The sequence below is a fragment of the Benincasa hispida genome, chromosome 3 (assembly GCF_027475165.1).
Source record: "Benincasa hispida cultivar pf3 chromosome 3, pf3_genome.v1.1, whole genome shotgun sequence".
Lineage (NCBI taxonomy): Eukaryota > Viridiplantae > Streptophyta > Magnoliopsida > Cucurbitales > Cucurbitaceae > Benincasa > Benincasa hispida.
Genome location: NC_143480.1, coordinates 63,253,293 through 63,325,381, shown reverse-complemented (window position 1 = coordinate 63,325,381; position 72,089 = coordinate 63,253,293). Strand labels below are relative to the sequence as shown.

Below are 72,089 nucleotides of genomic sequence, written 5' to 3'. Positions count from 1 at the left end.
TAATTTCTCTCTTTATATTTGCTCTTTTTTTTTTAATATAACAATTACAGGGATCAAACCTTCAAACAAATTAAAAAATAAAGTCATGTTAATTACTGTTAAGATAAACTCACTTTATATTTACTCTTTTAAAATATCTAGGTTTTATTGTCAAAATTATTCATTTGTTTTTTTTTAAAGTTTTTAAAAAATATCTTTGTTTCTTTATAATTTTTTTTTTATCATAGTTTTTGTTTTTTTTATGATCAATATGTTTAAAATATAATGTTGGTATGAACGAAAATGTTGAAGGTTTGAATTTTATGAAAATATCAATGGAGGTATCGATTAAATATCGATGTCGATGAATATTTTGAAAAATTATTAAAAATATTTAAATTAGTAAATAAACATTTGATGCTTTTTATATTTACTAGTTGAAATGTTTATTATTTATAGTATATTCATATTAGTGGCATTTTGTTCCTGATGTTCTTATGTTTTATGAATATTTTTTACGAAATATTAGAAATGTCGATTTAATTATCATGTTGTCGATTTAATTATCATATTGATGTCAAATTCATGAAAATGTGAAAATATATACACATATGTTTGTCGAAGATTAAAAGAAAATTGAAAAGGGAGCCAAATGTGGATAATGACCCTTTGCATTTTTCCTTTTCTTGATTTTTTTTTTCTTTACTTAGATGACTAATATTATATAAATAATTTAGTTGATACTAATGATTAGTTTTTTTTTTTTAAAAAAAAAAAAAAAGGATTGGTACTTGTTTAAGTTAGTCATAGGATTTTTTTTTTTTTTTTTTACTAACATGTGGTTAAGCTTATGTATACTTTAACAACCAATTTTGATTAGTTTATCCCTTTAGTTCCTAAAATTAAAAAAAAAAAAAATCAAATACATCTTTAAACTTTAATATTTATGTTTTTCTTGTATGGAGAAGAGAAAGTAAAAATAGAAGAACAAAACTAAACAAAACTATGCAATTAAGAGGGTACAAGAAATTCAAGACTCAATCTATGTAGGATGATCTTCAAGCCAAATGGTCGTGAAGTTGTGTTGACAAACGCGAGTAACAAGTTTATGAGTTACAAAGTTGCACCTTCTATTGACGAAAAGAAAACATATATTGCATGTACTGCTACAATAAATTAGGTCACATATGCAATCAACAAATGTTTGGGGCTCATTTTTCATAGATATATCTACGACTCTACCACTGATTCTATTGGTTTGACATTCTCATGGTATGCTAACTATATTATTGTTGTTAATCAGAGTATAACTTAGTAGATAATATAAGACATAAATTACCATCTCAAATGTTGATTGTTTTATCTTTCACCTTTACAATTATTGAAGTAAAAGATAACTCGTTTAAAAATCACTAGTACAACGTGACAACTAAACCCGTCAAAATGTAGATTAACTTAAAGATACTTATTACAAATTAATTCACCATCACACTTCTTCGACCTATTATAATACAAAATTTTAGTTTTAGGAACATATTTATAGCTCCATAAAATTCCTAAATCAATTTAGGCTTAATTGTAATTGAAATGTTTAAAAATTAAAAGATCACTAGAAAAAACACACAATTATAAAAATTCAAGAACCTAATGGGCAATTTAATCTAGCCTTTTTGGTAATAAATTAATTTCTTTTTCTAGTATATTTAATATTCAATTAATTTGATAGGGTTCTCTCCTTTCTCTAAAAATCAAATTATATTTACATGGTTAGAAGTTTATATTGAATAAGTTCTCGAAGTTTAACTTTCAATTTTATATTTATTAGTACTTTAAATATTTTTAAAATTCATATGCCTTTAAAACACAAAATTGAAATTTTAATTTGCATCCTATAAAACAATGCACCATCATATCTTGCAATTTTATATTTGATAGATCTATAAATTTTTAATAATTTTCAAACATAACAAGAAACTATTTGATATAAACTTTCAAAAATTGAAAGTTGAATAATTTTTAAACTTTAGATTTCAAATAACAAAATTAAGAATTTAGAAGCTTGTTCTTTTTTTAGTACAGATACTTCTTAAAATTATAAACTACTAGAAATTATCGAGAAAGTTTAGACTACAATTTTATTTTAACAAAAAAAAAAAAAAAACTTGAAAATTAGAAAATAAAATTGATTTTATTTATTTATTTTTCTTTAGGGAAAAAAAGGTTTAAGGGGCATGGTGGTCCATGGAGGGGAGCAGCAGGAGATCAGCCATCACGTTCAGAAAAATGCAATAGAATCGGGGTTGTGGGGCCCAGACGAGAGGCTTTTTTTTTTTTTTTTTTTTTTGAAAAATTTAAATAAATAAGCATTATATGTAAGCTAAAATATAATTTTAGTTCTTATACTTATTTCAATTTTAATCTTAAAATTTAATCCCCACTCTAGTATATGGTTGGGTTTTTGAAAAAATATGTAATTTAATATAATTTTACTACAATGTATACATATTATATTTTTAAATCGAAAAATTATTATTATTATTTAACCAATTTTAATAACAATTAACTTTGAGAGATCATACTATGTAAGATTTATAGAAAATACAAGAACTAAAATTGAAGAAATTTCAATGTATAGGGACTAAAATAGTTTAAATATTTAGGATTGTTTTCAAATATAGAAAAATGAGTTAATTTATTTACAAACATAGCAAAATATCATTTGGGGGTGGGGAGAACATTATGCCAGTTGAGCTACGTTTTTGTTGGTCAAATTTTTTTTTAAAATCATTATTTTAAATATTAGTATAAAAGAATAAAAAAAATGTTTGGAAGTGAGGATCAAGTGTGGCAAGGTGTAGAGTAAGAAATAAAAGGGGTGAAGAGAAGAGAGGGAGTGTCTGTCGGGGAATCTTTTGAATAAAATAAAAAACAAATGGCTAACCATTGCCCTTTCTTTTCCCCATAATACTATGTGCCCACTAGCTTTCTCCCCATCTCTCTCTCTACCCCAAAACTTTTTTTTTCTTGCACAATCGACCTATTTTCGTAACCCGACCCGACTTGAGTACTCTCGTAGTATATACTTCTTTATAAATGATTATTTAATATTACTAGATTTTATATCGATTTTACAACAATGTTATTATAGTTGATAGACAAATAGTGAATGAAAGTACCATATAATATCGTGTATATTATCGTAGTACTAGAGATTTTTTCCACCGAAAAGTTTCTAGAGTAGTTAAGATAAGGTGAATTTTAATTTAATTATAATTGTATGTTATGTTATGGGAGAATTATAGGTTCAATTTAAGAGGCTATTTGGGAGCCCAATATGAGATGGTATATCCTCACATCCTATACCATCTCAGTGTTTGGAGGCCCATTATTATATCTCACCAATTTTAGTATATCATCTCAATGCTTGAACATACGATCAGAACTCCTCATACATCATGACTCTTCAGACATCAGAACTCCCCACATTCTATATCATCTCGGCGTCCCAAACAACCTCTAAGTATTTTGGTCATGGATTTTTTTTTTTTTTTGTATTTATTAAGTTTTAAGGAAATTTTCCGAAATAAAAGGTTGTTTTTAGGGGTTTTTTATTTTTATTTTTATCTTTTTTGTATTTATTAAGTTTTAAGGAAATTTTCCGAAATAAAAAGTTATTTTTAGGGGTTTTTTTTATAATAATATTTTTTTATTGGCTGTAACTTGTTTTTTTGTTATATATATAAAGTTGTAGGTGAACATGTTTGTTTGTTCTTTGTTGTTGTTTTAATTTTTTTTTCCAAAATCAGAACCAAATCAACTGACCTAGTTCGTAATATATTTTTTAATAAATGTTTATGGAATAACATTGTTTTTTGTCTTTTGAAAAAAAAAACATTGTTTTTTTGTCTCTCGGTCTATTTTTAAAATGTATTTTTTTTATAAAAAAAAAAACAGAATAGTTCTAATCGAATTTAAAAGACTAGAAAAGAATACTTTTTATAAATTTTTAAAAACGAAATTTTAGACAAAGAAATTTCAAAAAAAAAAAAAATTAATTGAAAATTAAAATAATTTGTTTTCAAACAAGGCTCTATATTATAATTTTTTCTTAATTTTTTTTTTAAATATTCGTTTGCTTGTTGATTGCAAAACTATAGTGGAATTTATTAATAAACAATATTTTAAAAGGATATTAAAAAATATATATCATTTTTAATTAAATTTAATATGGAAATTAATTAAACACTAAAATTTTGAATTTAGACATATGTTTAATAGATTCATAAACTTTACAAAATATAAAATAGTGAAGGAATAGTGAAATTCTGCAATGGAAGTGGGATCGTCCCAATTTTATTTTTTTTACAGAATCCCAAATTTACAGAACAAAAACATTTATGCATCATAATTTTACAGCATGCTAAAAAAAGGGAAGTAGAGAAGAATTAAAGTTTACCCTTGAAGACAAAAATTTTCACGTATTCCCTCAATCCGGTCACAAACACTTCGATCTGAATCTCGATCTCCAAAAACTTCCAACAAAATCGAATGATCACCACCAAGAGGTCAACCTCTGTATTCTCTTGGGAATAAGAATCCAAGAGTTGTGAATTCTGAGTTTTGGGAAGAGTGAGAGAATTTGAGGGGAGAAGAAGAAAACTTCTCTTTTACGTTTTTTTTTCAAAAAATCAGATAGAATCACTCTGACACTCAGAGATTGGAAGAAGATGAATGAATAGTAAAAACTGAACAACCCCTTTCCCTACACGTCTGAATGAGAGAGAATCAAAGGGAGAGAGTTGTAACTCCCTCCTTTTAATTTTAAAATTAAATTAAATTAAATTTAATTTAATTTAATTAACAATAATATATATATATATATAATAACTAACTTATTACATGTATATATAACTATATATTATATCAAATATAACACATAACCTATAGTTTTCATATTGCATAAAATACAATATAATTTATAGTTTTATTTCTCTCAATCATTCATGATATTTAATATAAATCACATTTATACTAAATTTAATTATATGAATCCCATCCATATAATTAATATTTGAATCGTATTCAAATATTTATTTCCTCTCAAATAAACTTTATATTATAACGTATCAAATACATTATATTAATTATATCATATATAATTATTTCTCTCAATTAATTTGAACAATTCAAATTAATCCAAAATTAATTATCAATAATCCCTATTGAGCTATAGAGGGGATCTTATGAACCTATAGATTGAAGCTTCAATGGTACTTGAACAATTAATTAAAGTCTTTTAATTAAATTATTCAACATCCACTAACTGCTAGTCACTCCATTAAAGCCTGATAGCTGCACTCTTTGCACTATATATATATTTCTGTTGTCCATTAGATATAACCAGTCAATAGTGCAAAATTACCGTTTCACCCCTGTAGTTACATCTAATTCATTAAGTACCACTTATCCCTCTAATAAACAGTAAGTCATAGTCCAACTATGACCAAATCCCTCTCGAGCCAAGATAGGGTGTGGTCACATTGTTCAAGCCACGGAATCAGCCCCTTAAGGGAGCAATTTATCTACTTACTCCAACATCAGGGAAGGAGTGAATTTCGTCTTGTGTAGTTGTGTTCCTAACTCTCCAATCAAACAAATCCCCAAAATGGTAGATATATTGAGTCAACGATCTGGCCACTCTCACCCATGCAAATCAAAGGATCGCCTTCATAGGCAAGAGTTCACAACTCAATCAGGATTCAGATCATGTCACCTCTGATCATCCTAGTAAAATGTAAGTCTCTATTATTAATGATGTTATATAAAGAGACATTCATTTCGTGGTTCGGTCTTATACAAACCCTTTTTAATAGAACACCCCCGCTCACATGTCTCTACTGAATGATCAGGATTAGATCATTTGTAGCATTTTACAAAACTTGTCACATCTACAAAGCGAGCCATATCCGTATTGTCATCAGGATAAGGTACCCAACCTTATCCATCGATTACAATCCGTTTATGTTATCATTTAAAATGATCCACCCGTATGTCTCTACATACATGTTTAAATTACATAAATTAACGTAGAATCCTTGTTTATTGGAGTGAATGTATGCTCATAAAATAACAATTATTTTAAATAATAATTGTAACGACCTGACTCCCTAGGACTTAAACGAGGTCGTTAATATAGACATGTATGCATACAATTCAGATTGATATCTTTTCATGACTTAGTAAAACCAAATAAATAACATAAAATAATTACCTTTATTAAAACTAAATATCTTAAATTCATTTAGTAGGGTACCCTTAAAACCATAAAATTAAGTAAAATAAATAGGTCTTAAGAAACAAACTAAAAAATTCTTTTAAAAAATCTAAAGCATAAATACCAAAACTTCGAGTTCAAGACTAGAAATTTTAAAACATAAAATCCTGAAAACATGAGCGGATGTATATGACTGGTCCTAGTGGCCCGATTACGGATTCCGCTTGTCATTCGCCAGCATGCTCTTACCCTTAATTGAAAAATAAACATGAGAAAGAATGAGTATAAAATACTCAATAAGTAACCCTACTACTGGGGTCAGACTAAGCATCTATGTCCTTTAGATGCCACTCTCTAGTGGGACATGTATAAAACTTTACTTTTCATGGGATGGCTAACTAGTGCATAATTGAACCCACTTTGTCACAGATTAGGTGTACCCACAAATCTCTGGTAAATCCCGAAAGAAAGACAAACTTCCGATGAAGTCCCAAAAGAGATCACCACCTCTGATGAATCCCGAAGGAAACACGAAACTGCTGGTGAAATCTCAAATGAGATCACTACCTCTAGTGAATCCTGAAAGAAATATAAACTTTTGGTGAATCCCGAAGGAAACCCAAAACCTCTGATGAAATCCCGAAGGAGATCACCACCTCTGGTGGGTATCTAATTATGAGTATGGGTAACTACCACTATCATAAATATAACATGCATCACAAAACTTAGTCCCACAACATGAAAATACATATCATCATGCTCAATGTTTATCTAGCAAATCATATAAACCAAATAATTTAATTCATGCTTGCACTCATAACATGCTTCAAACATAATGAAGTTTAGCTTATTTATCCTTATGCATCTCGATGTAAGTAATCTTAGAATCCTCAAAATTAATCTTAAATTTATTGACTAGCACAAAGGCAGTTTAAGTAGTACGATTACTTACCTCGAATTTGGTCACGAATAATAGTCCATGAAATTAATCTTCTTTAAAACTCTTGGAAAACTTAAATCAATCCTAAAACATAAATTGTCAAATTTAATTTAGCAACTATTGCCTAAAATCATGAATCCAAAATTTTAAATTAATCCTTTGGGGTCTAAATCCAATTAACCAAATTGGTTCAAATATCCCCAATTTACCTCACCGAAAATGAGGCTTGGTCCAAAATTATTCCCGCAACTCAAATCAATTAGTGAACGCGAGCATAAGAACCAAACCCACATTTAACAATTTGATTTCCACAATTTTCCTTAATTCAAAAGGCCCAAAGTATTGAAATTCACCAAACTTACCAACTTAACAATGTCTCAATTCCAAGGCAACGTCTCAAAATATCCAAACAATTATCCAAAACATAACTTAATGAAAAATTTCTTCAAAACCTCTCAAAAACTTCAAGTTAACCTCCTAATGACAAAAGAAAAATGAAATTAAACCCAATTCATAGTGGGTGTCCAAGTACCACCCAAGAATTTGTCCAAACTAGCCCAATCTTATCCAAAAATCGAAATTTCGACGAGAACCTAGGCAGAGGCAGTGGTGATGGTGCTGGATCAACGGTGTAATATTCCAGATGGTGCGGCTTCGATGGAGATGGGAGGTGCACCGTTGGTAGATCTAGGCTAGTGTAAGAGTTAAACAACATGCAGCGGAAGTATCAAGGATCCATAAGCATTCTAATTCACTAATTTTGGCAAAAACTAAAGCATGCTCTTCATAAATATGGGTTTTTAGAACACACCTTTGATGAACTCTCCAAGAAAAACGTCTGTTTAGCTGCTGTCTTCACTTGATATCAACGTGAACCACCTCAAAGCCTTCCCTACTATGCTCTTGGAGCTTTAGGCAGAGTTGTGGAACTCAAGAACAACTTGAAGATGTGAAGAAACAAGAAAAGCTCACAGCAGCAAGTGAAGAAGACAATTTCTTCTTCACCGTAATTTTTCTCTCAAAATTCAGTATTCTTTTCTTTCTCCAACAACTCCAATCTTCTTTATATATTTAGATGAACATGCAAAGTGATGGAGTGCATGGCTTGTAGCTCATGCTTGGAGAATCAAAGTAGAGAAGATAATGGTTTTTGTGTGAGCATAAAAATAATGGTAATGGAGAAAATCCATTTTCCATTTTATGCAACCATGCAAATTGTTTTTTCATTTTCTTTTTTTAAAAAAAATGATTTTAAATCATTTTATTCAAAATTGATTTAAAATTAATTTCATAAATTAATTTAATATCAAATATTAAATTAATTTTTTTTGCATAATAATCATCTTCATATATTTAAATCATATTTAAATATTTATTCTCTTGTTTCGTTTAATTTGAACGTTTCAAATTAATTTCTCAAGCTATCCTAAAGCTTACCAATTTACGAACTAGTAGGAGGACCTTGCAGACCTACAAATCATGGGCTCCAACGATCCGAGATTAATCGGCTAAACTCATTAGACCGATCTAACCCACATTCGTTAACTGATGGGTGATTCCACTAAAGCCCATAGCTGAACTTCCCTTACTGTAGATATATTATGTCCATTCAATATAACCATGATTAGTAAGTTAACCTATAGACTGGTGGTCAAAAGGAACGTTTGAACCAAACGTTGGAGGATATGTTGTGCGCTTGCGCGTTAGAGTTTTTAGGGAGTCGGGTCATTACAATAACAATTTGGGGTTTTTTTTTTGTTTTGTTTTGTTTTGTTTTTTTTTTTTTTTTTTTGTTTAATCAAGATAGTCGAAATCTTAAGATGTTTGGAATTTTAGATATTTGAAAATTTAAATATTTGGTATCTTTTAATAACTATGTTTGTTTTTTTTTACAAATATTTGTAAGATTGTATAAAATATTTAGATAGCTATATTTGTTTGGTAGAGTTTCTAAATAAAAACATATTAATATGATATATTATTCTAACAATACCTATTTATTCTCATATAATTCATTGGTACGAGTTTCATTTACATTAATTTTACATTTGAAGAAAACAAGTTATTTTATTTTTTCCATTTTTTAATAAAAAGAAATTATATTAAATATTAATTTCAAGTTAGATTTTTAAATACTTGTTTTTAAAGAGGACAAATCTATGGTTGACAGTATTTTTTAGTGGATTACACTTACACACATTATCCTAATAGAGAAAGTTGGAGAGAAATGATATCAATTTCATTTTTCTTTAATATTGGGTGATAGACTATTGGAAAGCTAAAATAAATAACAAATTTCACTTTAAACTTTAAATGAAAATAAATTAAGTTATATATTATACCATTTAAATAGGATTTACTTTATATGTAAATGAAATAAATATTCTTAATTGCATATAAGAAAAAAGGAAGGATGCACAAAAGTGAAAAGAAGACGTTCTTAATTTGAAAATCTCGAAAATAATATTTCATGGAGGCATCCTAAATTTTTTGAGATATTCTCTACAAGTCATCTTAGGATGTCGTAAAATAAATGGGACAATCCAAATGTTTCTTCTATGAAAATTTTGGATTCTCGCTCACAAACCATCCGTTAATTAAAGTAAAATAAATAATGGCAGACTTCGAAGTATATCTAGTATTTTGTAATATAATTAATAAAAAAAAATAAAGGTAAGAACTAATTATTTTTTTTTAAAGATAGTTTAAAGACAAATAAATTATTAATATAATATTTAAACATTTGAGGGAATAAAATAAATAGGTATGATAGATTAAGATTTAATTCTTTTTCAAAAGAAAAAAAAAAGATGTAAATCAAGATTATAGAGAAAAATTCAGTGCTCTCAAACCTTATTCATTCAATCCATCAAAAGTAGCATATTCTATTTAATAAAATTTATAAAGCTAGTTAGTTAGCAAAGCAAGCTTCTTCCAAAATAAAAATAAATCCACATTTTTTTAATACATTACATTAATATCAATATTTGATATATTCATATTTTAGTTGGGAGATATTTGATTTTTCCAATTTAAGAGTTATTTTTTTCCCTTTTTCAACTTATAAATTATTTTTTTAAAGAAAAAAACTTGTAAATTATTTATATCGCATTAATATTAAATCTGAGTGGTCCAAATAAAATCTATGTGAAAGGAATACACATTTAGTTCTTATTCTTTAATGATTTTATTTTTTAATTTTATGTTTTTAAAAAATCAAACTTGTTTCATAAGTATTTTTTCTTTTTATCTGCATCTTTCTAAAAGAGTTTACTTTTCAAAATCTTCGTCCAAAATTCTAAAACAAACTGTAAAAATGGGTTACTGTTTTTCTTAAAACAGTGAATTCATTAAGGTTGTTTTATTTTTATTTTTTTTCCTGACAATATGTGAGGTGGGAGAGTCTAACTTCTGATTTCGAAATTGATAGTACAAACACTATACAAATTGGGCTATGTTCACTTTGGAGATTGTTAATCTCTTGATCAATAATAGAAAGGAGTCTTCAGTAGCTGATATTACGATCCTTATTGAGGGCATTATTTTTGTAGAGGACTTAGTGAACATTGTTCATTATCATCATATTCTTAGAGAGGAGAATAAATTTGTCTATGTAACGCTCGAGTTTAGGAAGGGTACATGAATGAACCAAGATCACATTCGAATGAAAGAGATCCTGAGTATATGGAAAGCATGGTTAATAAAGACTTAAAAGAATAGAAAGTTGCTAACGGTATCAACAAAGTGGACCTTCTTTTCGGTGACTCAATCATAAGAACTTCAAAATTAATGGTGCATAGCTTGGAGTAACTTTATGTTAGGTGACCTCTTGGAAATTTTCGTTGGTAACCGTACATGTGAGTGGGGGGACAAAATGTGCTAAAACGACCTGTGTTGCTTTGTGGGAACAACTTTTACTTTTAAAAGCATTCAAGACAAGCAAAGATAATGTTACTGTGTTGCTAGGTCGATGGGGGACATTAAGTGCCGAATTCAAATCTGAATCCTTGGTTGAGGACGTTACATTCCATACTTAAGCAACAAGATATATTTTTTAAATAGTATTCTCTCTCTTTTGCGATGTGGAGGTGAGTGATGTTGCTATCATTTTAAATCTTTCCATCTAAAAAAGTTATCAATGGTTTATTTCCCAAGTTTTAAAGTCCGCGAAACTAAGAAACTCAGTTCTTTAACTACTATATGCTATGTTCATAATTTTTATTCGAGTTCAAAAATATTTGGGAAAGACTCGAACTTTTAACCTTTTAATCGAGAGTATATACCTAAATTAAATGAGATGACTCTCTCTATTTATATATATATATATTAAATAAGTGTAAGAGGCTAATTAGATCGTTGATTTAAGAATAGTTTTTTTTCATGAGTGATTCAATCATTTATGAAACATCATGTTATTGTATTTTCTTAACACACTATTTACAACTATGCAACAATTGAGAACATTGGAAGAAAAACAAATGATTCAAATAAGAAATTTCACTACATAATAACAATTTATATATATTATTTTTTTACAAAAAAATTGTTATAACTTTTTTTGTTGTTTTTCTAAGTATAACCTATTTTCATGTGAAAGGAACTTGCATGTGGTTTTATATTCGAATTTGAATTAAATTGAATGTGAGAACATGTTATTTCTGTGAAATTATAAAATTTCTGCTAGGTTTTAAAATATATATTTTCACAAAAATACATATTTGTAGTATACTTTTTTTAAAAAAAGTTCAAAATTTTCATTTTTTTTTTAATATTTACTTTAATTCTTAAACTTTTTTTTCTTAGAAAACTGAGTTAAAAAATATTAATTTAATTTCTAAACTTGAGAAAGTTAGTATTTTATGTTCATTGAAATAATATATATCGTAACATAATCTATATTTACTTTATATCCATTTTTTAATAATACTTGGATATATCTTAAGCTACACATTTCTATTTTATAGTTTAATGACACAATAAAAATAAAATAAAATAAAACATGAGAAGGAAAAAAATGGCAATTAGTGAATTACCCAACAAAAAAACATTTTTGTATTTTTCTTCTTTTTTAAAATAGCACATCAAACTTATATATGTTGCGTAAATACATACTGACATAAGAACATAATCTATACACATAGATAATATGACAACGTATTGAATCGTTGACGATAAAATAACAACAATAATCAATCAAACATTTTAAAGTTGAAGTTTAGAAACTAAAATATGCCTCTTAAAAACTTAAAATTTAAATAAAATTAAAGAAGGAGAAGAGCAAAGATTGTTTTGGACCCATTTTCCAATGCATCCTTAACAAATAGTCAATATTTTCAGTCTATTAAAGACCATATTAGTCATAAAAGAAGAAGAAAAAATATATATATATAAAAAGAAAATTTCAAATCAAATCAAAATAAAGGATATATATCACAAGATCACTCAAATAGAATCCACTCTAATTTCAATCCATTCAAATTACCTTTTTGACAAAGACATTCATGGAAAGCATATCTTTAAAAAAAAAAAAAAAAAAGAGAATCAAATGAAATTGCCTTCTCCTTTACCACCACCTCCACCACCACTACCACCACTTCTAAAAAAATCATGGTAATTTTTTTTTTCTTTTTACTGCCCACTTTTTATTTATTTTTTTTACCCACTTAGAAAAAAAAGAAATAGAAAAAGGAAAAAAAAAAAAGAAAAGAAAACCTTATTACTGACATCAACTGTATCTCTTTAGAGGATTTGGGTGGGTCCAACATTCCCCCCTCTCTCTTTCCTTCCTTTCCTTTTCATTACATAACTTTATACTTTCATTAAAAAAAAAAAATATGAAAATAGGAAATAGAAAAAGAGGAAATTTCCAATCTTTATAAATTTATATTCCCCTTCAAATGTCAATGACAACCCCTTTTTTGTAAATAAATCCCAACCTGTCTTCCCATCAAATCTTATACTCAAGAAAGAAAAAAGAAAAAAAAAAAAATCTTGTTTTTGTTGTTTTTTAAAAAATATTTATAATTATATATTTGTTTTCATCCATTAATTCATTACAATATTTCATTACTTTCTTTTGACAACATTTAATTATAAAGTAGGCTGACAAATTCAAAATGTGTATAATTCATGGAAAGAGATGCTAATTTTTAGCCACTTCAGATAGATTCACTATCGTAAATCAAATTTGAGAGTCTACATTCTTACAATAATATTCCCTACGATACTATAATTATAGGACTTACTTACTACACGAATTCATTATTATTATTTACTTTTTTTTAGAATTTAGCTCTACAATTATGTACTTAAGATCCGAACTTTATGACCAAAAAGAGCGTAACTCAATTGACATCAAGTTTGTACTATCAACCCCTTTAGATTAGAGGTTCGTTTCCATCTAAAAAATTTTGAAAGAAAAAAAAAGAAATAAAGATCTAAACCCCTATATTTTTAACTATTTAACTATTCAACTTTAAGGAGGCTAATTTCCTAAATTAAAAATTCAATCGTGTATATAATTTTTGTCAGAGTGAACTTTATTTAACAATAATTGACATATGTTCTCTAACTTAAGGCGAGAGATTCAGTCTCCAATCTTTACAATTTTTTTCTTAAAAGTTTAATAATTATAAGGTAGGGATCAAACTATTGACCTTTTATATATTGAGATATGTCTAGATTGTCAATTTGTTTTCAATCTTACACCTCATTGGACAATATTAGGTTAATTAAGCGACACCCGAAAATAGAAAAAGAAGAAATAAAAGAGAGAATCCTAGAGGTTTGAAAAATTAAACATTGGGAAGATTTTGCTTGAATATTATATGAGGAAAAAAATGGGGATTTTTTTTTTAAAGAGAGGTTTAATATTGCTTGCCTTGTAATTCAAAGTATATCATCTTGGAAAAATATTGCAAGATTTGGTGAGGAAATCTGGTCGGATCTTGCTTTGTGGGATGTGGATTTTGCCATTTTGGTGGGTCTTTGTTTGCAGTACAAAGCTATTCATCTCTTCTCTTCTTCATCTCTTTCTCCTTCAACCACCATTGTTTCCTTTCAAAAACCCACCTAAAATAAACCCCCCCATTTCATTTCTTTCACGAAAATCCCTTTCTTCTTCATCTTCCTCTGCTCTTTCTCTGTTATGGGATCTTCTGTTGCTGCAATGGGCATGGTTTCCGACTCCAAATTCCATGTTCTTGCTGTTGATGATAGCGTTATCGATAGGAAATTGATTGAAAGACTCCTTAAAACCTCCTCTTACCAAGGTATTTTACAGTGGATGAATCGAATCTAAGTTCTTTTGGGATTTTGAGATTTTGGGGTTTTGTGTTTTTCTTATGCATTTTTGTGTCGTCTTCTATGGCAGTCACTACGGTTGATTCTGGGAGTAAAGCTTTGGAGTTTTTGGGATATGACCCTGGAAATAACTCGATTCCTTCTGTTTCATCTAACCATCATCATCATCATCAGGTTTGTTTTCTGTTTTGTCTTTTGATCTGGTTTTTCTGAACTGGGTTCTTGGATTTTCATTCAATTTGTGGTGGGGTTTTTGTTTGTTCACTTTTTTTTATTTCCTTTCTGTTGTGGGTTTTCTTCAGGAAGTGGATGTGAATCTTGTTATTACTGATTACTGCATGCCTGAGATGACTGGCTATGATTTGTTGAAGAAGATCAAGGTATGTTGCCTCATCTTCTTGCTTTTAATACCTTTTATGTTGTGTACTGCACACCAAATGTTTGTTGAAATGCCTCTGAAAGGAAATTTGCTTTTCCCATGCTAAAATTAGAATGTTTCCTTTCAGGATCCTTATTGTATCTAGAGATTTTGGGATTTTGTTTATTTTTAGTAACAGTATTCCAGAAAAACTACATATGGAATTCTGACAAATTATTTTCTAGTCAAACAAACTGAGCCTGGGAGGTGTTTCTGAAGAAGTTTCTCCGGTTTTGCAGGGTTCTACAGCTCTGAGAAACATACCTGTTGTGATTATGTCATCTGAGAATGTGCCTGCAAGAATCAATAGGTAAGAAAAAGAGAAATATATGTTGATGATGATGATGATGATGCAATTGTTCTTGTGAGATGTGGTTGAATTATGAGAATTTGGTTAACAAGTGTTTATGTTTGAATCTAATTGAAGGTTGGTTTTTGATGATTGGAAATAGATGCTTAGAAGAAGGGGCAGAAGAATTCTTCTTGAAACCTGTCCGACTTTCGGATGTCAACAGGCTTAGACCCCACATGTTGAAAACCAAACTCAGATGTGACAAACCAGAAAGAACATCAGAAGACCAGCCTGTTCCAGAAAGCCAATCCCAAGCACTAGAGCAGCCGCGGCAACAACAACATCAACAGCATGAACAAGAACAATCACGACCGCTACTGCGACCGCAGCAGATCCCAACATTGCTGCAAGATCAAGATCGAATGCAATCCGTACCACTCCTGCCAACACCGCCACAGGAGCAAGAACAGTTGCAATTACTCACGCCAACACCGCCGCAACAATCCAACAACAACAAGAGGAAGGCAATGGAAGATGGACTTTCTCCAGATAGAACAAGGACTAGATACAATGGTATTACCACCATGGTGTAGTTAATAATGGGCAAACCTTTTTTTTTTTTTTCTTTTTAAAATTTTATTTTATTTTTATTTCTTCCCATCTTCATGCTGGTTAATACAGGCTTTTCTTAGGAATGTAGAGATCAGAATGGTTTTCCTGTATACATATTTCTCATGGAAATATTCCCTTCCCAATTTTGTCAAGCTAATCAAAATCATGACAACAAAAATTAAAAGAAAAAAAAAAATGATGAGTTGTAGCTGTAGATTTCTTTGACATTTCCCAATTTCTTGTTTCTAACTTCACTGATATCAATTTGCCAGAGCTTATAATCTTCTGACCTTGTCATTTTCTACTCTGTCTGGTTGAACTGTGTTGAGCTGGTAGCATCTGATGTATAGCTATGCAGCTCCTGGTTACATTCATGGTTAAACTATAATTTTCCCTATTACATCTGTTGTGTATGGAGTCATGCTATGTAATGCAGAGTTCGGAAGAGGTATATGAATGAATCGAGATCACATCATAATGAGAGAGGTTTTGAAGATATGAAAGTATGGTTAAGACTTATATCAAGAATGTGCACCTTCCTTTTCGGTGGCTCAATCACAAGAATTCATATTTAGTTCGAAGCAATTCTACGTTGGATGACCCCTTATAAAATTTTCTAAGAAGCATGTGAGTGTCGGCAAATATGCAAAAATGATACTGGTTGGTTTGTAAAGACAATCTTCACTCTTAGAAGCAGTTTAAGACAACGCTACTTTGGACTTGGGGTGTTAGACATTCATCTCTCAATTGATTTGGTAGGTGTCATCATAGAGTTTGAACTAATTCTATCAAAATCCGTTCTTGACTCTTATATACCTAGAGTTTGAACCCATTCTGGTATAATTGAACTTCAAATATTAGCGTGGCATTTCTAACCTTTTGGTTCTTGTGCATTTATCATGTTAGTCTTTATTGTTATAAATGTCTTAATTGCTAGTTCTTGTTTCATACAACATCACATGAAAGCCGACGAGCTTTTCCAGCATATATCAACCATTTGTGTGTAAAGGAACCTGAGTCCTGACATGACACTGCATCGACATTCATGACAGGAATGGGAGTAGAGTGCCAAGAGAAAGTTACAAACACTGGAAAAAATATTAATTAAATCTCTTTGGTACATGTTAGATTTAAGCATACAATTGAATTCATTGGAGGGATTGGAAACATTTCAATGAATAATTTAGATTGACCTAAAAAATTTGGCCAAAATGATGTTTAATCTGACTTCGTAAGATAAAGTTTATAAACATTTTCAAATGTCTCTCAACTCTCATTTGTTCATCTCTCACGTCTTCTTCATGCGATCATCTCTTCTTCCTTCAACAACATGCGACAATTGGTGGCAACATGCACCACTTTTTTGACACCCAACAAACCAGTGCGAATGGGGTGAGGGCGTAATGGAAAAATCACGAGGGAGATAGACAGGAGCAAGAAAGTGAGAGAGAAGAAAAAAGTGAAAAAAGTCAACTTTGTTTGAGCACAAATTTTTGGGTCATTCGTACAAAAAACTTTCATTTCACTACAACTTTATTTAGTAAATATATTGTGATCAAGTGAAACTAAACCATAATAAAATAAAGAATGACGTTAATTCTCTTACGTCGCTTTACCCATGGTGTAAATATTAACTTCACTAAGAAATCAATCTTTTGGCAGATGGATTAGATGATGATAGTAAAAAGTTTTTATTATTTATTATTTATTATTTATATTTATTTTTTTCCAGATAATCAAGTACAATTATTTATAGAAAAACAGGATCATTTTCTTACCACTTGAGATTTTCTACTACAATAAAGTTCTTGTCCCTATATATTTTTAGATTGACTTTATTCTTTAGGCCTCTAATATTATACCTCATTTTCTATTTGATTCAATTCATTGCTAAAGCCTATTGATCTTGGAGATAAATATGTTGGAAACAATGACTTTGGTCCAACTAATCAATCTTATAGACAGTTGCATATTTTTTTAATGTTAGACAAGATAAGTGTCAAATATATTCTCAAATGAAAGAAGACAAACTAAATAAATAAATGAACATTAATATTGATGTGCATGCAATCTCTAAGAATCATATAAAGAAATCATTCTCATGTGTTCTTTAGATAATATTGCTAAAATTTTTACAAATCTTTCTCAAAAGTGAAAAGCTATAATTTAATAATAATACAAATAATATCCTAATTTTTTATTAAATTTCTCAGTCAATACATAGAGTACTAAAAAAATAACACTATCTTTCAATTTTTAGATTTTTTTTTCTCAATAAATGTAACTTAGTGTTTTTGTATCTTTTCATGCGTCACCATTATAAAGTGCTTCTCTTTTATATCGAACAAAGCTATTAAAAAACAATATGATATTTCTATGATCATTGCTGGCAGAAAACTTTGGTCATATTTAGTCTTTTAAAAGAAAAGGCAAACAACTTGGGTTGATGTTAATGTTGAGTATCACGCGGAAAAGAGGAAGAAATCTCGTAATCTTTAATATATATATATATATATATATATATATATATATATGAGTGGGTGTGTATTATCTTTTTTATTGTCAATTAATTGTGAGATGAAATTATTATGTTTATCTAGATTGATATATAAGAGATGTCATAAAGCTGAAATAGATATTCCGTCTAAAAGAATTTGAGATCTAACCCAAGAATAATGACCGAAAGAGGCTATCGGGCATATTGAGAGACCGTGATAAAAACAAAACATTAGAGATCTATAGATACAAAACTCAAAATTTAATTATATTTGAATTAGTGTCCCTCTTGGCATAAAGTTTTGGACCTTCCACTTATTTATTGATAAGACATGTATAACTCAACTAGTTAAGTTGTTATGTTATGTTCAGCTTCTCAATTCCATATATTGTCGAACTAAAAGAATCATATGTTGGAAATGACTTGTCAATTATTGGGAATGACTTGTAAAAAATTAGTTTTTACTTTTGTCTCACGCTAAAAGATTTACAAGTAGTTGAAGTACCGATTGTCGGATAATTTAATCAGTTTATTTATTTATCTTCTTTTATTTTAATCAATTAATGATTAATTAAATGGGTTAGGAGTCAGTCTCCTCTTCCATCCTTTTAAAGAAAGATTTAAGCTATGTGGAAGGAGGTTAGGCCTTTTTCTTCTTTTAATCGACTTCCTCCTAACCAATACAGTTTGTATAGAAAAACCATATTCATAAGGTAGCTTAGTTGTGCTTGTCTCGTAAGGAGTTGTATCTCGAGACAGGAGTTTTAAAATATTCAATACAAGTGGAGGCACGTCTTCTCTAAGGATAACTTTCTATAGTGCGGCTCGAACCCAAATTATAGGACTTCCCAAACCCTAATTTATGGATAAACTTTTTTATTGTTGATTTGTTTGGTTTTAGTATACTTGCATAATTAGCTATCCAACAAGTTATTTGTCTCATTAAAAAAAAAATAGTTATAATATAACAATGAGACCCAAAGTATTAGTAGATATAGCACAATGTAAAAGAATTTGTAAATATAGCGAAGTTTAAATCTATCTCTCAAAACCTATTGGTGATATTGGTGATAGACCAAATCGTTAATAGGAGTCTATCACTAATTAGAGTTTATTTATGATAGGGTCTATCATTGATAGATTTTGCTATATTTACAAATCTTAAAAAAATTTGTTGTACACTTAATTATTAGCCAAAAAGTACTATCAATTGCAATTAATCTTAAAAAACTACCCCTTCTTGGTGAACATTTTAAAAACTTTTAAAACAAAAACCTAAGATTTCTTTTACGATGAATTAGTCATTTTATTAAAAATTGAGGACAAACATCATGAAATTTTGAAAGATCAATACTTCTAATAGCCAGACCAAAGCTTTTAAGGGGGAAAAAACACATATAAGCCTAGGCCTAAAAATTTAAAAAAGAATGCCCCTAATAGAAATTTGATAAGAACAATAACAAAATAATAGATAAAACAATTAATCAGAAAAATTTGGGTCCTCATTCCTATTGGATATGTGGCGACTAATCATTTGGCAAAAGATCGCGACCAACCTTAGCAAATATGACTATAGTGCATAAATTAATTTTTAAAAAAATAAATATAACAACTTCGAAGCTGTTTATAAAATTAGAAATTAAAACAATCAGAAACCGTTTCTCGGGGTCCCCTAAAATTGTTCATAAAAAAACAAAGGAAAATTAACATTTGTTGTCCAACATGAAGATCTAGTTCCAAAACATAAAATAATAGGAAAAATATGAAATTTAAGTGGAAGTGTTGAAGACAAGTTCCAATGATTCAGTTTATGGATTCCTCCTGTTATTTACCAGCTTATCTTTGCCTTTATTTGAAATCATAACGAAAAAAAAAGATGAGTATAAAACTCAGTAAGAAACCCCACTATCGGGGTCAAGTTATGCATTTATGTTCTATATATGCAAACATGTAGGTGCGACACACACATAATTTTCTACCACTTTTAGGTAGTCATCCAGTAAGCGGTTTGACTCATCCTAACACGGAGCTGTAATATAGTATGAATCCATCGGTCCATGGAGCTATAACATAATAGTTGTGAACCCACAAAGCAGTAATGTAGTTCTGAACTCATCAGTTCACAGAACTGTAATGTAGTTGTGAATCTGTCAATTCACAGAGCATCCATAATATTCACATCATATAATGGTGATTCACTCCTACATTACAACTCTTTGATGATTTACTCCTACATTAAAATAGTGTTAGGAGGGAAACCGACACTTTTATTACATGGCATTTATCACAGCTTCCATAATATTAACATCATAAAAACATAACATAGTACATGTCTCAGATCTCACACATATTAATAATGGTTATATACAAATGACAACAAGCTCCTAAAATTTTGCTTCATTAACACAACATATCATGCTTCTCAATATGATCCATTTAAAATCAAACATTGTCATATTAACTATGTTGCCTGGCTCAGAGATGGTTCCAATAGTAAAATTACTTACCTTGAACTCAAGTCCAAATGTTTAACCAGTCAACCAAATCCTTAGGATTTCCACAAACCTTAAATTAGGTCCTAAAGCATGAATCAAAATTAATTTTAACCTTTAAGCCTAATTTCATTCCTCAAATTATCCAAATAAATTTACCCAAACGCAATAGTCCTAAAAACATAGCACCTCAAGCCCTAACAATAAGGCGTACCGAATTCTGTCAAAACGACCCCCCAACCAAGTTGGACAGTGACCAAAAGATTCTTTAAATCACAATTTCAACATCCAAAATTACTGGGTATCAACAAATTTGAGTCATTGTTTATTGGGTTACCAAGACCCTACCCAGAACAACTCCAAACTTTAAAGATGCGATGGCGGCGGCCAATCGAATACAACAGTGATGGCGACGACTTAGGGAAGACGACGGCTGAGATGTGGCTGATGAAACTGACAATGCTGAAGAAGGTTGGCTGTTGGGCTCACGGCTAGGCATTGTTGGAATAAATGGTATGTAACTCTTCATGTAGGGTTGCATCTTTTCAATTCAATAAGTTCTGTTCCTTCATGAATTTTTGCATCGCTTCACAAATAACCAAATTGAAGAAATGACACGACTATTCGAATGACCACGAAATTAGTCTATAAACATATCATTTGTTCAATATGATTTGTTAATGTTTTCCATAGCATTTTCTTACGTTAAAAAATTCTCTTCATTTTCAAAATTTTTTGAAGAAGTTCGGTATATCCATAAAGTTTAGTTTGTTGATCTTATGGATGGAGTGCCACATTCATAGGAAAGGTAATTTGTTCTATCTTGGAAGACAATTATGATAGGCTCCTAATAACAAAAGTGTATGAAAGAAGAAAGAAAACCATAAAAAAGGTAGAGAATGAGATAGGAAAATGTAACAAAATGTAATGGAAGAAGAGTGGGCCCTAGGAATATTGTTAGTTATTTGAGGAAAGGAAGAAAAATAGAGGAGAAGGAGGGTCCACAAGAGAGGGTATTTGTAAGGCCATTGAGGCCATGAGAAGGTAGAGAAGATTTTGGTATAACAATCTCATTATGAGATTTTGAGGAGGGAAGGAGAGCTCTCGAATTCTCCGTCTTTGTTAATAAAATAAGGAAAAGCTTCCAAGCTTATCAACTGGTATAAGAGCAATTACCTGTGTATGGTGGGAAAAATGGAAGCTCGAATGGTAGCTATGGAGGAAAAACAGATGGAGATCAAGGAGAAGATAAACCTACAATCGAAGGAGGTGAAGGAATGGATGGGGAGTATGTCTGCTCAGATGGCCCTGGTCCTATCGAGGTTGGACACGATGAACAATTCAGAGAAGCAACCTCCATCGTCCAAGAGGACCATATCAGAGAAAGAGAAGTAGACAACAGAAGGTTTATCACCGCGAGCAGGGAATCAAGAAGGGATTCACGCACCTGGAAACAAGGAGATACCATTGTTTGATATGCGATTAAGGAAGTTAGAATTGCCGATTTTCAAGGGAGAGGAAGATGAAAACCCCGTTGGTTGGTTGCACAGAGTTGAGCGGTACTTTGTGGTGAATCAACAAACGGAGAAGGACAAATTGGATGCTGCGGTATTGTGCTTAGAGGGGAAGGCGCTGGACTGGTATCAATGGGAGGATGACTGGTCGCCAGTAGGAAGTTGGTCGCAGTTTAGAAAGTTGTTTTTGACAAGGTTTTGACCGGCCTGTGAAGCAGATCGGTATGCAAGGGTGATGTGGCTGCAACAGGAGACGACCGTGAGAGAGTATCGGAGGAAGTTTGAACGTTATTCCCCTGGGTTGAAGGAGTTGGGCGACAAGGCTTTGGAGAGTAAGTTTGTATGTGGGCTTAAGGAAGAAATCCAGAGTGAGATGAGAAAATTAAAGCCCGAAGGCCTGAAGGTCAAGATGCAGATGGCCTAACTAATCGAAGAGGACCAATTACTCCAATGATGATTGGGTAAGGGAGTCGGGTCGGATAGTAACAATAACCCGAGTACGAAGGCCAGGTCGAGTGCGAGCGGGGCGAGAAATTGTAGGTTGAGTAATCTGAGTAGTCGAACGATCACGATCAACCCGAACCGAGGAAGCTCAACGGGCTCGTCGACAACGATCATTTCTCGAGGGGAAATAGAAGCAAAAGGAAACACCGATAGCACGTTTCGGAGGCTGTCGAACGCAGAGATGAAGAAGAAGAGAGAAAAGGGGCTATGCTTTAGATATGACGAGAAATTCAGCTTCGGTCATCGCTGCAAAAAAAGAGAGCTACAGTTTATGTTTGTACAAGAAGGGGAAGATCTAGCCGAGGAAGGAGAAGAACTTGACATAGTAGAGTATAAATCGGAAGGGACATTGTGGGCAAAGGAGATTGCGAACCTGTCGTTGATCTCGTTAGTGGGATTAAGCTCACCTAAAACAATTAAAGTATAGGGAGTTATCGAAGATCGAGAGGTAGTTGTACTGATCGATGGGGGGGGGGGGGGGGCGACTCACAACTTCATTACTTCATAATTGGTCACTGAGCTACAACTGCCGATATCACCTTCGGAAGAATATGATGTAGTGCTGGGCTTGAGAGGTTCAGTTCAATCTGCTGAAGTGTGTAAAGGTGTGTTCATAACTATCTCTGATTTATCTATCATACAAGATTTTCTTCCCTTACCATTGGGCAACGCGGATGTCATTTTAGGGGTGGTGTGGCTGGAAACATTGGGGCAGATCACGTTTGATTATAAACTATCAACAATGGAGTTCATGATTGGGGAGTGGACAGCGCAAATACAAGGGGACCGGAGGTTAGTTAAATCGCAAATATCTCTAAAATCCATGGCAAAGGCAATGAAAGGAGGGGGCCAAGGTGTTTTGATGTAATTGAATGCATTAGACTTGAATCGGGACAACACCATAGAAGAAGAAGACAAGGCTGTTGGAGAAAAACCAGATATACCTCATGAGATTCAACAGTTGCTTCAAAAGTTTGAGGTAGTATTTCAAATACCAATAGAGCTGTCCCCAACCCGAAGCCATGACCATACCATTAAATTACTACCAGGAGATGGGCCGATCAATGTGAGGCCATACCGTTACCCGTAGTTCCAAAAAGATGAGATCGAAAAGACGGTCAAGGAAATGCTGATGGCAAGGATAATCCAGCCTAGCCGAAGTGCATTCTCCATCCTGGTTTTGTTAGTCAAGAAGAATGATGGAAGTTGGCGTTTCTGTGTAGATTACCGAGCCTTGAACAATGCCACAATCCTAGATAAGTACCCTATCCCCATTGTTGATGAATTGTATGGTGCAACAATTTTTTTTGAAAATTGACTTGAAATCAGGATATCATCAGATCCGGGTACATCCAAGCGACGTCCATAAAACAACGTTTAAAATGCACGAAGGTCATTACGAGTTTTTAGTGATGCCCTTTGGTCTAAGGAATGCTCCATCCACTTTCCAGGCAATCATGAATGAGATCCTCAAGCCATATCTTCGTCACTTTGCGTTGGTATTCTTTGACGATATCTTGGTGTATAGCAAGACATTAGAAGAATATATAGGCCACTTATCGACTATTCTGGAGGTATTGGTAAAAAATCAGCTGGTAGCAAACTTGAAGAAGTGCCAATTTGGAGCCACAAGCATCGAGTACTTGGGGCACATCATCTTGGCACAAGAATTCTCGGCCGATCCAACCAAATTAGAGGCAATGAATAATTGGCCTACCTCACGGAACGTGAAGGAATTGCGAGGCTTTCTTGGCCTCATGGGCTATTACAGGAAGTTCGTGGCCAACTATGGTGCTATTGCCTTGCCCCTGACTTAGTTGCTAAAGAAGGGAAACTACAGTTGGAATGAGGAGGCAAAAGAGGCTTTTCAACATCTCAAGTCAGCCATGATGTCGGTACCAGTGTTGGGACTACCTAATTTCAATGAGCCCTTCGTTGTGGAGAAAGATGCTTCAGGAGTGGGAGTGGGGGCTGTCCTGATGCAAAACAAATGACTGTTGGCGTATTTCAACCAAGCACTACCCCCTACCCACCGCTTCAAAGCAGTGTATGAATGAGAGTTGATGGCCATGGTATTTGCAATACAGAAATGGAGACCCTATCTATTAGGAAGACACTTTATAGTTCGCACAGATCAAAAGAGCCTCAAGTTTTTATTAGAGCAAAGAGTGATAGGAGGAGAATACCAACGTTGGATCGCCAAACTCATGGGATATGATTTCAGCATTGAGTACAAACGTGGAACAAAAAATTCAGCAGCTGATGCTCTCTCTTGATTGCCTGCCTCATGTGAATTTGGGTTACTCAGTGTAGTAAAGGGACTAAATATTGCTGTTTTTATTGAGCAAGTGTGCAGTGATGAGGAGTTGAATGGAATTCGGCAGGCTTTGTTGAATGACCAACCGATACCAGTAGGGTATAGTCTTCGAGGGGAGCTTCTATACTACAAAGGACGGATTGTATTGCCAGCTACTCACCTAAAATTCCCCTTTTACTACAAGAGTTCTATAGTAGCCCTATAGGTGGTCATCAAGGGAGCTTGAAAACATATCAAAGGCTGTCCAAAGAAGTGTATTGGAAGGGTATGAAGCAAAGAGTACAACAATTCGTGGCCGAATGTGGAGTCTGTCAACGGGCTAAGTACTTAACCTTATCTCCCGTTGGCCTCTTACAAGCTTTGCCGATCCCGGACCGAGTATGGGTGGATATCTCCATGGATTTCATTGAGGGACTCCCAAAATTCGAAGGGTTTGACACTATCATGGTAGTTGTAGATCGTTTATCCAAGTATGCTCATTTCATCACCCTCAAACACCCGTTTTCTGCTCGATCAGTGGCTGGAATTTTTGTCAAGGAAGTGGTTTGCTTACATGGCTACGCCCGAAGTATTGTGTCTGACTGTGACAAGATCTTTACCAGCCTATTTGGAGAAGAACTCTTTCGTATGTTGGGAACGTAGTTATGTCGAAGTACAACCTATCATCCACAGATGGATGGACAAACAAAGGTAGTAAATAGAGGAATAGAGACCTACTTGAGGTGCTTCACCATGAGCAACCCCAAACAGTGGGCTAAATGGGTACCTTGGGGCTGAATTCTGCTACAATACATCCTTCCACACAGCCACCCAAGTTACTCATTTTGAGGTACTATAAGGTTGCTCTACCCCACCGGTGCTTGGATACACGCACAACACTAGTCTAGTCAATGAGGTAGATATTCAGCTGCGAGACAGAGATATCATATTGGCAAAACTCAAGGAGTCATTGCACAAAGCCCAACAACGAATGATCAATTCAGCTAATATTAAGAGACGAGATGTGGAGTTTAGTGTTGGTGATTGGGTATATCTTAAACTCAAGCCTAATAGATAGTCCTCCTTGTCCAATCACAAGCATCCTAAGCTGGCACCAAGATTTGTAGGACCATTCCAGCTGACTGACTGCATAGGAAAGGCGGCATATCGCATCGCCTTGCCACCCGAGACAGGTATTCACCCTGTCTTCCATGTATCGATTCTCCACAAGGCTATTGGTTGTAACCTACCAAGGGTACTAATCCCTCCTACAATGGCTGATGACTCGTCCTTCATAATGCAACTAGCTGAGCTGCTCGGCATACGCACATCACCTACCGAGGATCAACAGTTAGAGGTATTAATTCGTTGGGAGAATGGAGGTAGGGTTGATGCAACATGGGAGCTTCCAAGCATCATCAAAGAACAATTCCCTGATTTTCACCTTGAGGACAAGGTGGCTCTTTGGGGGGTGGGTAATGATAGGCCTCTAATAACAAAATAGTATGAAAGAAGAAAGAAAACCATAAAAAAGGTAGAGAATGAGATAGGAAAATGTAACAAAATGTAATGAAAGTAGAGTGGTGAGGAAAGGAAGAAAAATAGGGGGGGGGGGGGGTCCACAAGAGAAGGTATTTGTAAGGCCATTTAGAGGAGGGAAGGGGAGCTCTTGAATTCTCCCCCTTTGTTAATAAAATAAGGAGAAGCTTCCAAGCTTATCAAATTACTCTCTAGACTCAGACATTGCAGTGAGTAAATTTTTCTTAAGGAGACCATGTGAAGTCGTTGGGCTTAAATAGTTTCTTGTATATGAATGTTGTGATTTTTATAGTTTCTTGTGCTTCTGCTTTGACAACAATCTTAAAACAAATTTAGACATTATGCACATTTTAGTTTGTTAAACTCTGTGTACAAGTTTTAGAGTTCTCTTGATTTTGGGGATAAAAATTCTTTTGATTATGTGGTTCTAGATTCTGTCTTCGGTTTTCGAAGAATTCACTTAGACAAATTTTCTTCTGGTTTATGTGTTTTTGTTGATTGCCTTCATTTAGCGTGATAGTTACATTTCATTATTATGTTACAAATTTGGTTTTGGTCTGCTTCTGGTGTGCACAACCAATGTGATTTTGTTCATATATTTGTTTATATATTTCATTGGGTGATGGTTTTAAAACACATGATCAATAATATAAATTCTCTTCTTTATTGAATATTTATGAAATTTGCATAAATTTCAAATTGTTATTATTTTTATTTTTCCTTTCCAAATATTTTGGGATTCTACACTAGAATATTGCTTCTAATTTTTCTATTTTTGATTTCCTATGGTGATTTACTCCCAACTGGAAAATGGCGTAAATAGTACCTTTATTTTCTTGATTTTGTTTTACAACCCAAACCCAATAATATTGTTCTGTAGATGGTTGATTTTTTTCTAAAAAAAGTTGTTTGATAATTTATTTAGTTTGATTTATTTGTTTGTGAAGATTTGACTTCAACCAATTTTAATTATGTCCTGTCACTGCTGTTGCACATGGGGAGAAATCTGAAAAATTTGGTGGTGTTGATTTCAAACATTGACAACAGACGATGTTGTTCTAGCTCACCACCTTAAATTTTGCAAAATATCTCAAAGAGGATACTCTTATTTTGTCGGAGGGAGATACTGACAAATAAAAGAAACTTGTAGTTGATGCATGGAAGCATGCATAATATCTTTGCAAGAATTACATTTTGAATGGATTGGACAACACACTATATATTGTGTATAGTGGTGTTGGTTCAACAAAAAAAAAATCTTTGGAATTCACTGGAGAAAAAATATAAAACTGAAGTTGTCGGTTCAAAGAAATTTATAGTCGACAAATTCCTGGATTACAAAATGGTGGATTCCAAAATAGTGATTAGTCAGATTCAGGAAATCTAGGTAACTCTACATGATATACATGAAGGAACTCTAAGGTCCATAACGGAAGCGGGATCGATCCCAATTTCGTTTTTCATAGAATAGAAAAATTACAGAACAAAAAATTTATGCATTCAACATAAATTATAGCATGCAAAATAAAAGGGGAGGAAGAGGATAGAGATTAAATTACCCTTGAAGAACAAATTCTTCACGAAATCCTTCTTTTCAAATCGATCACAATCGAACACGAACCAGGAACCAACAATGAGGACACCACCACAAAAGCGACTTTCATATTCTCCTTAGGATGAGAATTCTCAGGAGTGTGTGGGCTCTGAGTTTTGGGATGAAGGAGAGAGTTTGAGAGAGAGGAAGAATAAACTCTCTTGGAGGCTTTTTTTTTTTTTTTTTTTTTTTTTTTTTTTTTTTTTTTTTTTTTTTAAGTAGATGAGACATTACCAAAGAGACTATCTAAATCTTCTGTGAAGAAGCTGAAGTTGATTGTCTCGTGGAACAACCCATTCATCACGATAGAGATTGAGAGAGAATTAAAAGGAAGTTATTTCCCTCCATTTAATTTTGAAAAATAAAATAAAATAAAAAATAATTTAATTAAAATAAAAATGATAATAATAATAATAATAATAACTACTAACTTATTATATACATATATAACAATATGTTATATCATATATAACATATAACCTATAGTATTTATATTGTATCAAATACAATATAACCTATAGTTTCATTTCTCTCAACAATGCATGATATTTAATATAATCACATTTATATTAAAATCAATTATATGAATCTCATCCATATAATTAGTATTTGAATCATATTCAAATTTAATTCCTCTCTAAATAAACTTTATACTATAATGTATCAAATACATTATATTATTTATATCATATATAGTTAATTTAAATTAATAACACCACATATAATTAATTCCCTCAATTAATTTGAATAATTTAAATAATTCCAAAATTAATTCTCAATAATTTCTATTGAGCTACAAAGGGACCTTATGGACTTGTAGATTTAAGTTCCAATGGTACTTGAATAATTAATTAAACTCATTTAATTAAATTATTCAACATCTATTAACTGTCGGATACCCCACTAAAGACCGACAGCTACACTCTTCACACTATAGATATATTTCTATGTCTATTGGATATAATCAGTCAACAACGCGATGACCCTTCACAAATTACTCGCAAGTACAGCTAGGCCAAAATTACCATTTTGACCCTATAGTTACATCTAACTCCTTAAGTACCACTGATCCCTCTAATGAGCAATAAGTCATAGTCTAACTATAACCAAACCCCTCTTGGGCCAAGAGAGGGTGTGACGCCACATTGTTCAAGTCAAGGAATCAATCTTTAAGGGAGCAATTTATCTACTTACCCTAACATTAAGGAATGAGTGAATTCTGTCTTATGTAGCTGTTGTTTCCAGCTCTAGAATCAGACGAATCCCCAATCCAGTAGGCTTATTGAGTCGGCAATCTGACCACTCTCACCCATACAAGTCAAAGGACCGCCTTCATAGGTAAGAGTTCACAACTCATTCAGGATTCAGGTCATGACATCTACGGTCATCCTAGTGAAATGTAAGTCTCTATTATTAATGATGTTATATAAAGATACTATTCATTTCGTGGTTCAGTCTTATACAAACCCTTTTGTATAAAACACCCCCGCTCACATGTCTCTATATGAATGATCAGGATTAGATCATTTTTAGCACATTACAACAATTGTAATATCTACAAAGCGAGTCGTATTCGTCGTGTCACCAGGGTTAGGTATCCAGCCTTATCCATCTACTACAGGCCATTTAGGTTATCACTTAAACATAATCCACCTGTATGTCTCTGCATACATGTTTAAGCTATAAAAGATAACCTTGGATACTAGTTTATTGGTTTTGTGGGTTAATGCTACTAAATATCGAATAAAATATTTACTACAAGAAATCACACCTTTCCTGATGCTCACAATCATCGGAAAATGGTGGAAAACACATCGGGAGATCCTCTCCCGATGACGTACTGGTCGTCGGGAGTGTGGTCGAGAGAAATCCGTTGGGAGCAGAGCTCTCGACGTCGAAAAGGACCATCTGGAGTTGTTCAACAACTCCCAGTGCTTAATATACGCCGTTGGGAGTTCCCCTAACTCCTGACGGCCTTTCCTTGCGTTGTGAGTTCCCCTAACTCCCAACGGCCCCTTCCTTGCATCGGGAGTTCTCCTAACTCCCGACGGCCTTTCCTAGCATCAGGAGTTCCTCTATAACTCTCGACGGTCCCTTCTGGCTTCGGGAGTTCAATTTCAACTGTTGAATATTGACTTTTAAAATTATTTAATTTGTAATTTGTAATTTTTTTTAATTTGATCTGAATAACCTGTAAAATATCATTAACCAACTCAAACACATTCACATAAGAAATAAAACAAAGAAACAAAGTCCATACTATTCTTTATTATCTAAAATAGAGAAAAGTTACAAGATAGTTTATAAAAAAAAATATATCTTCACAAATACATGAAAGAAACAAGATGGAAATAACGTCAAGAAATATGTCTTCAGAAATACACAAAAGAAAGACAAGACAACATCTGGAACACAACATCTCCAAGAATCGTCCAACCTCATCTCCGAGCAGCATCTTACAACAAAACAAAAACATTCAAATATCATATACTTCTAGAAATAAACAAAGAACTCCAAGTTCAACACTAAAATGAGTATCACGAAACTCAACCCACCCCCCATAACATATTTAAACTTCACAAACATCCTTAAACACACAAAAACTCCAAGTTCAACGGCAAAACGAGTATAACCAAACTCTACCCACCCCCCACGACATTCCCGACGCTCATAAACATCAACGAGTATAACCAAACTCTACTCACCCTCAAAACATTCAAATTTCATAAACATCAACAAACATACAAAAAACTCCAACTTTCCCTCCAACATCAATGAACACACAATAACCACAAAAAAGACATCAAAATCCAGTCGTTTGGCTATCATAACTATAGGATAGCCAACAATTTTTTTATCATAAAGCTACTAGTAAAATATAACTACTTTGCTACCATAACTACAGTATAATAACATATTAGAAAACTAAATAATGGAGTAATCATACCTAATTCGATGGCCCTCCTCTCCATGATCGTATCATGTCTTCAATCATTTTTTTTTTCATTTCTTCCATTTGTCTTGCATCATTCTCTCTCATTTGTTTTTTAACATCTTCAAGTTCCTTAATCCTCGATTGAGACTGTTTGAAATTGGCTTTTAATTCCCTTACCTCCCTACTTTCCGTTCCTTGAGTAGATGACGAACTGATGAGCTGCTACCCCTTCTTGACTTAGGTTTAGGGCCCCAACCCTTTTACAAATCTGAGTCGTCTACCCAAAACCGTCTCACAGATTTCATCCATTGTTAGTGGTTGGGAACCTTCTGGAGTGGAGTTGGATTGTAATTCTAATATTTGATTCTGCACATATTAATTAAGTGTGTAAGTATGAGCGACGGAACTTAGAAATGAAAAACAAGATGAAAAGAAAACAAAATTGGTTACATGTGCATCTTCAGCTGCCTAATTCACGAACTTGCCATCTTTAGAGTGTGTTTCCCTAAATAGGTCAACACGTCCTATTTCTCGACCTTTCTTTTCCTATAGCTTTGATTGGATTTGAAAGAATGACTTCGATCTGCCTACGTGGTCGAACGATAATTTCTTTCTATTCTTCCTATTCGTCTATGAAATTTCCTACATTTGAACAAAAAAAAAAAAAAAAAAAAAATCTATAATAGTAAATGAAGTAAATGATACACACCCTAAATTATTCTAATATGAAACTCTTCACTCTTGAAGTGGTCACACAAAAAATACCAATCTTCTAGTCTATTCTTAAGCCAACTAGGCAAGTTGGCATGTGCTTGCTGAGGGTTGCTACATTTTTTGTAATGTCTGTGCAAATATGCTCTGAACTCTTTGAAGTAGTTTTGCATTTTATGTTCTATAAAATGATTAAGTGGTTGACTGGATAAAATAAGTACGAAATGAGGTGAAAAAAGAATTAAGGAATAATTAACATATATGATGTTCATGATAATGTAAAAGAATAAACTTATAAACTTACCAACAATTGACTCTTAGCCAGTTCTACAAATTCGTTTGGAACATCAGTAAAAGTATGACATCGTACTGGAAATGAAGATCTGATGGCGACAAAAATTGCATTACTTAATTGTACGGAATGTTGAGAAATCGGCTTCGTCTCCCCCTCATTTATCATGATTAGAATTCTCCCATGTTTTTGGATGTATTTTTCCAACTTGATGTTCTGCGAATGCTCGCGTTTCCTTTGAGTGGATGGAGAGCTACTATTTGAAGAATAAAAATTTTAAAACAGTTTAGGATGTATTTTAGTCAACCGAAGATGTGTACGAATACTAACCCGAAGTGTCACCCACAGAAGATCCCGTGTTGCCTAGATATATCTCTTGCTCCTGGAATTCTTCATCAGCCTCCTGTTGCCCATTAGGGGTTGACATCGCATCTATACAAACACAAAAAGATAAAATAGTATACAATTAATATGAAATACGTGTAAATAGAGAAAGAGAATTGAGTAGATATATGATTACTCATCATCGTCATCAAAATCAAATTATTCATCAGCACTTGTACTGTTATTGAGAGATAATTGTTCTTCATCATCGGTTATGAAGTCATCATTGTCATGGCGAAAACTGTAGGATCAATGTCAACTCTCCATAAAGTAACCTCCTCAATGGTTTCATCCACTCGAACTCCACCGAGAATTTCTAGTAAATCTAGTTGTTCATTTACAACATCATCAACTTCTGGTACATCCCATATTCACTTATTTTGGACTAATTGAACAACTTTCCAATTGCTACCATATTTTTTTTCACCAAGGTAAAAGACTTGTTGTGCTTGGATAGCAAAGATGAAAGGCTCATCAACATACCAAAAACGCGGTGTATTGATCGATTTGTATCCTAAATCCACATGTGTCCTATTATTTTTGTTGTTATCTGTGTCAAACCATTTACACTTGAACATAAAAACACGTCTTTTGTTCACATATTGAAAATCTAATATTTCGTTTATGACACTGTAGAAATTGTTATCCACACTTCTGTTTCCACTGATTTGCCCGGCCACTAGGACTCCACTATTTTGTGTAGCTCGACGATTATCACGCTCTATATTGCGAAATCGTACCCCATTAACAATGCATCCATTGTAAGAGCACACCTCAGACGAAAGTTCCATTGCAAGTGAAAAGAAATCATCAGAGAGATCTTCTCTTTTGCGCAGTTGTAGAACTTGATAATTAATTATACATTAAAAATGACTACAAAAAATGAATCACCTCTCAACTTCCAATACTATATATACCTGAGATTTGAACCAATTGGAAAATTTGTGTTGATGTCTTACATATAAGTCAGAGGCGCTAAGCTTCACGACGAATTAATCTCAAATGTTGCCTAGATAATTTATCGTTAGAAAGTTATATCAAAGAATTTATCTTAGAACTTAGAAATTTATAAAGTTTGAAACGTACTTGCGATAATCTGTTATTTTTTTACAATTTTTGAGAATGTACCAATGTGTGATACGCTTTTCCTCCACCGATATACCCTTCAAGACGTGCTTTGTTCCGTACAAATTGTTTTAATGTTCGTAAACTTATTTCAATAGGATAAATCCAACTGTAACTAACAGGACCCACCACTTTGGTTTCATATGGTAGATGAATAGAAAGGTGTACCATTACATCGAAGAAGGAAAACGGGAATATTTTCTCCAACTTAAAACGTATGACTATGATGTCTACTTGTAGTATGTCCAAATCACTTACACGTATTGTTTTTGCACATAAGTCGCAAAATAATGCACACAGTTCAACAATAGCAGTGGATACGTTCCTTAGTAGGTATGCTTGAATACCAATAGGGAGAAGTCTATGAAGCAATACATGACAGTCGGGTGTTTTTAGGCCCGATATTTTTCCATCTTTGTCATTCACACATTGTGATATATTAGACACGAATCCATTAGAAAATTTCACTTATTTCAAATACTTACAAAACAAAATCCGTTCACTATTAGTTAATGTGTACATTGCATGTGGTTTTACAAATCTGTTATCGACCTGTATCAAGTGTAAGTCCTTTCTTATATTCAAATCTTGTAAGTCTAATCGAGCGTTCGTTGTATCTTTTGTCTTTTCTTTAATATTTAACAATGTGCCTAGCAAATTATCGCATATGTTTTTTTCAATATGCATTATATCCAATTTATGTCGTAACAATAGTTTGGACCAATATGGAAGTTGAAAAAAAAAAATACTTTTCTTAGTCCAGTTTAGAATTCGTTTTCTTTTTTTTATCTTGCTTCGATGGATGTTGCTAAGCATAGAAAAGTTCAACATATTTATTTGTTGTAAGATCTCTTCTCCATTCATTACGACTGGAGGAGGTCTATGTTCAACTTTCCCATCACTTTGCCTACTTTGACACCAACTATGATTCTCTGGAAGATAACATCAATGTCCCATAAATGATATTTTTCCTCTTATCCCTAAGGACGAATTATCTTCTTTCATATAAGGCATGCTTGATAACCTTTTGTATTCCACCCAAATAAGTCAATGTACACAGGGTTCATACACCAATACTCCATAAGTCTTTCAATTCTTCAATCAACGACTGCAAATAAACATCAATTTCCTTTCCAGGAGATTTTGGACCAGGTATAAGCAAAGACATAAAGAAGTTTATTTCCTTCATGCATTTCCAAGTGGGCAAATTATAAGGAATTATCACCACAGGCCACATACTATAAGAAGTACTCATATTTCCAAATAGATTGACTTCATCTGAAGCTAATCCCAAACGAACATTTCGGGCATCTAAAGCGAAATGAGGAAATTCACAATCAAAATATTTCCACCCCTCTGCATCAGCTGGATTTCGTAACACATCCTTCGTTTCAACGCGCTTATCTTTATGCCATCTCATGTCCGAAGCGCCTTCTTTTGATGCAAACAATCATTTTAATCTCAGTATCAATGAAAAATGATGCAATACCTTATGTGGTATTTTTTTTTACCCTTGTCATCATTATCTTTGTACCGAGATTCACCACAAACGGGGCATTGTTGTAAATCTGCAAATTCTTTTTGATACAATACACAATCATAGTTGCACACATGAATAGACTCATAACCTAGGCCTAAATCATGCAATTATTGATTAGCTTCATAAAAGGAAGTAGGTATAGTCAGCTGGAAACGTTGCTTTTAACAATTCCAACAACATGTCAAACGATTTGACAATCCAACCGTTGAGAACTTTGATATGCATCAACTTCACTAAAAAGTTCAAGGATGAAAATTGTGAACAACCAGGGTATAGTTCATTACATGCTTCAGTCATTAAATCCTCGAACAAGTTTGTGGTATCTCTTTCTTGACCATTAAAGGACATTTCATTCTCAATCCCTTATTCATTTGCATCTTCGTTTTCAATTGGAACCTGTAGATTGTTTATAAGATTCAACATCTTATTTTCTTCAACAATATTATCCTCTATACTATCTACTTCAACATTGTGTATTGAATGAGTTGTATGACTTTCAAAACCTCTAGATAAGTTAACTGTCTCTCCATGATATACCTATTCATAGTATGAGGGAGATATTCCATATGTTAATAGATGTCGCTCCACAATATCTAATTTTTCCCAAATTGAATTTATACAATTCTTGCATGGACATCTTATTCGTTCGGAAGCATTAACATGAAATTTATCCACATCTAAAAACTAGGATACTCCTTCTCTATACTCCACTGATAAATTATTCCTTAGTTTGATCCATTCTTTATTCATCCTTAAAAATAAACATTTTCTGACCAACTTGTAATCCAAAACAATAACCTGTATTAACTAAAATGTCAAAAGTCTATAGCATCACATCCAAATTGTTTACCAAATATATATTCCATGAAATGTAAGAAGAAACAAGAAGTTGATCAACTTTAATCTCTAAGAATAAGAATATGATCATATATAAGCATAATAGGAAAACCTAACCAAACTAAATGTGTAAATATCCAAATATTTCAGTCAAGTGATTAAGCTTATTTGTTATTAAACTCCAAAGCTAGTTAACTAAGAAATCCATGTGTTAGTACTAGATTAAAAAATCATCAAATTTATTTGAAATGGGAAAAAAAGATTAAGAAGAAGAAATTATAGAGAGTGGGAAGCAATCGAAACTTTTGCCCATTGTTGGTAAATAAGATTGAGGCTTAGGCCTATCACATTCATAATATTTGTTGAAGAAAGAAATATATGTCATGTTCAAGGACACTATTTCTCACTAAGAGTTTGCCTTCATGCATAATTTTTCAGTTTTTATGTGTTTCTTCTCTTTCTAAATGGAGTTCCTAGGATCACTGCCTGTTAGTATTATACTAATATCATATTTTCGTTTCACTCGAGTGAGGCTACTTGGTTCCTTTTACTTGTAGGATTTCAACCATGCTGTCAAAGATTTGGGAAATTTCTCTGGTGGGCTTGTTTCCCTTGTCTGGGCTCTCACGGGAAATCTACATTGGTGAGTGACCTTAATCGTTCTAGAATATTTTTGTCTAAAAAAAAATGAATTTGCAAAGATTGTATCATTTAAAACATGTCACTTTACCTGGTGCCTACGTATTCAGTCTTGACATATATTCTAATGTATGCATGTATGCTACATGAAAATCTAGAAACACTCATAAAATTGACATCCATATATGGGTATTGTGCTTTATTAAGTATTGCCATTGTTGGGCTCTTGTTCATGAGAAAAGCTTTCAACTTGTGGAAGAGAAAAATATGGGAGGTTGTATTTCTGGATGGGCATGAAGATTTTGTTAATTTTGTGTTTCTTTGTTTTTCTCAATTATGAAAAGTTGTTATAACTTATAGTATTCCTTAATTATTTTTATATGATCAATTGGAAGGCTTTTTGTCTTTCAGCTCAGGCTAACTTGGTCATTCTTACTTTTCGTATTGTTATTTGTTGATTGAAATGTTTCTTAGGACATTAAGTGTAAATCGATTACAGAAACACTTCCAACTTATACTATGCATTCTAGGATGTCTACCGAAGATAATCTGATTTTCATTGACGGTCTCATCTTTTCTTTCTTTCATTCAAATACACTGACATTTATCTTACCAAAGAATGGTTGGGCCTTTATCGAAAAATTGGTTGGATTAATAATTAGCTTTATAGAAACAGATACTTTCTTGAATGTGAGAGTTGGGGATGACTCCAGGTTTACTACTCCAAGTTATTAGATAAAAAGAAATTGTTGGTTACAGAAGTGATGATAATTTATCATGAAATTTTGCTTGTAAGCCTTTTTATTTAAACATCTTTTTCAGTTCTACCATCATTCTCAGAAAATTTTATATATATATAAAAAAAAACAGCGAAAGAAGTACTTACCGGTGGCGGCAGAGCAAGTTGAACGAGTGGCGAAGCTGGGCTAGTCAAATGGGCAGATCTGTCGTGGCTGAACGGATGATCAACAGGTATGAGACGCGCGCACGGGTGAACGGACGATCAATGATGGGCTACTTGTGGCTCAAGAAGGATCGATTTGGGACGGTGGACTGCTAGGGTTTACCGAACGGCAGGTTGCTAAGGTTTGGGATCAATTTGGGAAAAGAAGGAGATCTGAGATTTTATTCTATATCTCTCGATGGTGCACGTAGCCATTAGAAGATCCATCGAGAGTTCTAGCTCGTCGGAAGTTCTTATAACTCCTGACGGCCAGTTTTCTACCGTTGGGAGATAGTTCCCATCTCTCGACGACTAGTATATGACATCGGGAGTTATTTCTAACTCCCAACACTTCTCTTACGTCATCAGAAGAGACCCTATCTCCCAACGACCGATCTCCCGACGATGGTTTTAGGCGTATTATGCTCTAGTTTACTATTTTATGTATTTTTATGATGTACACCCCATTAGCTTTAGGAGAAGTGGGAGATTGTTGGGATTGATGCCCTAAATCTCATGGGTTCTGTAGTTTGTAATTGTAATGTACAAAATAATTTGTTTATTTAATAAAATATGCAATCACTCCAAGAAAAAGAGGCTCTCCCGACGCGTAAAACCATCATCGGGAGACTTCAACACGACAACAGGTATTATGCCCAACAATCTAGAGTATCCGGATAGACTTCAACACGACAACAGGTGAGAAAGTCTCCTTATAGTCGACTCCTTGAACTTAGGTATAACCCTTTGCCACAAGTCTAGCCTTGAAGGTTTGCACCTTCCCATTAGTGGCTTGTTTTCTCTTATAGATCCATTTGCAACCTATAGGTTTTACCCTATCAGGTTGATTTTGAAGGATCTCATGCCGAGAGTTCCATGAGCATGTTCAGATTGCTCCGATTTCACAATGATCGAAAAACAATAGATATACATTCAACACATACAGTTATGCATATAAACTTAATTATTGACATGCTTAGAATATAGTAATACACAAGGAAAAAAGGTTCATACCAGAGGAAGACTGTCTTCATGCTTCTGAACCCAAAGCAGCGGAAAACCTCCCACCGATCTACCAGCACCCGGCGAGTATGTCGACTGCAACAACATGATCAGAATGTACATGTACAATGAAGCAGGGATGACACCAACACAAGGGAAACCCGGGTATTCTCAGAGTAAAAAACCCAAAGAGTGGACTCTGATGAGTTTGGTAGAGGACGGAGGAGAACACGTTGTGTAGACAATAAGCAATGATCGTTTAGGAAAAGGTATACACGACACACTATACGATCGTTTAGAGAAGCTATCCGATTGTTTAAACGGAGAACGCTATCGCATAGGCTCTCAAGCGATCGTTTTGAATCACCAACGCATGCTTCACGAATTCTTTTGGGGGCGGACGACAATCGATTGCACGATTGAATTATTAAATGAAAACAATTTTCTTTGCTTTAACCCGCCGGTTACCATAACCTTCGCAGCCTCACTTCCCACATCCGAACGTGGATTAATCTGTTAATTATCAAATAATTAATCAATTAATTTAATTAATAAATATAATCATATTATATTTATATTCTATAGTTTGATATCATATATCTACTATAGTATTTTCTCTCCTACTTGATATAAATCATATTTATATCTAATTTCCTTCAAAATAATGTATCTCATACATTTAGCCAATTATATTATATATAATTAACTAGTCCAATTATATCATATATAATTGAACTTCCTCTTGTCAATTTGAACATTTCAAATTAACCCAAACACTGGTTCTCGACTTTATCCAAGCTACCCAGGTGACCTAATAGACCTGTGGCTCGAAGCTCTAACGGTACGTGAATAGCTGACTAAACTCTTTAGTCTCGAGATCCACCATCCGTTAATTGTCAGTGATTCCACTAAAGACCAATAGCTGAACTCTTCTTACCACAGATATGTTCCTGTGTCCATCGGATATAACCAATCATGAGTACGATGACCCTTTACAGATGCTCGTAAGTACAGTTGGACCAATTTACCATTTTGCCCCTGTAGTTACATCTCACTCCTTAAGTACCACTGATTCCTTTAATGAACAATACAACATAGTCCAACTATGTGTGAACACCTCTCGGGCCAGGAGAAAACGTGTGGCGCCACATCATTCAAGCCCGGACCAGCCCTTAAGGTAGCCATCTATCTATTTACCCTTGCCTCGGGGAAGAAGTGAATTCCATCTTGTGTAGTTGAGTTCCCAACTCCCAAATTAGACGAATCCCCAAAATGGTAGGTTTGAATCGATGACTTGGCCACTCGCACCCATACAAATTAAAAGACCGCCTTCAATGGTAGGAGTTTCCAACTCATTAAGGATTGAGGTCATGTTACCTATGGTCATCCTAGTGAAGTGAAGTCTCTGTTATGAACAGTTTTATATAACGAGACATTAACACTTCGTGGTCAGGTCTTATACAAACTCTTTGTATAGGATGCCCCCGCTCGCATGTCCCCAACACGAATGATTAAGATCAGATCATCTGTGGCAAGTCACAACGCTTGTGACCATTCAACAAAGCGGGCCACGTCCGTAGCATTACCAGGATAAGGTTTCCCTCCTATATCCATATACTACAGACCATTTTGGTTATCATTCAAGACATGATCCACTTGTATGTCACCACATACATGCTTGAGTCACATACAGATGACCAGGGATTTTATGTTTATTGGTATGTGGTAAAGCAAATAAAACAATTAACTGAGCGAAACAACAAGATGTGAAGTAAAATCATATATTAACAATCACTGTTGTTCGTATATACTGTTTACAAACTACAAGACACGAGACTTTAGGGCATCAACCCCAACAATCTCTCACTTGTCTTAAAGCGAAGTGGGGTGTACAAACACTTAGTACAAAACAATAAACTAGGGCATAAAAGCCTAGTATAATAAAATCTCCCATTTTCCCTAGTCCAACCACGGACTATCCTGTAGACCCATGCTCCGTAGGTAACCCTCAAACATTGTAGCCATGAGAGCATTCGTAAACGTGTCAACAACATTATGCTCCGAAGTGATCTGCATGACAATCACGTCTTCTCGATGCATTATCTCGCAGATCAGATGATACTTTCGCTCTATGTGTTTACCGTGCCGGTGACTCCTTGGCTTCTTGCAGTTCACCACTGCTTCACTATTATCACAATAGAGGGTAATGGGCCTAGACATAACTGAAACAACTTCCAGGTCTATCAAGAACTTTCTGAGCTAAACAACTTCTTTAGCAGCTTGGCAAGCCGCTACGTACTCCGCCTCCATAGTAGAGTCGGCGATGCACCTCTGCTTAGTGCTTCGCCACACTACAGCTTCTCCATTAAGAGTAAAGACTGACCCTGATGTTGACTTGCGAGAGTCCTTATTAGTCTGAAAGTCAGAATCCGTGTATCCTGTAAGGATCAAATTCCTCGAACCATACACGAGCATGTAGTCCCTCGTTCTCCGAAGATGCTTGAGAATGTTCTTCACTATGGTTCAGTGACCCTGGCCTAGTTTAGACTGATACCTACTGACTATGCCTACAGTGTAGCAGATGTCTGGATGAGTACAGAGCATCGCGTACATCAAACTGCCAACGGTAGACGCATATGGGACCCGTCTCATATCCTTAACCTCTTGAGGCGTCTTAGGACTCATTTCCTTAGACAAAGTGAATCCATGCCTGAACGGAAGTAGGCCCCTCTTGGAGTCCTGCATTGAGTACTTGAGCAACATCTTGTCAATGTACGATGCCTGAGACAGTGCTAGCACTTTGTTCTTACGATCTCGAAAGATCTGGATTCCTAGAACAAATTGAGCCTCTCCCAAATCTTTCATTTGGAATTGGGTCGCTAACCAGTTCTCAACTGTAGTCAGTAGACCTACATCATTCCCAATGAGTAGGATATCGTCTACATATAACACTAAGAAGACTACTAAAGCGTTGATGATCTTCTTGTAGACACAAGGTTCATCAACATTTTTGTCAAAGCCATACGACTTGATCGTAGCATCAAATTCTATGTTCCAATATCGAGACGCCTGTTTCAGTCCATAAATGGACCGATTCAATTTGCAAACCTTTTTCTCTTGACCTTGGGCTATGAATCCCTCGAGCTGTACCATGTAAATGATCTCCTCAAGATTTCCATTCAGAAAGGCCGTCTTGACGACCATTTGCCAGATCTCAGGCATTGAAGGTTCAGTAGATTAACTGGAAAACTCATTTAACAAAATTTTATTACGGGCTTATGCTCCTTTATGTTGTCTTCTTCTAAAAAAGTAGCATTTATCGACACAAACACTTTATTATCCTTAGGATCATAGAAGTAACTACTTCTCGTTCCTTTAGGGTAATCTACGAATAGATAGAATTTTGAACGAGGTTCCAATTTCTTAGGATTTTCCTCAAGCACATGTGCTGAGCAACCCCAGATCCTGAAATGATGTAAACTACCTTTAAGACCATTCCATAATTCTAAATGTGTTCGAGTAACACTCTTGGATAGAACACAATTCAAAATGTAAGCTGCAGTTTGTACTGCATGACTCCAAAACGAGTCAAGTAAGGAAGCATAACTCATCATAGACCGAACCATGTCCAACAGAGTTTGATTTCTTCTTTATGATACACCATTCTTTTGAGGTGTACTAGGCGCTGAGAGTTGGATACAATTCCATGCTCTATCAAATAGTCTTGGAGTTTTAGATGCAAACACTCTCTAACTTGATCAGATTGAAATGTTTTAATCGTTTTATTTAATGCATTTTCAACCTCAGCCTTGTACTCCTTAAACTTTTCAAGGGCTTCAGACTTATGTTGCATTAAATAAACATACCCATACATAGAATAATCATCAGAAAGTGATGAAATATTCAAACCCTCATCTTGCCTTAACGTTCATCGGACCACAGAGGTCTGAATGTACAAGTTCTAAGGGTTTTTAGGCCCTGTGACCTTTTCCAATAAAAGATCTTTTAGTCATTTTGCCTTCAAGGCATGACTCACATGCAGGTAAAGAATTTTCTTCTAGGTCACTTAGAAGTCCATTCTTGACCAGTCTCTTAATCCTATTGAGATTTATGTGTCCTAATCTTAGGTGCCAATGATGGACATTTTTCTTAGGAGAAATTTTAAGTCTTTTATTATGAGTTATCGCAGTTTTAAACAATTCGATATTTAGGAGAGCTTTAGTTGTTAATGGCCTTAGCACATATAAATTATCTTCCAGCTTAGCAGAACAAATATTGATATCGTTTTTGTAAATAAACACTTTATTTACATTAAACAATAAAGTATAATTTTGTTCAAGTAAACATTTTACAGAAATTAAGTTCCTCTTTAATTCAGAAACAATATATACATTTTCCAATAAAACATAACTATTTTGTAAAATAAGCCAGAGTCCACCCACTGCCAAAGCTGAGACAATGTGCCCAGTTCCAACACACATCATCATCTCCCCTGCCTTTAGTCGCCACCAGGAACTAATTCCCTGAAATGAAGAACAAACATGGTTAGTGGCGCCTGAATCTATTATCCAGGCTGAATCATCATTCTCCACTAAACAAGTTTCCAAAAAAAGTAAATCACATTTACCTTGCTTGGCCTTCTTTTTTTTTTGCCAAGTATTTGGGATAATTCCTCTTCTACGGTCCCTCTTGATTGCATTTGATGCCTTGGCCTTCTTGCCCTTTTACTATGAACCTCTGTAGAACTTCTTAAAGGACGAGGCAACATTTGCCTCACCCTTTTGTTCCTTGGATTCCATCAAGGACTGGAAAGTCTATAGCTCGTCGAGCAAGGTGGTTAGGTTGTAATCAATCCTGATAACACATTGTTATAGAACTGCAAAAAATTTTCAGGTAAAGTTTCTAGGATGAAGCTAACTTGATTGGCCTCATCGATGACAGACCCATTCATCTCCACCACGTTAAAGTGGATCATCATGTTGAAAATGTGTTCTCGAACAGATGCCCCTTCTTGCGTATGAGCATTGAAGATGTATTTTAGAGCGTCATGCCTGAGCTGAGCTGACTGTTGCCAAACATTCCCCGCAGGCACTCCATGATCTCATGGGTAGTGATCGTGGGCTCATGCTTCTTGGCCAAGACTTCGGAAAGGCTTGCCAAGTTATACGTTCAGGCCTTTTCATTTGCCCGTATCCAACGCTCATATTCCTCCCCAACGTTTTTAGTGACATTTTGAGCTGGACAAATCTTAGGTCATCGATGATTAATATTGTGTTGATAGTGTCTTTACATGCAGTGTAGTTTTTACCAGTAAGTTACTTGGCAGAAAGTAAATTAGAATTGCGAAAGTCATTTTGTAATTTATTGAAACATAGAATTTATTTATATTAGTATTCAAGCATTACCCATTTGGAAAAACCAATCAAAATTCAGTAAAATAATTTAATGCACCCTACGTGACATCTTTTTTGCAATGATGTTTCAGTGAGGCAGGGTAAAAGCCACCATAGGCTGATCAGGCACCCCTTCACTGAAATGAGACCATCTCAACCAATATACAGAACAACTTCTTATTACTGTAACTATTGGTCACCATTGTTCGGTCCAGAAACTGTTAACTAGCTTAACATTTTCTTGTAAGTGTAACCCCTCAGTTTAGATTCTAGAGTTTCGCCCTAATGAGCTTGCCGTATGGAAAAACCGATTGGGGAAAAAACTAAAGCAACCCTATCTATTTATGGAGTTTGAGTAAAGAGTCATGCAAATGCCATCTGTAGGGGGACACAAGTAAAGGGGCCTCGAGGTCGAGTATGAAAATTTACTATAAATTAATGAGAGAGACCGTGAAATTTGTTGACACACATCCCGCTCCCACTTACTATAAAAATTCTCTCCATTCACCTTGGTTTTGACCTCTACAAACACCATCCGTAGGGGGACACAAACAAAGGTGCCTCGAGGTCAACCGTAAATCTCACGATGCGAACTTTGAGGGAGGAACGTGAAAAGAAAAATGAAGTATCATATACCCCATTTTCCTCCCACTGAGTGTTTTACCTAGGGTAACTTAGAAAAATATGGCTACCTATTCAACAATTGCATGCTTATAACAAATCTATCTAATTCACCTTTCCATGTCAGTTCCCAGGTAGGGGTGTTTAATATAAATCACATTTATACTAAAATCAATTATATAAATCTCATCCATATAATTAGTATTTGAATCATATTAAAATTTAATTCCTCTCTAAATAAACTTTATACTATAATGTATCAAATACATTATATTAATTATATCATATATAATTAATTTAAATTAATTATATCACATATATTTAATTCTTTCAATTAATTTGAACAATTCAAACGATTTCAAAATTAATTCTCAATAATCCTTGTTGAGCTATAGAGGGGAACTTATGGACCTGCAAATTGAAGCTCTAATGATATTTAAATAAAATTAAACTCCTTTAATTAAATTATTCAACATCCACTAACTGTCGGTCAGTCCACTAAAAACCGATAGCTCCACTCTTCACACTACAGATATATTTCTATGTCCATTGGATATAACCAGTCAACAGTGCGATGGCCCTTCACAAATTGCTCGTAAGTACAACTAGGTCAAAATTACCGTTTTGCCTCTATAGTTACATCTAACTCTTTAAGTACCATTGATCCCTCTAATGAACAATAAGTCATAGTTCAACAATGACCAAACCCCCTCGAGCCAAGAGAGGGTGTGGTGCCATATTGTTCAAGCCCCGAAATCAGCCCTTAAGGGAGCAATTTATCTATTTACCCTAACATTAAGGAAGGAGTGAATTCCGTTTTGGTAGCTATGTTCCCAGCTCCTGAATCAGACGAATTCTCAAAATAGTAGGCTTATTGAGTCAGAAATTTGGCCATTCTCACTCATACAAATAAAAAAGGACCGCCTTCATTGGTAGGAGTTCACAACTCACTTAGGATTTAGGTCATGTCACCTATGGTCATCCTAGTGAAATGTAAGTCTCTATTATTAACGATGTTATATAAAGAGACTATTCATTTCATTGTGTGGTCTTATACGAACTCTTATGTGAATTCAACCATTGAACCATTGCATGTACCTAAAGGACCAATTACAAGAAGCAAGGCAAAGAAGATTCAAGAGGCATTCACACTACATCTTCAAAAATGAGCAAATTTACAAGAACTGACAAATAATTTTGAGACCAACGTTTTATATAATGTTAGTTCAATGCGTCAAGAAGAGAATGACATGAAGATGGCATGGGAAAAGTGTTGGGGATGATGCCATAAAGTCTTGTGTCCTATAGTTTGTAAACACATTTTGTACGAACACTTGTGATATATAATATATGATATTATCTTAATTTCTTGACTTTGCACATTGGATGTTTTATTGCTTTACCACAAAGAAATAAACTAAAATCCCTGGTTGTCTTTATGTAACATAAGCATGTATGTGGTGACATACAAGTGTATCAAAAGAGTTTGTATAAGAGATAACCAAAATGGTCTGTAGTATATGAATATAAGAGGGAAACCTTTTCCTGGTAATGCTATGGATGCAGCCCGCTTTATATAAGAAGTTATAAGTGTTGTGACTTTCTACAAATGGTTTGATTCTGATCATTCATATGGGGACGTGCAAGCGGAGGCATCCTATACAAAAGAGTTTGTATAAGACCTGACCACGAAGTATTAACGTCTCGTTAAATAACACCATTCATGATAGAGACTTCACTTCACTTGGATGACCATAGGTAACATGACCTCAATCCCGAGTGAGTTGGGAACTCGAACCATTGAGGGCGGTCCTTTGATTTGCATGGGTGCGAGTGGCCAAGCCGCTGACTCAAACCTACCACTTTGGGAATTCTTTTGATTTGGGAGCTGGGAACTCAGCTACACAAGATGGAATGCACTTCTTCCTCGAAGCAGGGGTAAGTAGATAGATAGCTCCCTTAAGGGCTGATCCTGGGGCTTGAACAATGTGGCACCACACACCTTCTCATGGTCCGAGAGGTGTTCACACATAGTTGGACTATGTTGTATTGTTCATTAGAGGGATCAGTGGTACTTAAGAAGTGAGATGTAACTACAAGGGTAAAATGGTAAATTGGCCCAACTGTACTTATGAGCATCTATGAAGGATTATCAGACTCATGATTGGTTATATCCAATGGGCACAAAAATATATATGTGGTAAGAAGAGTTTTTAGTGGAATGCCTGGCAGTTAACGGATGGTGCATCTCGTGGCTAAAGAGTTTAGTTAGCTATTCACGTACCATTGGAGCTTCGAGCCATAGGTCTATAAGGTCCCCTTGGTAGCTTGGATACAAGTTGAGAATTAGTTTTTGGGTCAGTTTGAAATGTTCAAATTGACAAGAGGGAGTTTGATTATATTTGATATAATTGAACTGATTAATTATATATGATATGATTGACTAAATGCATGAGATACATTAATTTGGAAGAAATTGGATATAAATATGATTTATATCAAGTAGAGGAGAAAATACTATGGTTGATATATGATATCAAACTATAGGTTATGAATATAATATGGTTATATTTATTATTTTATTAATTGGACAATTATGAGATAATTGCCTGACGTTTTCTCCGAAATCATGTGTTAGTTGGAAGTTCAATTCAGTTTTCATAACTGAAGAATAAAGTGAAAATGGTTTTCATTTTGCAAGAGGTTCGAATAATTTGCTCATGACGTGTAGTTTTTTCATCGCTTAGTATTTGCAGATCCTATGCGATAGAGCCAGCTTACTAATTGACTGCATACACTCGTGCATGTTTCTCTACACGATCGCTTAGATTTTACTAAACAACTGCTTAGCGCCTGAGCTTTACTATATCGTATAGACGATCGCTTAGCTTTTCCCATACGATCGTGTACCTCGCCTAAACGATTAAGCACCTGACTATACGATATTCGTTCACTTCTCCCATTTTCTTGATCTTTTGTACACGATAGCCTTTCCTCCTCACCTTTACCAAATCCAGCCCATCCTTTGGATTCTCACTCCAAGAATATTGAGGGCTCCGAGTGGTGGTGTCATCCCTGTTTCCTGGTGTTCGTGCGAAGCTGTTCGTGGTAGACGATTGAAGGTGTGAAACGATTGCTTGCTGGTCTAGAAAAAGCAAGAGGAGTTCGTTCACGGAGAGAATGAGTGTTGTCAAGAAGAAAGTCTTCAACTAGTATGTTTACTCATTCTCTTGTCATTTATCTTTTAAGCATGCCAGTAATTAAGTGTTGTTAATGGATATCTGTTTTTGTGAATGTATATGTGGAAATTCTATCAATGAATTGGAAAGATCCGCTTCCACTCATAGGTGACTTATATAAGAGTTCCTTTAATTGGTATTAGAGCCAGGTTACTGATATTCCAAATTCATTGATGTAAGGAATTGCATTTAAATTCTCGGTGGTTAAAGCATGTCTACTCTCTGTTTTAATTGTTAAATTGTTTGTGGATGTGATGATTAATGGAGTTTTCTGGGATGCAACCTCGGTTTGTTAAATTCTTTTACATTTCCAGTTAATTGTAAAGGCCCTTGCGTTTTTGGGCATTATAATTTGCTATCGAGTCTGTATTCAAAGTTAGTTTGAGTTTTTAGTCGTTCGTGAAGAAGCTTTGTAGCAAGGGTTACTGTTCATCGAAGGATGAAGATGATCAAGTGTTGGTTGGGTCGTGTTAACGATGGGGTAGAAGATCACTGAGTATCGAATATTCAGGTGTCGTTTAACGCGTGCACACTAGATGATTGTATAGCTCAGCAAGCCTCATCGCTTAGTTACTGACTATACGATCGTGGAGTAAATCTCGTGGTAAATTGTTTACCTTTCACGTGTTAAGCGATCATCTAGACGTTCAGATTTCGCAGCCTCGTTTTTGTCTAAGCGATCGTGTAGCATTCGTGCTATCGTCTAGTGTGCGCTCAACGATCGTTTACATGGCGTGCATTTACTAAATGATGGAGCTTCGCCCAGCGGTTCAAGATCCGGTTCGCCTAGGAACCGATTTTCTCGGTGGAAAAATGTAATAGATAGAATTTTTCATTCCGGTTTTAAATTGGTTCATCCCAGTCCATTAATCAATGTTGTTTTATACATGAGATGTATGGTTTATATTTTATATGTCATATGGTATGTACATATAGAGAAAATCCCACCTTAGTTTATGCATTTGTCATGCATCATCTCTTTATTATAAATGTTATGATTTAGAGAAACATGATTTAAATTACGTAAGAGTATGCTCATGCATAATATATTATAAGAGTTATATTTATGCATGCATAAAGCATTGATATGCATCATCTTTATAGTATAATTGTTGTAGTATAAGGGTGTATGGAAAGCATGTGTGCTTGGTTATTATTTGTATAAAAAAGTTATGTATAGTAATGACCGGACATTGCATGAAGCATGACACATAGGTTAATTTATAACGGTTATAAATACCTAGTTGTGTTGAAATGTATGTTTTAGTTGTTTCTTTTTAATGGTTAAAGAGAAATTAGAACTAAAAGAAACAAGAAAAACATGCATGCTCACTTAGGTTTAATTCATGGTTTTAAAATATTTAAAACTTGGATGACATAGACCTAAGATCACGGTTATAATATGATTAGCAACCCTTAGGCTTTAATATTTTAATCAGTTTAATAGGATTAAATTGACTAATAAGAGGTTAAAGTGTAGCAATTCTATCTATAAGGGACCTTTTGTCTAAGGCGAGTTTTGTCTAGGTTGGGGTACTTAAGTTGATGGAAATGTAACATCCCTACATAGGAACCTACCTGGAAAGGTGAATTAGATAGATTTGATGCATGCATGCAAGTTAAGGACAGTCCATTAAAAAGTTTAAATGTGACTACTTGAACTTGTTTTATTTCAAAGAAAAAAGTTTTTTTTTTAGCGGATTTATTAAATGACTTAGACTAAAATCAGTAGTTGGTTGTCTAGGTTAATGAACCCCTAGGTAGAACATTCAGTGGGAGGTACTTGGGGCATATGATGCTTCATTTATACCTTTCCTGTTTCTCTCTTATAGTCCACACCGTAAGATCTATCCTCGGCCTCGTGGCACCCTGGGAGTGTCCCCCTAAAAAATGGTGTTTGGGTGGGTCAATATCAAGGTGGATGGAGAGAATGTTTATAGTAAGTGGGAGTGGAAAGTGCGATAGCATATCCTACAGTCTCTCTTGTTGGATTGAATAAAGTTTCTATGCATCACCTCGAGGCACCCTAAGAGTGTCTCCCTATAGGATGGCAATTTTGTGCATTTCTTTATTTGATCTTCTGTAAGAGGATAAGATTAGTTAGTCTCTTATCATAATCTTCTTCTTCCCTACGGTGGGCTTTTAAGGGCGGGACTCTGATGCCGAAAACGAGGGGTCACACTTACGCGGACTTGTTAAGGGTTAACAGTTCTGGATCAAATAAATGGTGGCTGTTAGGTTTAGTTCCAAGAGTTGGTTCTGCTTAATGGTTGAGAATGTCTCATCCCAGTGAAGGGGCATCTGATCACCCCACTGGTGATGTTTGTCCTGCCTTGCTAGGGCATCATTGCAAAATAGGAGTCTTAATCACTTAGGGTACTTGGAAATTGTTTTGCTAAAACTAATTGGTTAAAATGTGGTTTAGTTAAGTCTTATAAAGTTTGTTCATTTTTCAGCAACGATTTTTAAAATGGCTATAGCCACAATCGATTTTCTTAGCACCGAAAAATTTACTGGTGACAACTATTTAAGTTGGAAACATATGATCACGACGATACTCATCATCGAGGTTCTGATGTTTTCCCTTACAGAGGTCTGTCATCCTATTCTAGCTCCAAATGCTGCTCGAAATGTTTGGGAAGCGTACAAGTGATGGACACGGGAAAACGAGAAGGGCTGAGCCTATATATTGGCCAGTTTGAGTGACGTGTTGGACAAGAAGCATGGGCCCATGGTCTCAGTGTGTGAGATCATGGAGTCCCTACGAGGGATGTTTGGACAGCCGTCTGGACAGCTCAAGCACGAGGCTTTGAAATACAAAGTGAAATATACCCTTACAACTCTCCTCAACGAGTTGCAGACCTACCAATATTTACTGAAAAGTAAGGAGAGGAAAAAGGGTAAGGCAAATGTTGTCTCGTCTTTTAGAATGTTTCATCGAGGTTCAACCTCAGGGACAAAGTCTGGACCTTCTACTTCTAACATTGAAATGGGGAAAAAGAAGAAGAGTGGTAAAGGGAAAGGGAAAGCGCCTACTAAACCGCCACCTGTCGCCCAGAGGAGGCGTCTGCTGCCGGTTGAAAAAGGAAAATGTTTCCATTGCAATCAGAATGGATACTGGAAGATGAATTATCCTCATTATCTGAAGGAAAAGAAAGCAGCCAAGACTAAGGCCAAGGCGGACAAAGGTAAATATGATTTACTTGTGCTAGAAACATGTTTAGTGGAGAATGATGATTCAACCTGGATAATTGATTCGAGCACCACTAATCATGTTTGTTCTTCTTTTCAGGGGATTAGATCTTGGCGACAGCTAGAGGCTGGTAAGATGACGATGCGAGTAGGCACCGGGCACGTCGTCTCAATTGTGGTAGTGGAAGACATCCAGTTAATTTTACAGAATAGGTTTCTAGTTTTAAAAGATGTTTATGTTGTTTCTGAACTTAAAAGGAACCTTATTTCTATAAAGTGTCTATTACAATGTAAATATACGCTTTCTTTGGATAAAATGTTATTCATAAAGATGGTGTTGAAATTTGTACAGCTAAACTGGAAAGTAACTTGTATATGATAAGATCGTTAGCCTTAAGTTCCCTCCATAACACAGAGTTATTTAAATCTATCATAACTCAATCTAAACATCAACAAATTTCTCCAAAAGAAAATTCCTAACTTTGACACCTCAATTAGGGCACATCAATCTCAATAGAATTGAGAGATTTGTGAAGAATGGCCTTCTCAGTGAGTTAGAAGAAAATTCTTTACCGGTGTGCGAATATTACCTTGAGGGTAAGATGACTAAAAGACCTTTTACTGGAAAAGGTTATCGAGCCAAAGAGCCTCTTGAGTTAATACATTTTGACCTTTGTGGTCTTATGAATATGCGAGCCCGAGATGGCTATGAGTATTTTATCAGTTTTACTGATGATTACTCTAGGTATGGGTATGTTTATTTGACGCAACGGAGGTCTGAATCCTTTGAAAAGTTCAAGGAGTTCAAGGCTGAAGTTGAAAATGCATTGGATAGACGTATTAAAACACTTCGATCAGATCGAGGTGGAGAGTTTATGGATTCAGGATTCCAGAACTATTTGATAGAACATGGAATCGTTTCCTAACTCTCAGCATCGAGTACACCTCAGCAGAATGGTGTAGCGGAGAGGAGAAACAGAACCTTGTTGGACATGGTTCGTTCGATGATGAGTTACACTTCGTTACTGGACTCGTTTTGGGGTTTCGTAGTGGAGACTGCGGTTTACATACTCAATTGTGTTCCTTCCAAGAGTGTTGCGAGAAAAACTCTGGAGCTGTGGAAAGGGCGTAAAGCTAGTTTACGTCACTTTCGCATTTGGGGTTTCCCAACACATGTGCTTGAGGCAAGTCTTAAGAAGTTGGAACCGCGGTCGAGGTTATGCCTTTTTGTAGGCTACCCCAAAGGTACACGAGGGGGTTACTTTTATGATCCGTCAGAAAATAGGGTGTTTGTTTCCACGAATGCTACTTTCCTAGAGGAGGATCATATTAGGGAGCACAGTCCACGTAGTAAAGTCGTGTTACGTGAGTTTTCTAATGCAACTACTAAAACTTCAAAAAGAGTTGTTGAAGGGTCTACTTCATCAGCATGAGTTATTGATGATAGTTCATCTGGTAGGTGGGTTTCGCTTCAAGAGTTGTGGTCGCCAAGTGAATGCGGCCATCATTGAGAAGTTGCGGTCATCAAGCAAATGCGGTCATCGAAAGGAGATTGCGGCTAAATGAAGATAACCATAATAGAGGGATTAACACAAAGTTGGTGAAAAGCAACATGAACGCATACCTCGGGAGAATCAAAAGATGGCGTTGACATTTCACCTACCACGCTGTTGGCAGCAAAGATTCAGAAAAGGACCATCACGTCGCGAATGTCAAAATTAGAGTAGATCCATTAATGCTGTCGATGATCAAGCTCTATAAATTGAAGCCGTTGAGCATAATTTCAGAGATTCAAAGGTTTTTCGCCTAAGGCTCACCTTAGGGCAGATCCTTGTGATCTAGATGGACGCATGAGAAGAAAGCTTGAGAGTTCTTCATCTCCTTCATCCATTCTGAGTGACGACCGGAGCCTTCGCTGGAGTTAGAGCTCGAGAGAGTATGCTCCACCGTCCATCCATGGCATCATCGGCAACCTTGACACACATCAGCTGGAAGCAAGACATTTCTTCCAGCTAGTCCTTTCATTTTCTCTTTTTTCCCTATATTGTATTGTATTACATCATGCTTTAAGAAATTAATACATTTTGTGAACAATGCATTTCTATAATTTCCTTCGACTCCATCTCCATCTTCATTACTTAGCATCTTTAACCTTCATTGCATCACTTAGTGAGATTGCTAGAGTATCGCATACTTAGTCATACGACATAGGAATATGAAGCATGTGGCAAACCATCTGGAGGTGTGCGTTGTGTGAGTATTGTGAGAAAACCTTATTTGCTTAGTGTGAAGCTGTAGCAAGCCTATCTATAAGCGGACGCAATGCTTGTCTATGAATAAAGTCAGCAACAACAAATTGCCTGGGAGGGTAAGTGGTTGGTTGCATTAAGCAATGTAAGCAAGTATTCACTAGAGATAGGAATAATCTTACGTTAACCAGGTTTATGCGATTACCTTGTCTTATGAACGCATCAATCATCATTTAGGAATACTCAAAAGAGAGTCTAAAAACCATATCTAAGACTCGAGAGAGTGGATTGGAATGCATAAGCAAGAAAGGGAAACTTAGAGATAAGCTCAGTTTGCTATTACACAGTGTATGCACCCTACGGATAGGATATTGCATGCGTCCAGAAGTAGAATACAGTGGTATGAGGTCATCTTGTTTATGTGTGGAAGCACATGAGCAGGAATAGAGACTTAGAAATAAGGCCTCTCGATACTGTCGCATATACATCGCATGCGTCCTAGAAATAGGCATAAGTATGTGTAGCATGATTGCATAGCTTCGCGCTGGCTAAGGTTGCCCTTGCGGTCAAGCTTAGGGTTGCAATGAAGACATATTCATATTTTATCTATTTTCCATGCATTTTACTACGCATCAACAGTTGTCGTGTCTCTATCTCTCATTCATATTCCCACTACTTTATCTGTTAGCTAGGAATAGGAGTAGTTTGTAGCTTAAAACCCTCCATCATTCTTTTATTCATCTGCCACAAACACATTACCGCATTTACTTGCTACAAGTCCCTTAGTTCGACCTCGGATCACCCGAGAAACTTGCATTCGCGTTATACTTGGCGTGAGCGCAAGAAAACTTGTGATAGGAATACATGGTCATCGCATATAGGAGTAACACATATTTTCATTCCAACGCATGATAGTAAATGCATACCTTAAGACATGCATCACTGATTGCATTCACCATAATTTTAGCCATCAGTTTTTGGCAGCTAATTTCACGTCACCAGGTTGCGAACCCACCAGTTCGCTATCTGGGTTTCACAGAAATCCTAGCTATGGTAGCAGATGAAGAAGTTGAGGATCCGTTGTCTTATTAGAAGGCAATGGAGGATATAGACCGAGATGAATGGGTCAAAGCCATGGATCTCGAGATGGAGTCGATGTACTTCAACTCAGTATGGGATCTTGTGGATCAGCCTAATGGGGTAAGACCTATAGATTGTAAATGGTTCTACAAGAGGAAACGAGGTGCTGATGAGAAGGTGTAAACCTTCAAAGCTTGACTTGTGGCAAGGGGTTATACCCAGGTGGAGGGAGTGGACTATGAGGAGACTTTCTCGCCTGTTTCCATGTTAAAGTCGATCCGCATCCTCCTATCCATCGCAGCTTATTATAATTATTAGATTTAGCAAATGGAAGTCAAGACGAACTTTTTGAACGATAATCTTGAAGAGACCATTTACATGGTGCAACCCGAGGCATTCATTGCAAAGGGTCAAGAGCAAAAAGTTTGCAAACTGAATCGGTCCATTTATGGGCTAAAACAGGCATCTCGATCTTGGAACATTCGATTTGATACTACAATTAAATCGTATGGTTTTGACCAAAACGTTGATGAACCTTATGTCTACAAGAAGATCGTCAACGGTTTAGTAGTTTTCTTAGTGTTATATGTAGATGATATTTGATAACGGGTAGAAATGAACGTTATCAAAGTGCTAAGTTCTTAAACAATGTTGGATTGCATTGATGAAATATGCTAAATTGCGTCCATTAAGCATAAAATCTAGAACAGTTGATTTTTATACTTTTGTGCAGAATATGCGTTAACGCAATGCAAAGATTGCGATCATAGGAATTCATTGGTCGAGCGCAACTTCACCGCAAGTCTTTGCGTTGATCCTACTCACAAACATTCGGCCAAGAAGAATCGCTGCAACTTGGTCAACGCAACATGGTGGGAGCATCCGAGTGAAAGGATAATTAAGAGCGATGGGACAGAAAGCTGATGAGAATTGGATCCAAATTAAGTTGACAGCCGATAATGGTCACGAAGTACATTCAGCTTTATCGGTGACAATTATCTGACGCATCAGTCTGGAATTAAAGCTGTCCCATCTGTACAACTAGGAGAGAGAAGCCGCGTTTCACCATGGAAGCTCTATAAATACCAAGTGCATTCTTCAAAGAAGAGGTTAAGCAGTCGATTAAATCACCACTTTACAAGTTCACACCTCTGTCCATAGTTTTCTTGCATTTTAAAGCGGATGCGAGGAAGAAAGTGTGTCGGTAGATCGTTTTGGTAAGCTTGGGAAAGCACCGAAAGCTCCAAGACAGAGAGAGGGCTGATGCCTGCGGAAGTGGGAACATCTTTAGATCAGAATAGAGATTCAGTGTAAAAAGCCTCGGTCAGCAACGAATTGCTACCAGGCTCTCTACCTTTACTTTCCACTATCATTTTGTACTCAACTTATTTATAAGAATGAAATTTATTTCTCTATATTTGTTCACTCTCTATTGTTCATGCATGAGTAGCTAAATTATTTGAATGGGTTGAGAAGAAATTAGCTAGCATAACAAGGGAATCTTCATTCTTGCGATTGTCTTGTTTATGAATACTTCATTCGTCTATTAGAGATACTCGGAAGGGTAGTCTAAGGACAGGATCTAGACTTGGGAAGATCAGGTCAGAATCTATGTTTGAAAGAACCAGATGAGAATGCATAAACGAGAGATAGACGCTTAGGAATGAGCACTATTTATTATTAACGCATCGCATGCATCTTAGCGATAAGATATGATTATATACGGTCACCTTGCTTTCATGCTTTTATGCATTTTGCATCAACGCATAGGTCAAGACATTTTGCATTTAACACATGCGTCCTAAACTTAGGAGCATCGCATTTACATTGGAAAATGACTTGCTGTGCATGGTTGTAACATGATCGCATAGACTGACGCACTCCCGAGTAACGCTAGCTAAGGATCTTCTCAACCTATTCCTCACATACTCATTGCATCTATCAATGCAACTATCTTTCTCAAATCCGTCGTCTTTATTTACTTCTTTTTTTTATCAACGCAACAACACACCCAAAACTTTATTTATTTACTTGGTTACCATAAAGTTTTCATAAACATTACCAACGCAACTATTTTCACAAGTCCCTGTGTTCGACCCTGGACTTACTGAGAAACTCAGAGGAATTTACATTTGAATTTCGCTGGGGAAACTGAGTGCATAATGCAATCCATCAATGCATATCATCTGTATTTCCATTCAATAAAACAACGCATCAATATCCTACTCATTGGGAATGATGTAGGTCTACTAACTACAGTTAAGAACAGGCTAGCGACCTAATTCCAAATGAAATATTTAAGAGAGGCTCAGTTTGTTCTAGGTATATAGATCTTTTGGGATCGTAAGAAAAAGTGCTAGCACTGTCTCAGTCATCGTACATTGACAAGATGTTGCTCAAGTACTCGATGTAGGACTCCAAAAGGGGCCCACTGCCATTTAGGCATAGAGTCATTTGTCTAAGGACATGTGTCCTAAGACACCTCAAGAGGTTGAGTAGATGAGACGGGTCCCATATGCATCTACCATTGGCAGACTGATGTACGTGATTCTTTGCACTAGGCCAAACATCTGCTATGTTGTGGGAATAGTCAGTAGGTATCAGTCTAACCCAGGCCAAGGTCACTGGGCTGCAGTGAAAAACATCCTCAAGTATCTTCGGAGAACGAGGGACTACATGCTTATGTATGGGTCTACGGATTTGATCCTTACTGGATACATGGATTCTGATTTTCTGACTGATAAGGACTCTCGCAAGTCCACTTCAAGTTAAGTTTTTACTCTTAACGGAGGAGCTGTAGTGTGGCGAAGCACTGAGCAGGGATACATCGTTGACTCCACGATGGAGGCCGAGTACATAGTGGTTTGTGAAGCTACTAAGGAGGCCGTCTGGCTCAGGAAGTTCCTGACAGAACTAGAAGTTGTTGTAGAAATGTCTAGGCTCATCACCCTCTATTGTGACAATAGTGGTGCTGTGGCGAACTCCAAGGATCCCAGGAGTCACAAGCGTGGTGATAACGGGCAGAAATGCACGTTATTACATCATAAACATCTAAAACAATGTAGGATCGCGACGGAAAAAATTTGTAAAATCGTGTCCAAAAGCATTAAGTTGAGAACATTGCAATCGCATGCGCCCATCGCTTTAAAACAGCTAATTTACGTATTTTGTGTAGGAAAATACGTTGGTGCAAGGCAGAATTGCGATCCAAGGAATTCAGCGTCCGAGCGCATTACAAGATTGCGGCCGCAAAGCTATGAGATCGTATGTGTTCGCGAAGATCTTCTCAAGAAGGTGGCCGCATAGAGAAGGCACATCAAGGTGGAAGCTTAATAAATCATGACGGGAGAGAAAGCTGATGACGGTCGAATCCGAATTAAGTTGACAAGCCGTTAATGACACACTGTAGCAAGTACACTCAACTTTTCGGTGACAATTAATTGGCGCATCAGATAGAGAATTAATGACATCCCATAAGTGCAATCATTTGAGAGAAAATCTCTTCACCCTGAAGCTCTATAAATATCAAAGGCCACTTTCGTTAAAGGGGTTCTGCTATTCAGAAATTAGAGTTCTTCTAAGCCATATACATAGATAGTGGTAGTCTGTAATTTTACATATTTAGAAGGCGAAGGCGAGTGAAGAGAGAATATGCCGAAAGATCATCCTGGTTAGCTCGGAAGAGTGCCGGGAAGTGTTGAGAATGGAGAGAGGACCAACTCTTGCAAAAGGAAGAATATTCTTTTAGGCATAGTAGAGAAAAACTCAGTGTGAAAGCCTTTGGAAGCAACGCATTGCTACTAGACTCTCTATCCCTATTTTCCATTGTCATTCTGTATTCTGATCTTATTTATAAAATGGAATTTGCATCTCTACATCTGTTTACTCTCTTTACATTACGCATAAGTAACTAAACTGTCGAATGTGTTGAGAAGTACTTAGCTAGCATAACCTGAGATCTTCACTTTATGCGATCATCTTGTATTATGTATGCGTCATTCTTCCTTTAGAGATGCTCGAGAGGGTAGTCTAAGGATAGAATCTAGGCTTTGGAAAGTCATATTAGAATCTAGACTCGGGAAAGTCAGATTAGAACCACATAATCAAGAGATAGAAACTTAGAAATAAGTTCTGTTTGCTACTAATGCATCGCATGCACCCTAGAGATAGGATATGATAGTATGTGGTCACCTTGTATATGTTGTCATCATTCATCATTGCATAGACAAGAATAGAGACTTAGGAATAAGTCCTATCGACATCATCGCATATATCGCATGCAACCTAGAAATAGAAGCTATGGCATTTACATTGGAAGATGAATTGCTATTGTGTGTGTAGCATGATCGCATAGTGTGAACGCAATCTCAGGAAGCGCTAGCTAAATCCTTTCTCAACCCGTTCCCCCGCATACTCACTGTAACTTTCTTTGTTATTAACTCTTTTCTCATTTCCACTGCATAGAATCTATAACTTGAACAAACATACCAACCAACTCAGTGTTTTATTTGTTACCGCAAAGAAATTTGAAATCACCGTCGCATATTGTCTCCTTAGTCCCTATGTTCGACCTTGGGCTTACCAGGCAACCTAGTAGAATTTATACTTGAATTTTTTTAGGAAAACTTGCATGCACAACGCATACACCACCATTGCAACATACACCATTATTTCATCACATTAACAATGCATTAATTTTTTGGCATCGTTGTCGAGGACTACGACGGTACAGATTGTGCAAACGGTAACTTTTTGATTTTCTTTGTAGACTTTCCATCTCTATGCACTGCCTCTCCTTAGGTATGAGAAGAAGCGGGCGTCATATTAGTGAAGGAAAAACTCCTGAGCCTAATTACGACCTAAAGATTGAGAGTACTTTTCGAAGAAGAAGAAGAAACAACTGCCTACATCAACAACAAGAGAGAAATCCCGATATGGTGGAGCAATCGGAAGATAGAGCACCGAACGCAAATAATATCATGGCGCACCCCATCCTCTTGGCGAATGACCGTAATAGGCCCATTCGAGACTATACGTCACCCAACCTTTATGATTTGTCACCAGGAATCATAAGGCCAGCACTGGACGGATTGAGGTTCGAGATGAAGCCGGTGATGCTGCAGATGATTCAAACTGCCGGACAATTTGGCGGTAGGCGTGGTGCGGATCCACATGCTCACCTCCGAAGTTTTATTGAAATCTACAATACGTTTTTGTTCCCAAACACCTCTGCTGAGGAGATTCGACTAACGCTGTTTTCATTTTCGCTATGTGACCAAGCACGTAATTGAGCTTACTCTCTCGAACTAGGGGAGATTACATCATGGGAATAGGTAATGGAAAAGTTCATGAAGAAGTACTTCCCCCCAACAGAAAACGCCAAAAGGAGGAATCTGATTACCAATTTTGAACAAGATATCGACGAATCGCTCAGTGACGCCTGGGCGAGATTTAAGCGACTAGTGTGAGATTGTCCGCACAATGGCTTACCAGATTGTCTATAGATTAAAATTTTCTACAACAGTTTAAACCCTGCATTGCAGACGGCTGCCAATGCGGCAGCAGCTGAAGGCCTGCTTGACAAGACTTACGACGAGGGTAAGAATATACTTGATCGCATTTCAAAAAATCATGAAGACTGGAGAGAAAGCGATCAATGACTGAGAATTAAAGATAGTGACGCAAATAATGGGGCCATCGTATTTCTACAAAACCAAATGACTGCGATGATGAATTTAATACAAGGAATCGAAATCAGCAGCCCAAGAACACATAGGGAGCAGGTCAACACAATTTACCAAACGAGTGCAAGTTCTAACACTTGCGGAGAAGGCCATCCAATGGAAGAGTGTTTGAGGAACCCACAGTCTGTCTATTTCATGAAGAATAATCCTTTTTCAAATACTTACAACCTTGGGTGGAGAAACCACTCTAAATTCGCGTGGAAAAATCAACAATAAAATTTTCAACCAATGGCCCAAAAGGAAGGGCCACCAGGATTTTTCCCGCGAACAAACGGTCAAACGCAAAATCAAGCCAGTAGTTCGCAGGTGCCGCAATCTTCATCTCTGGAGAGCTTACTGAAGCAGTATATCGAAAAGAATGAAACAGTGCTCCAGAATCAAGCGACACCTGTTGATGCATTATTTTATTGAATGAAAATATGGATGACATGCGTTGGTGAATTGCGTTGTGCACTCAAGTTTCCCTAGCAGAATTCAAGTGTAAATCCCGTTGAGTTTCCTGGTAAGTCCAGGGTCAAACACAGGTACTTGTGAAAATAGTTGCGTTGGTGATTTTTATGAAAATTTGCGGTAACCAGTTAAATAAATAAAGTATGGGTGTGTTGTTGCGTTGATGAAAAAGAAGTAAATAAGGCAAAGGATTTGAGAAAGATAGTTGCATTGATAGATGCGATGAGTATGCGATGAATGGGTTGAGAAGGTCTTTTAGCTAGCATTACTTGGGAATGCGTCAAACCTTGTGATCATGTTACAACCATGCACAACAAGTCATTTCCCAATGTAAATGCGATGCTTCTAAGTCTAGGACGCATGTGTTAAATGCAAAATGTCCATAGAGCTTATCCCTAAGTCTCTACTCTTGTCCTATGCGTTGATGCAAAATGCATGAAAGCAAGGTGACCGCATACAATCATACCTCATTGCTAAGATACATGCGATGGGTTAATAACAAATAGTGCTCATTCTTAAGCGCCTATCTCCCGTTTATGCGTTCTAATCTGGTCCTTCCAAACCTAGATTCTGACCTGAACTTGCCAAGTCTAGATCCTGCCTTTAGACTACCCTCCCGAGTTTCTCTAATAGACGAATGAAGCATACATGAACAAGATAATCGCAAAGATGAAGATTCCCTCGTTATGCTAGCTAATTACTTCTCAACCCATTCAACTAATTTAGCTACTCATGTTTAAATAACAAAGAGTGAACAAATATAGAGAAGGACATTCCATTCTTATAACTTAGTTGAGTACAAAATGATAATGGAAAATAAAGGTAGAGAGCTTGGTAGCAATTCCTTGCTAACCGAGGCCTTTTACACTGAATCTCTATTCTTATCTACAAATATTCCCGCTTCAGCAGGCATCGACCCTCTCTCTGTCTTGGAGCTTCCGGTGCTTTCCCAAGCTCTCCGAAATGATCTATCGACACACCTTCTTCCTTGCGTCCGCCTTAAAATGGAAGAAGCTATGGACAGAGGTGTGAACTTGTAAAGTTATGAAGTAATTGACTGCTTAACCCCTTCTTTGAAGAATGCACTTGGTATTTTTAGAGTTTCCATGGTGAAAGACGATTTCTCTCTCCCGGTTATACAGATGGGACAACTTTAATTCCTGACTAATGCGCCAGATAATTGTCATCGATAAAGCTGAATGTACCTTGTGACCGTTATCGGCTGTCAACTTAATTTGGATCCGACTGCCGTCAGCTTTCTGTCCCATCGATCTTAATTATCCTTTCACCCAGATGCGCCCACTATGTTGCGCCGACCAAGTTGCGATGATTCTTCTTGGGCGAATGTTTGCGAGCACGATCAACGCAAAGTCTTGTGGTGAAGTTGCGCTCGACCAATGTATTCTTATGATCGCAATTTCTACATTGCATTAACGCATATTCTGCACAAAAATATAAAGATCAACTGTTCTAATGCGTTGGACGCGTGCGACCGCAATATTATAGAATTTATGCTTAATGGACACAATTTAACATATTTCATCAATGCAATCCAACATTGTTTAAGAACTTAGTACTATGATAGTGTACATTTCTGTCCATTATCACACCCCAAATTTAAACAATGCTTGTCCTCAAGCATAAGCTAAAGATTCCTTTAGCAAGTTAACCGCAGAGTTCTTTCCCTAGATTTCTCAAGGATACTTCGTTCAAATCCTATATGCCAGAATTTCCTTAATTCTTATTCAAGTCTCTTCCTAAAATATTTTTAAGACTTAGGGATTGCAAGCTTAACTTTCAAAAGTACTTTACTAAATTTCGGAACATTGCATGATTTATTTTAAAAGAAAATTTTCTTCCGGGGTGTCAAATGATTTTATCCTTACACAAAAATTTTCTTCATTGCTATTTTTTTTTTACCTTGCGCTGATCCGAGTGCCTTGCCTTCATTTTGGCTTACCCCCACGTGTGTCATGCGGACATCCAACTACGAGTAATGCACTCTTTTTCAGACTAAACTCATACCGATTTGGTAGTAGAGTCACGGTCATTGATTTATGCGTTGATCCTGGTGACTTACTGTCGTTTTTGCTCCCCCCCACGTGTGTCATGTGGACATCCAATTAGGGGTAAGTGCCTTTCACAACTTACTCTTATCAACAAGGGTTTCCCATTGCATTGATAGTGGAGTTGTTATTCTCAAAAATGTTTTTTTTTTTATATATAGCAAGGTCGAAAATAAATACCTCACCCCAAAATTTAAAATACGAAAATATCCTCATTGCAAAAAGAAATTAAAATAAGTCATGCGATGGTAATAGAATGCGTTGTAAAGGAAGTTTGAAAGAAAGCTAGCAAACCCGTAAGTTCTAAAAATATTTCATGAGTTGACTATCTTAAGATTTAAGTTGACTCTAGTATATACGAAAGAGATAGAAGCATATTTTTCATCATTGAAATCATACTTGACAAAGAAACAACTTGCGGTAAACTACTAAAGTTATCTATTTGTGATATGATTGCGGTAATCAATGAGGATGCAGTGATAAAACTTTGAAAAGTAAAATGCAATATGATATCGCAAAATTTGAAATAAAGATAAGAAAGAGTACACCCCCAAATTTAGCGCTGTCGCCCGCATTGAATATTGATGCATCCATCCTTGCGGCGATCTTTGCTCTTGTGGATTGCGGTGATGGAATGAGATCATTTGCTTCTTCGCAATCTTGTGCCTTAATCTTTGTAAATAGACAAAGAGAGGGTCAAATGATTTTAAAACAAAACAAGTTTTTTTTTTTTTTATAGAGAAATAAGTGAAATACTGATAGTAGTAAAATGACGAAGAGTTAAATGTTCAAGAGTTGAGTAAGGGATAGTCTGGGTTTTTCAACTTTGCTTTGCGAAGATTGTTTCTGACTAGAAATTTCCTCCACAATATGCCTTTATCCGTTGTCCATTAACTTTAAATGTTCGACTACCATCCTTGGTGATCAGTTCCACCGCACCATGTGGAAATATTGCTTTGATGATGAAGGGTCCGGACCAGCACAATTTTAATTTTCTCGAGAAGAGTTGCAATCTCGAATTGAAGAGTAAGGCCTTTTACCCGATTTGGAGGTTTCTACCGCATGTGCGTTTATCATGCCAATGCTTGGTATGCTCTTTGTAAATCTTCACATTATCATATGCGTTGACCCTCCATTCTTCTAGCTTGACTAGCTGCAGTTTTTGCGCTTCCACTGCTTTCTTCAAATCAAAATTCAGTTTCTTGACCGCCCACTATGCTTTATACTCTAGCTTCAAAGGCAAATGACACGCCTTGCCGAATACCAACACATAGGGAGACATACCTATAGGTGTTTTAAATGCAGTCCGGTACGCCCACAATGCATCATCAAGCTTCATTGCCCAATCCTTCCGCGAAGGTTTTACTACCTTCTCAAGTATTAATTTAATTTCACGATTGGATACTTCAGCTTGGCCATTTGTTTGCGGGTGGTATGTGGTGGCCACCTTGTGGAGGATATTGTACTTGCGCAGTATCTCCTTTATATTGTGGTTGACGAAGTGTGATCCTTCATCACTTATGATGGCACAGAGAGTGCCAAAACGAGTGAAAATATTTTTCTTAAGGAACTGGGAGACTACCGTCGCATCATTTGCGGGGCATGCAATTGCCTCTACCCACTTGGAAACGTAATCGACAGCCAATAAGATATAATACTTGCCATGCAAAGGAATGAATGGTCCCATGAAATCAATCCCCTAGACGTCAAATAATTCCAGCTCCAAGATAGTTTTCATTGGCATTGCGTTCTTCCATGAAATGCTACTGGTGCGTTGACACCAATCACATTTCATTGCGTAGTCAGCAACATCCTTAAATAATGAAGGCCAAAAGAATCCACTTTGCAAAACTTTGGCTGCAGTACGTTGTCCTCCAAAGTGCCCTCCATATGGTGAATCATGGCATTGTGACAATATGCGTTATTAAGCAGCATTTGGTACGCATAATCGAATGATTTGGTCTGCATCTTTTTTATATAGATTCGGCTCATCCCAATAATAATGCTTGCATTCATGCTTGTGCTTCTTCTGTTGATGGTATGTGTAATCTTCAGGAAATTGTTCAAAAACCAAATAATTAACGATGTTCGCATACCAAGGCAATTCTTCTATGTGGAACAGCTGCTCGTCCGAAAACACGACACTCACTTTAGATTCATTATGGTCAACCTCGAGATTTTCCAGTTTGGACAAGTGATTCGCAACTTGATTCTTTGTCCCCTTCCCATCAATTATCTCGATATCAAATTCTTGAAGGAGGAGAACCCATCTGATCATCCTTGACTTTGCATCCTTCTTTGTCATCAAATATTTGATTGTCGAGTGATTAGTTTGAATGAGTTCCTTGGTTCCCAATAGATAGGCCCGGAATTTTTCCAACGCAAAAATCACAGCCAAAAATTCTTTTTCAGTGGTGGTATAATTGATTTGAGCAGGGTTCAGAGTTTTACTCGCATATGCGATGGGTTGCAAAATATTTTTCTTCTTTTGCGCTAATGCGGCTCCCATCATATACCCGCTTACGTCGCACATGATTTCGAACAACAGTGTCCAATCCAGCGTAATCAAGACGGGTGCGGTAATCAACGCATCTTTTAAAACTCGAAATGTGTTGAGGCAATTGTTGTCAAATTCAAACTTTCTGTCCGCCTCTAACAATGCACTCAGTGGTCATGCAATCTTAGAAAAATCTTTAACGAATCGTCTATAGAATCTAGCATGCCCCAAGAAGCTTCACACAGCCTTCACATTGGTTGGAGGTGGAAGCTTTTCAATTGTGTCGATCTTTGCTTTGTCCACCTCCAACACTTCCCGGGAGACTTTGTGTCCCAACACTATACCCTCTTTTACCATGAAGTGACACTTTTCCCAGTTGAGCACCAAATTCGTCTCTTCACATCTCTTCAGAATTTTCTCCAAATTTACTAGGCAGACTTCATACGTGTTCCCATAAACGGAAAAGTCATCCATAAAATTTCCATTGAGTCCTTGAGATAATCTGAAAAGATCGCCATCATACACCTTTGGAACGTGGTTGGCATATTGCAGACGCAAAACGGCATGCGGCGAAAAGCAAATGTCCCATATGAGCAGGTGAATATGGTCTTGTCTTGGTCTTCAAGAGCTTTCATGATTTGATTATACCCGACATATCCATCCAAGAAGCAATAAAAATCGTTCCCTGTTAATCTGTCCAGCATTTGATCGATGAATGGCAAAGGGAAGTGATCTTTCTTTATGGACGCATTCAATTTGCGGTAGTCTATGTAGATACGCCATCCAGTGACGTTTCTTGCATTGCGATCATTCCTTCTTCTTTGTTTGTTTTAGCTACGATCGCATTGCAGGCAGCTACGAATACGTTGGCATCCTCTTCTTCACACTCTTCATCAAATTTTTCTTCTTCAATCAAATTCAGGTCATCGTCAGAATCTTGTAGATCTTTCTCGACCAGGAATTTCATGGCACGAATTATATTAAATTTGAGCTTCTTTTCGTTTATGCTCAAAACAATTTCTCCCTTGTGCACATCAATTTGAGCTCGACCCGTTGATAGAAAAGGTCGCCCCAAAATGATGGGTACATCCTTGTCGACCTCATAATCTAGGATGATAAAGTCAGCTTGCAAAATAAATTTATCAATCGTGATCAGCATGTCCTTCACCTTACCTTCTGGATGAACCAAAGATCTATTAGCCAATTGGAGAGTCACGGATGTGGGCACAAGTTGCCCCACATTTAATTGTCGAAAGATTGACAGCGGCATCAAATTTATGCTGGCCCCCAAGTCACACAGGGCTTGCTCAATATAGAGTCCTCATATGGAGCAAGGAATAGTTAAGCTCCTAGGATCGCTCATCTTCGATGGAATAATAGATTTGGAACTCTGCATTAATGCCACCATGGCAAATTTTCCAGCACCTCTCTTCTTAGTTACCATGTCCTTTAGAAACTTGGCATATGCAGGCATTTTCTCAATCGCTCCACTGAAAGGGATGTTAACATGTAGTTGCTTTAACATAGATAAGAAGTGTTGGTACTGTACCTCTTCGTTTTTCTTCTTTCTTAACCTCTGAGGGAAAGATGGTAACTGGACTTTCACGGTTCCTGTTTCATTTGACTTTGAGGTCGACACAACCTCAGGTTCCACTGCTTCATTTTCTCTTTCTTCTTCTTGCATTACCCCAATCTTGGGCTCAGTTACGATGGAAGTTATTCTACTCTGATCATTCTTTTCTCCCTCCATAGTCTTTCCACTGCGCAATGTCACAACTTGACATTACTCCTTACCTGATCCCCCTGGGTTGCGTAGAAGCTTGGTTGAACTTCGCAATGCCCCTTACGGTCTGCTTTTTAGCTCATTCGCAATCTAACCCATTTGCAATTCTAGGTTGCAGATAGACGTAGCCTGATTTTGAAGCACTGTCTCATTTTTCTCTATATATTGCTTCAATAGGCTCTCTAGAGAAGAAGATTGCATTGGTTGTTGTGAGCTACTTTCTTGGTTGCTCTGTTGACCGTTGTTGCATTGGAAGAATCCTAGTGGCCCTTCTTTTTGCGCCATAGATTGAAAATTTTGTTGTTCATTCTTCCAAGCAAAATTGGGGTGGTTTCTCCACCCCAGGTTGTAAGTGTTTGAAAAGGGATTATTCTTTGCAAAATATATAGACTGTGGATTTTGCGGGCAATCTTCCATCGCATGCCCATCATCGCAAGTCGCACACCTTGTGGGGTTTTTACTAATTGCGTTAATTTTCCCACCTTGCAGTGTTGGGCTGCTGATCGCCATTCCTTGAATCAAATTCATCGTTGCGGTCATTTGGTTTTGTAACGAAACAATGGCACCGTTATTTGCGTCGAAATCTTTGAGTCTCAATCTCTGGTCACTTTCCCTTCAATCTTCATGGTTCTTGGAGATGTGGTCCAGAATATTCTTCGCCTTCTCGTAAGTTTTATCAAGCAAACCACCAGCGGCTGCCGCATTGGCAGCGGTCTGCGAAGCAGGATGCAAACCGTGATAGAAAATTTCCATTTGAAGGCAGTCTGGTAGCCCATTATGCAGACAATCTCGGACCAACCTTTTAAACTTCGCCCAAGCATCGCTGAGCGATTTGTCCATATCTTGTTCAAAATTAGTAATTTCTTCGTCTTGCATTCTCGATAGGTGGAAAATACTTTTTCATGAATTTCTCCACTACCTGCTCCCAAGAAGTAATCTCTTCTGGTTCGAGCGAATAAGCCCATTTCCTAGCCTGATCACAGAGAGAAAATGGTTACAATGTTAGTCGAACTTCTTCAGTAGAGATGTTCGGGAACACAAAAGTATTGCAGATTTCAATAAAACTTTGGAGGCGGGCGTGCAAATCCTCGCCACGCCTTCCTCCGAATTGACCTATAGTCTGGTTCATCTGCAGCATCATCGGTTTCATCTCGAATCTGATTTCGTCGAGGGCAAGCCTCATGTTTCTCGGAGATAAATCATAGAGGTTTGGCAATGCATAGTCCCTAATGGGCCTATTGCGATCGTTTGCCAACAGAATCAGATTCACCATGACATTATTATCATTTGGTGCTCTGCCATCTCTTCTTTGTTAGATTGTGGTAGCTGTTGGCGGTCTCTTAGTCTCCTTCGAAATATTTTCTCAATCTCCGGGTCGTAGTTTGCCAGAGATTGAGAGTTCTGCAAAGAAATCACAAAAATTACTGTTAACAACTATTTTACCAAAGTCCCCGGCAACGGCGCCAAAAACTTGATGTGTTATTTTATTGAATGAAAATATGGATGATATGCATTGATGGATTGCGTTGTGCACTCAAGTTTCCCCAGCGGAATTTAAGTGTAAATCCCACTGAGTTTCCTGGTAAGTCTAGGGTCGAACACAGGGACTTGTGAAAATAGATGTGTTGGTGATTTTTATGAAAACTTGTGGCAACCAGTTAAATAAATAAAGTGTGGGTGTGTTATTGCGTTGATGAAAAAGAAATAAATAAGGCGACGGATAACGGGCTTGAGGACAAGCATTGTTTTAAATTTGGGGGTGTGATAACGAGCATAAATGCACGTTATTACATCGCAAAGATATAAAAAAATGTAGGATTGCGACGGCAAAAATATGTAAAATCGTGACCAAAAACATTAAGTTGAGAACATTGCGATCACATATGTCCATTACATTAAAACACCTAATTTACGTATTTTGTGTAGGAAAATGCGTTGGCGCAAGGCAGAATTGTGATCCAAGGAATTCAGCGTCCGAGCGCATTAGAAGATTGCGGCCGCAAAGCTATGCGATCGTATGGTGGCCGCATAGAGACGGCGCATCAAGGTGGAAGCTTAATAAATCACGACGGGAGAGAAAGTTGATGACAGTCGAATCCGAATTAAGTTGACAAGCCATTAACGACACACTGTAGCAAGTTCACTCAACTTTTCGATGACAATTAAACGGCGCATCAGACAGAGAATTAATGACATACCATCAGTGCAATCATTTGAGAGAAAAGCTCTCCACCTTGAAGCTCTATAAATACCAAAGGCCATCTTCATTAAAGGGGTTCCGCTATTCAAAAATTAGAGTTCTTCTTCACCATATACATAGATACTGGTAGTCTGTAATTTTACATATTTAGAAGGCGGAGGCGAGTGAAGAGAGAATATGCCGAAAGATCGTCCTGGTTAGCTCGGAAGAGTGACGGGAAGCATTGAGAATGGAGAGAGGGCCGACTCTTGCGGAAGCAAGAACATTCTTTTGGGTAGAGTAGAGAAAAACTCAATGTAAAAGCCTTAGGAAGCAAGGCATTGCTACCAGGCTTTCCATCCCTATTTTCCATTGTCATTCTGTTTTCTGATCTTATTTATAAAATGGAATTTACATCTCTACATCTGTTTACTCTCTTTACATTACACATGAATAACCAAACTATCGAATGGGTTGAGAAGTACTTAGCTAGCATAACCTGAGATCTTCACTTTATGCGATCATCTTGTATTATATATGCATCATTCGTCCTTTAGAGATGCTCGAGAGGGTGGTCTAAGGATAGAATCTAGGCTTGGGAAAGTCAGATTAGAATCTAGACTCGGGAGAGTCAGATTAGAACCACATAATCAAGAGATAGAAACTTAGGAATAAGTTTTGTTTGCTATTAACGCATCGCTTGCACCCTAGGGATAGGATATGATAGTATGCGGTCACCTTATATATGTGTGCATCATTCATCATTGCATAAACAAGAATAGAGACTTAGGAATAAGTCCTATCGACATCATTGCATACATCGCATTCATCCTAGAAATAGGAGCTATGGCATTTACATTAGAAGATGAATTGCTATTGTGTGTATGTAGCATGATCGCATAGCTTGAACGCAATCTCAGAAAGCGCTAACTAAATCCTTTCTCAAACCGTTCCCCCACATACTCATTGTAACTTTCGCTGTTATTAACTCTTTTCTCAATTCTGCCGCATAGAATCTATACCTTGAACAAACATACCATCCAACTCATTGTTTTATTTGTTACCGCAAAGAAATTTGAAATCACCGTCGCATATTGTTTCTTTAGTCCCTGTGTTCGACCCTGGGCTTACCAGGCAACCTAGTAGGATTTATACTTGTATTTTGCTAGGAAAACTTGCATGCACAATGCATACACCACCATCGCTATAAACGCCATTATTTCATCACATTAACAACGCATCACGCGACAAACACATAGAGCGGAAGTATCACCTGATCCACAAGATAGTGCATCGAGGGGATGTGATCGTCACGAAGATTGCTTCGGAGCACAACGTTACTAACCTGTTTATGAAGGCTCTCATGGTTACAGTGTTTGAGGGTCACCTTCAGAGCATAGGTCTACGGGACCACCCGCGACTGGACTAGGGCAAGTGGGAGGTTTTCTTGTACTAGGCCTTAGTGCCCTAGTTTATTGTTTTGTACTAGTTTTGTACTAGTTTTGTACACCCCACTCGCTTTAGGACAAGTGGGAGATTATTGGGGATGATGCCCTAAAGTCTCGTGTCCTGTAGTTTGTAAACACATTTTGCACTTCTTGACTTTGCACATTGGATGTTTTATTTTCTTTATCACAAACCAATAAACTAAAATCTCTGGTTGTTTTTATGTAACTTAAGCATGTATGTGGTGACATACAAGTAGATCATGTCTTAAGAGATAACCAAAATGGTTTGTAGTATATGGATATAGGAGGGAAACCTTTTCTTGGTTGCACTACGGATGCGGCCCGCTTTGTGGAACAAGTTACAAGTGTTGTGACTCGCTACAGATGGTCTGATCCTGATCATTCATGTGGGGATGTGCGAGCAAGGGCGTCCTATACAAAAGAGTTTGTATAAGACCTGACCACGAAGTGTTAGCATCTCGTTATATATTACCGTTCATGACAGAGACTTCACTTCACTAGGATGACCATAGGTAACATGACCTTAATCCTGGGCAAGTTGGAAACTCCTGCCATTGAGGGCAGTCCTTTGATTTGCATGGGTGCAGTGGCCAGGCCGCCAACTCAAACCTACCACTTTGGGGATTCGTTTGATTTAGGAGCTGAGAACTCAGCTACACAAGATCGAATTCAATTCTTCCTCGAAGCAGGGGTAAGTAGATAGATAGCTCCCTTAAGCGTTGATCCCTAGGCTTGAACGATGTGGTGCCACACACCTTTTTATAGCCTGAGAGATGTTCACTTATAGTTGAACTATGTTGTATTGTTCATTAGAGGGATCAGTGGTACTTAAGGAGTGAGATGTAACTACAAGGGCAAAGCGGTAAATTGGCCTAGCTGTACTTACGAGCATCTGTGAAGGATTATCGTACTCATGATTGGTTATATCTGATAGACACAGAAATATATTTGTGGTAAGAAGATTTTTTAGTGAAATGCCTGGAAGTTAACGGATGGTGGATCTCGTGGCTAAAGAGTTTAGTCAATTATTCACGTACCGTTGGAGCTTCGAGCCATAGGTCCATAAGGTCCCCTTGGTAGCTTGGATACAAGTTGAGAATCAGTTTTTGAGTCAGTTTGAAATGTTCAAATTGACAAGAGGGAGTTCAATTATATATGATATGATTGACTAAATGTATGAGATACATTAATTTGGAGGAAATTGGATATAAATATGGTTTATATCAAGTAGAGGAAAAAACACTATGGTTGATATATGATAACAAACTATAGGTTATGAATATAATATGGTTATATTTATTATTTTATTAATTGGACAATTATGAGATAATTGACCGGCGTTTTCTTTGAAATCATGTGTTAGTGGGATGTTCAATTTAGTTTTTGTAACTGAAGAATAAAATGAAAATTGTTTTCATTTTACAAGAGGGTCGAATAATTTGCTCACTGCGTGTAGTTTTTCCATC

The 72,089-nt window shown here is 36.0% G+C and overlaps 2 protein-coding genes and 1 pseudogene across 3 annotated transcripts; 2 read left to right on the top strand and 1 right to left on the bottom strand.

Moving 5' to 3' along the window:
* The first annotated feature begins 13,943 nt into the window (after positions 1 to 13,943).
* LOC120073897 (two-component response regulator ARR9-like) lies at positions 13,944 to 15,960 on the top strand. 2 transcript variants are annotated; one of them, XM_039026806.2, is made up of 5 exons: positions 13,944 to 14,464; positions 14,566 to 14,669; positions 14,798 to 14,875; positions 15,153 to 15,223; positions 15,366 to 15,960. In XM_039026806.2, the coding sequence occupies exons 1-5, from the start codon at positions 14,341 to 14,343 to the stop codon at positions 15,796 to 15,798; spliced, it is 810 nt and encodes a 269-aa protein (XP_038882734.1). In that variant the 5' UTR covers positions 13,944 to 14,340; the 3' UTR covers positions 15,799 to 15,960. The 2 variants fall into 2 exon arrangements, with proteins under 2 accessions (XP_038882734.1, XP_090168586.1); XM_090312460.1 differs by having other exon boundaries at positions 13,993 to 14,464; positions 14,566 to 14,668; positions 14,794 to 14,875.
* Positions 15,961 to 22,282: 6,322 nt separating this feature from the next.
* On the top strand, positions 22,283 to 22,744 carry LOC150037459 (uncharacterized). Its single transcript, XM_090312014.1, has 2 exons — positions 22,283 to 22,481; positions 22,539 to 22,744. Exons 1-2 carry the CDS (start codon positions 22,283 to 22,285, stop codon positions 22,742 to 22,744), a joined length of 405 nt encoding a protein of 134 aa, XP_090168140.1.
* A 12,372-nt stretch (positions 22,745 to 35,116) lies between these two features.
* On the bottom strand, positions 35,117 to 35,990 carry LOC150037458 (uncharacterized; annotated as a pseudogene).
* Between the last annotated feature and the right edge of the window lie 36,099 nt (positions 35,991 to 72,089).

What these genes read in the sequence shown, in the direction of transcription:
- LOC120073897 (XM_090312460.1), top strand. Translation starts at nt 14,341, where the DNA reads ATGGGATCTTCTGTTGCTGCAATGGGCATGGTTTCCGACTCCAAATTC. An exon ending in ATTTGTTGAAGAAGATCAAG is followed by an intron (nt 14,876 to 15,152) that starts GTATGTTGCCTC and finishes CCGGTTTTGCAG; the next exon opens with GGTTCTACAGCTCTGAGAAA. An exon ending in GTGCCTGCAAGAATCAATAG is followed by an intron (nt 15,224 to 15,365) that starts GTAAGAAAAAGA and finishes GATTGGAAATAG; the next exon opens with ATGCTTAGAAGAAGGGGCAG.
- LOC150037459 (XM_090312014.1), top strand. Translation starts at nt 22,283, where the DNA reads ATGCGATTAAGGAAGTTAGAATTGCCGATTTTCAAGGGAGAGGAAGAT. An exon ending in TGACTGGTCGCCAGTAGGAA is followed by an intron (nt 22,482 to 22,538) that starts GTTGGTCGCAGT and finishes CCTGTGAAGCAG; the next exon opens with ATCGGTATGCAAGGGTGATG.